We start from the raw sequence: 55275 nt of genomic DNA on the forward strand, positions 1-55275 counted from the left end.
GTTGGAGAGCCACATGCAGAAGAATGAAACTGGACCATTTCCTTATACCACACACAAAAATAGACTAAAAATGTATGAAAGACCTCAATGTGAAACAGGAATCCATCAAATTCCTTGAGGAGAACACAGGCAGCAACCTCTTCAACCTGAGCCACAGCATCTTCTTCCTAGAAACATCGCCAAAGGCAAGGGAAGCAAGGGCAAAAATGAACTATTGGGACTTCAACAAGAACAAAAGCTTTTGCACAGCAAAAGAAATAGTCAACAAAACCAAAAGACTGCTGACAGAATAGGAGAAGATATTCACAAATCACATATCAGATAAAAGGCTAGTATTCAAAATCTATAAAGAACTTATCAAACATAATACCCAAAGAACAAATAATCCAATCAAGAAATGGGCAGAGGACATGAACAGACATTTCTGCAAAGAAGATATCCAGATGGCCAACAGACACATGAAAAGTGCTTCACATCACTTGGCATCAAAACCACAAGGAGATACCGCTCCACACCAGTCAGAATTGCTAAAATTAACAAGTCAAGAAATGATAGATGTTGGCAAGGATGCAAAGAAAGGGGAACCCTCCTACACTGTTGGTGGGAATGCAAGCTAGTGCAGCCACTCTTGAAAACAGTATGGAAGTTCCTCAAAAAGTTGAAATAGAGCTACCCTATGACCCAGCTATTGCACTGCTGGGTATTTACCCTAAAGATACAAATGTAGTGATCTGAAGGGGAACGTGCACCCGAATGTTTATAGCAGCAATGTCCGTAATAGCCAAACTATGGAAAGAACCTACATGTCCATCAACAGATGAATGGATAGAGAAGATGTGGTATAAACACATACACAAACACACAAACACACACACACACCACACAATGAAATACTATGTAGCCATCAAAAGAAATGAAATCTTGCCATTTGCAATGACATGGATGGAACTAGAGGGTGTTATGCTGAGCGAAATAAATCAGTCAGTGAAAGACAATTATCATATGATCTCCCTGATATGAAAAATTTGAGAGGCAATGGTGGGGGGTGTTGGAGGGTAGGGAAGGAAAAAAATGAAACAAGATGGGAGGGAGATAAACCATAAGAGACTCTTAATCTTACAAAACAAACTGAGGCCTGCTGGGGGGAGGGGTGAGAGAAAGGGTGGTGGGGTTACAGACATTGGGGAGGGTATGTGCTATGGTGAGTGCTGTGAAGTGTGTAAACCTGGCGATTCACAGACCTGTATCCTGGGGCTAATAATACATTATATGTTAATAAAAAATAATAATTTTAAAAAGAATTAATGAATTGGGGTGCCTGGGTGGCTCAGTGTGTTAAGCCTCTGGCTTTGGCTCAGGTCACGATTTTTAGGGTCTGTGATCAGAGGAACGAGACCGACACAAAGCGAAAGTCAAGCAAAGCTTTATTTCACGCCAAGCATCGAAAATCAAACTGATCAGTCGGGGCCATCTCTTACAAAGAGGCAACCACGACCAGGACACCGATCCCAACAATTCCCTTTACCTGATGCTTTCCTTTACCCAACGCTTCCCCTTCGCGGTGAGGCAGCTCCCCGGCAACGCTCATAATGCTCCTGATGACCACGATTCTCCTGAGGATGCTGTTCCCAGTGATCCTTATGCTCCCGAGGATGCTGCTCCCCACCACCCCGAAGCTTCCCACGACCTGGACTCTATCACTACCACTCCCCTGCCTCACAGACTAACCTTTATAGAGGTGGTTGAGCCCAGCCCACACAGGTGGCCAACGAGCTGGCAGCACCCAAGGAAAACTGCAGCAGTCATGCTCAGTCAGCAATACGGGTGGCCAATTGAATTCCAACTCACCATAGCAAATACATGCGTGCCCCACTGATTGGATGTCTCCATCTGGCCTGGCCAGCCCCCATATCCGGATCCTGCAAGCAAGTTCCTCCGGGAGGGGCAAGCCCACAAGGAAATGGCTCACTCTGGCCAACCAGACCCTTACAATGACCTCCGGGTCCTGGGATCAAGCCCTGCTTTGGGCTTTCTGCTCATTAGAGAACCTGCTTCCCCCTCTCCCTCTGCCCTCCTCTCTGCCTACTTGTGATTTCTTCTCTCTGTCAAATAAATAAAGAAAATCTTTAAAAAAAAAAGAATTAATGAATTGGATGCTCAACTTCACCCATCATCAGGGAAATACAAATCAAAACTACAATGAGATATCACCTCACATCTGTCAGAACTAAAGCCAACAGCACGAGAATAAATGAATGGGAAGAAGACAAAGCTAGGTACAAATATAGAAGAGCCTGAAGACAGGGAGATGTGAATTAAAGAACTTTCTACCAGAGAGTGAGTACTTGAAGAGACCAGATCAGGAATTTACTGCTGAGGGGAATAGGAGAAAGAGTTGACCAGCAGAAAATAAAAGGCTTTACACTGCATTGAGTCAGTAGAAAGAATTTGGAGAACATGAGGTTCTGATCTGACTATATGATTTTTAAAATTCTGCTTGGCACATGTAGTAGGCATTGTTGTTGCTATAAACTTATGAAAAATTTTTCATTATTATAAAGCTCTTTAAGTATATACCCTGAAGCCTTAATAAGAGAAAAGTGCCAGAAAGGACATTTTAAGCACTAGTTTGCTAGAGTCTTTTAAACTATTTAATGTTTTATGGGACACTTGAGTGGCTCTGTTGGTTAAGCATCTGTCTTTGGATCAGGTCATGATCCGAGGGTTTTGGGATCAAGCTCCTCAGTGGGCTCTGCACTCAGTGGGGAGTCTGCTTCTCCCTCTCCCTTTGCCCCTCCCCCTGGTCATGCTCTCTTTCTTTCTCAAATAATAAATAAAATCTTTAAAAATAAATAAATAAAATTACTTAATGGTTTTAAAAGGAGGACTTCTGAAACCTAGTGTGCACAGGAATCTCCTGCAGAGCTTGTTAAAACATAAATTCCTAGCAACCATCCCACACCTTCAATCCTTATTCAGTAGCAATAGGACAGTGTCCCAAAATATTTTTTATTAGGATATACTTCATATGACAGAAAGTTCATCCTTTATTTTATTTTTAGTTTTATTTAAATTCCAGTTAGTTAACATATAGTGTAAGTTAGCTTCCAGAGTAGAATTTAGTGATTCATCACTTCATCAACAGTCCGTGTTCATCACGAGTACCCTCCTTAATGCCCATCACCCATTTAGCCCATCCCTCTCCCCCCTCCTCTCTAGCAACCCTGTTTGTTCTCTACAAAAGGAATCTGCTTTATGGTTTACCTCTCCCTTTTCTCCCCTATGTTGATCTGTTTCATCTCCTCAATTCCACATATGAATGAAATCATATGGTATTTGTCTTTCTCTGATCGAGTTATTTGGCTTAACATAATACACTCCAGCTCCTTTCATGTCACTGCAAATGGAACGTTTTCATTATTTTTTATGGCTAAATTATATTCCATTGTATATGTATACCACAACTTCTTTATCCATTCATCAGTCGATGGACATTTGGCGTCTCTTCATAATTTCGCTATTGTCGATAAAGCTGCTATAAACATCTGGGTGCCTGTGCCTCCTTAAATCAGTATTTTTGTATCCTTTGAGTTAATACCTAGTAGTGCAATTGCTGGATTGTAGGGTAGTTTTATTTTTAACTTTTGAGGAACCTCCACACTGTTTTCCAGAGTGGAATCCACTAAAAATTTCTAGAACTGATACATGAATTCAGTAAAGTTGCAGGATACAAAATCAATATAAAGAAATCTGTTGCATTTCTATACAACAATAAGGAAGCAGCAGAAACAGAAATCAAGGAATTGATTCCATTTATTGCTGCACCAAAAACTACAAGATACCGAAGAACAAACCTAACCAAAGAGGTAAAAGATCTGTACACTTAAAACTATACAACACTTATAAAAGAAATTGAAGGTAACATAAAAAATGGAAAAACATTCCATGCTCATAGATTACAATAAATATTATTAAAATGTTTATACTATCCAAAGCAATCTACATATTTAATGCAATCCCTATTAAAATGTCACCAACATTTTTCACAGACCTAGAACAAACAACCCCAAAATTTTTGTGGAACCACAAAAGACCACAAATAGCCAAAGAAATCTTGAAAAAGAAAAGCAAAGCTGGAAGCATCACAATTGCACACTTCAAGTTATATTACCAAGCTGATATGAGCAAGACAGTATGATACTGGCACAAAAAATAGACACAAAGATCAATGGAACAAAATAGAATACCCAAATCGACCCAGAGCGGTATGATCAGCTAATCCTCAACAAAGCAGGAGAGAATATCCAGTGGAAAAACAGTGTCTTCAATAAATGAGGTTGGGAAAACTGGACAGCAACATGCGAAAGCAAAAAATGGACCACTTTCTTACACCATATGCAAAAACAAATTCAAAATGGATGAAAATTCACCCTTCTAAAGGATGTAATCCCATGATTTTTAGTATATTCACAAAGTTATGCAAGTATCATCACTAAGCTGAGAATGTTTTCATCATTCCCAAAAGAAATTTCATACCCATTAGAAGTCACTTTTCATTTCTCCCTTTGTCTAGTCCCAGGAAACGACTATGGATTTATCTATTCTGGACATTTTATGTAAGTGGAATTATATAATATATAGCTTTCTATGTCTGTCTTCTTTCACTTAACATAACACTCCAAGTTCATCCACATTGTAGCATAAATCAATTATTTTAATGGCTGAATAGTATTCCACTGTATAGATATACCATATTTTGCTTATCCACTTCACATTCCGGTTGTTTCTACTTTTTTGCTATTACAAGTAATACTGCTGTGAACACTCATGGACAAGTTTTCATGTGGACATATCATTTCAAAACTTTGGGTTATATACCAAAGAATGAGACTGCTATCTCACATAGTAACTATATTCAGCATTTTAAGGAACTGCTATCTATTTTCTGAAGCTGCCACACTATTTATATTCCTACCAGTGTATGAGTGTTCCACTTTCTCCACTTAAAGCACTCGAGATTATCTGACTTTTTGATTATAGTCATCCTAGCCAGTGTAAATTAGTATCTCACTGGAGTTTCTTACTTGCACTTTCCTAAATCAATAATGATGTTGAATATTTTTTTCATTTGCTTATTGACAATTTGTATATGTTTTTTAAGTTTTTATTTTAACTCCTGTTAGTTGACATATAGTGTAATATTGGTTTCAAGTGTACAATATAGTGAATCAACACTTCCATAAGACACCCAGTGCTCATCACAAGTGCCCTCCTTAATCCTCATCACCTATTTAACCCATTCCCCTAATCACCTCCCTTCCAGTAACCATCAGTTTGTTCTCTATAGTTAAGAGTCTGTTTCTTGGTTTGCCTTTCTCTCTTTTCCTTTGTTCATTTGTTTTGTTTCTTAAATTCCACATGTGAATGAAGTCATATGCTCATGCTCTGATGGTGGGAAAGCAAACTGCAAACACTCTGAAAAACAGTATGGAGTTTCCTCAAAAAGTTAAAAATAGGACTTCTCTACTATCCACAATTGCACCCTTAGGTATTTACCCAAAGGATACAAAAATACTAATTCAAAGAGATACATGCACCCCAATATTTATAGGAGCATTATCCACAATAGCTAAATTATAGAAACAACCCAGATGTCCAACAGGATAAAAAAGTTATAATATACTGTAACATACACACACACCCCCACACACACACATGCACACACACACACATGCACACACAATTGAATTTTACTTAGCCATAAAAAAGGATGAAATCTTGCAATTTACTATGACATGGATGGAGCTAGAGAGTATTATGCTAAGTAAAATTAGTCAGAGCAAGACAAAAGCCGTTTGTATATTTTCTTTGAAGAAACATGTGTTCTAATACTTTGTCCATTTTTAATGGGGCTGTCTTCTTAATACTGAGCCATAAAGTTTCTTCATATGTATGCTACATTTTATCATATATATGATATGAATATATTTCCTACCATTATGTAGACTGCCTTTCAATTTCTTTATAATGTCCTATGACAAATGTCTTTTATTTTGATGAAATATAATTTATCTACTTTTCTTTAATTCTTTGTTGTTTTGGTATTGTACCCAAGAAACCATTGTTTAATTGAAGGTCATGAAGACTATCATCTATGATATCTATATTTTCACCTAAGAAGCTATAGTTTTAGCACTTTTATTTATGTCTTTCTTCATTTTGAGTTATTTTTTGCATATGAGGTGAAGTAGATGTCCCTTCAGTCTTTGCATGTGCATTCATATCCGGTTGTTCACCACCATTGTCGAAAAGACGTTCTTGCCCCTATTTAAGTGTCACAGCCCCTTTGTTGAAAATCAGCTGATCATAAATGTACAGATTTATTTCTGGACTCTCAGTTTTACTTCATTGATCTATATATCTACCTTTAAGCCAGTAGCATATAAACTTGATTACTACAGTTTTGTAGTAGGTTAGGAAATTGGGAAATGTGAGTTCTCCAACTGGTTCTTTTTCAAGATTTCTTTAGCTATTCTGGGTCTTTTGCATTTCTACATTAATTTCAAGATCAGCTTATCAGTTAGACCACATCTTTTTAACGCCTTAAATCCTGAGGTCTTAATGAAAGGATGTCTGTTTGCTTGTCTGTTTGTTGTTTTATTTTGTTATTGTTGTTTTGAGATTTGCTTGTGGTTAGACATATAAGGTTTTAGTGCATAATCAATAAAGGACTTTGGGCTACCATTGCTGGACTCTAAATAAGTCCTTCGGTTTTTTTTTTTTTTTCCTTAAGATTTTATTTATTTATTTGACAGAATCACAAGTAGGCAGAGAGAGGGAGAAGCAGGCTCCCCACTGAGGAGAGAGCCCAATGGGGGGCTTGATCTCAGGACCCTGAGATCATGACTTGAGCCGAAGGCAGAGGCTTAAACCTCTGAGCCACCCAGGCTCCCCCTTTAGTTTTAATTCTAATATTAATTTTAAGGATCTATAATTCATTTCATCAGGATAAAGAGGTATAAGAATTTATGGTTTTTTTCCTTCAAAATACATCATCTTATGACCCAACATTCCAAAATCTCTTCCTTTAAGGAAAGTAACAACAAATGTCTTCAGGCAGAATATGTCCAGTATAGAATATGTCAAGTATGAACTGACAACAACTTCCTCTCTTACCTGTGTCTTTACCTGAGCAAAAGTAAACATAGATGGACAAAGGTATTTGGCCATCTTACTTATTGTCACTTCAATATATTCTGTAAAGTCAGATGATGGTAAAAAGGATGCTAAAAACCTTTTCCAGTTTAAAATATATATATAATCTTTTAACTTTTTAAAAGATAGAAGAATGTGAACCAAAATAAGACAGGGAAGAACTAGAGAAAAGCATTTAAGAAGGATTAAAAAAAATTAAGACCATCACTCTAGGTAAACCAAAACTTTAAATACATAAATAAGAACTCATTTTGCCTCTAGAAGTATTAGCTTCTATTTTAACAATATTCCTTTACAAGTTAATAATCCAGGAAGAGAAAGGAATTTAAAACTGGGATTAGTCCAGGTTTGATTGGTTGGTTGATTGACTGATTGATTGACTGGCCCAAAATGACAGAAGGCATCCAATGTAAATGTGAGACATGCCTATTGAATATAAAACCAAAGAGATTTAATTAGGTCTTGCTAGTTGTATTGTGTACACTTAAATCAAAATTAAAGAATTATTAGAGTCAGCTATTGCAATCTTGAAACAGTTTTATGCAGTGGGATAATACTTCAAAATATTAACTAATGTGTTCTTCTATCTGCCAACAGCAGCAAAGTGAGCAGATTCTAACCAAACATTGTTAGTCCTGGGGAGTCACAAGCAACCTAACCTAAAACCTGCAAATCATCCATCTGCAGTCAAATGAGAACTGTATATCCCTTTGTTGAAAATCTGTATGCTTGGGGCGCCTGGGTGGCTCAGTGGGTTAAGCCTCTGCCTTCGGCTCAGGTCATGATCCCAGGGGCCTGGGATCGAGTCCCGCATTGGGCTCTCTGCTCAGCAGGGAGCCTGCTTCTCCTCATCTCTCTCTCTGTCTGTCTCTCTGACTATTTGTGATCTCTCTCTCTGTCAAATAAATAAATAAAATCTTAAAAAAAAAAAAAAAAAAAGAAAATCTGTATGCTTTTTCTGGTGGCCACCATTGAAGACCTACCCCGAGCATCACCCATTATGTCATTCATTGAGCACCAAGAGGTAATCATGACTCTCTATTTATCTACACTTTACTCAGCTTCTTTCTAAAATATACCATGTGGACAACTCATTTTTCCATCTATATATAATTTCAAAATAAAAAGTGAAATACTTCTATAGGGTTAATGGTAGCATATAAAGGAAAGTCTAACATGTACTAGGACAGAAATTGTTAAAGTTAGTTAAAGAAAAACTAACTCTCCTCCTATCCCAAGCCACAAGACTGATGAAACTCACCACTACACACAAATATGTACTTATCTTTTATACTTGTAATGCTCCCAACAATGCTCTGACTGGCTTTGTTTCTGCATTTGTGTGTTTGTTCCTTTTAAAAGATTTGGTTAAAAGTTATGGCTACCTACAGATATTTGATATAGAGTGGAGATTCTAGATGCTCAATTCAATATGTAGGTAAAGGAAAGAAGACATTTTAAAAAGCAAAATAGAAAGGAAGCATGCAAATTGGTCAATGCTATGGACTGTAACCACTGCATCACTAAATGTAATCATCATTATGTGTAAATCCAAGTGCAGCAAACCAGTCTTTAGTAAAATTCAATAGTTGTACACTGAAAAGCTATAGAATTTGGGGAGTCCTAAGCAGACATAAAATAGTTGACCAAGGGAAAATTTCACCCTTCTTAGTCATGACATGATATGGCATATAATCTATATATATTGCAAGAAGAAAAAGCAAAGTGAAATGCATATATAATGAAATCTCTCACTCGTGACAGAACTCAAATTAACAAATTTTAAGGCAAGAAAATGAGACACTCCTCCTAGAAGATTCTGCACAGACTCAAGAGGCAAAGAAGCTAAACTGAGCAAAGAAAAAGGAGTATTTAATATTTAGATACACTCCCAGATGAATTAATGAAACTTACTTTCTGAGCCCATGAAGTTACTTTTTTTTTTTTTAAAAAAGATTTTATTTGACAGAGAGAAGGATCACAAGTAGGCAGAGAGGCAGGCAGAGAGAGGAGGAGAAGCAGGCTCCCTGCTGAGCAGAGAGCCCAATGCGATATGGGGCTTGATCCCAGAATTCTGAAACCATGACCTGAGCCAAAGGCAGTGGCTTAACTGGCTGAGCCACCCAGGTGCCCCTGTGAAGTTACTTTTTGAGACTCATCCTGACACACCATCTTACTTAACTTTACTACCACGCAGGAATATTACCATTAACATTAACACTACTTAGCTTTGTACACTTTATAAAAAGTTTTCCAGGTCTTTCTTTCATAGCCATGATGGAAAAACTAGCAATAAACTTGCCCTTCTGCCAAAAATAATTAAAAACTAACAAGATATATTGGGTAATACCTTTCAGGTATTGTGCAATAGGCAGTGAAGAATCATAGAGAGAAGAGATGCATATTGTGTGAGCCCTTCAATCATTCTGTCATTCTGTGTTAGGGGATATTTAACTTGAAATGAAGAGGAACTCAAATAGAGCCTGAGCAGAGTGGGTTCCTGAAGTAGCTGCAATTGGTGAAGCAAAGAACTGGAGAAAATGGAGTACTGCAGTGCCCTGGCCAAAGGCAGGTACAGGGGGAGCCTCTGAGACTTAGAATGTGTGGACTACTGTGTGACTGTGAGCAGGATAGTGCCATCTGAGGTCATGTAGCACTAGGAATGGTGCAGCCCTGGCCTAGGAAGAGTAGACATCTCGTTGAATATCTCCATTATTCACATGAGATGACAGAAACCTATAGTGTTTGTCCTAAAATAAAGGACATATCTTGGATTAAATACAAAACCAAATAGAAAAACAACTCATCTTGCAAGGACCAAAATAATCTACCAATACTGTAGTACTTCCCAGAGAAAAAGCCAACACCCTTTAAAAGAAAACATTATTCCAACTACTCACGATGTTACATATACAATGTTCTGCATGTAATCGAAAATGACTAGACATATCAAGAAGCAGAAAAATATGACTAAAGTAAAAAATAAAGAGGTCATTTAAATTAGACCCAAGGTAAAGTGGATGTTGGAATTGGCATACAAGGATTTTAGAGCAGCTATTATTAACATATTTCAAGAATTTAAAAAATAACATAATCATGAGTGAATAGATGAGACATAGTCATAAGAAAATGACAACCATAAAAATAGAAATTTTAGAAAAAAAATGCAACATTAGAAATAATTTCACTATAAAAAAGAAATAACTTCGGTGAATAGGCATGAGAATTAGAACATGGCTCCAAAAAACCTTAAAATTTAATTATAAACAAAAAACATGGTAGGCTTAAAAGTAGCCACATCAATAATTACATTAATGTAAAGTGACTGAACCTGATAATGTTTTAAGGAAAGTTCTGTAGAAGTTGCATGTGCCCTAGAGAAAATTGTCAGTTTTCCACAATTGGTAGCTTATTTCCTCCTTGATATTTGTATGCTAAGATTGCAAGTATGTAGGGGTGCCTGACTGGCCCAGCTGGTGGAGTATGCAACTCTTGATCTTGGTATTGTAAGTTCGAGTCCTACACTGGGTGTAAGATTACTTAATTTTTTTCTTAAATTCCAATAAAAAGACAGAACCTGTGATGAGCACTTCATTTTGTATATAAGTGATGAATCACCAAATTCTATACCTGAAATTAACATTACACTGTATGCTAACTGGATTTTAAATAAAAACTTGGGGGAAAAGAAAAAACAAAAAAAAAAAAAAAAAAAAAAAAAAAAAAAAAACTTGGGGGAATAAAACAGAGATTGTCATACTGGATTAAAAAAAAAAAGACAAAATTACAATTGTCCAGGAGAAATGCACTTTAAATATAAAGGCATATATACATTGAAAGTCACTGGATGGAAAAAAGAACACCATGCAATAAGTAATCATATGACACCTAGAGTGGCCTTATTAATATCAACCAAAACATACTCCAAGAAAAGGAGTTTTTCACACTGAAATGGCAAAGATAAAAAAGAAAACATTTCATAATGATGAAGAGACAATTCATCAAGAAAACATAACAATCCTAAATACATATGTGCCTAATACAAAGCTTTAAATTACATGAAAAAAAAAAACTTAAGTTCAATCTCAGAGATTTTTTAAAAAAGATTTTATTTATTTATTTGACAGAATAGAGAACACAAGCAAGATGAGCAGAACTTGATCCCCAGAACTTGGACACCGGGATCAGGACCTGAGCAGAAGGTAGACACTCAACAGACTGAGCCCCCCAGGTGTCCCAATCGCAGAGATTTTAATATCACTTAGCAATTAATGGAAGCAGGCAAAAATATTAGTTGATAAACAGACATTTTCAACAGTCCTATCAATCGATTTAACCTACTTGAGAGGGAATAAGGAAATTGTATCCATTCTCACTATTTCAACATTACATTATGCTGGAGGTTTTAGCCAGGGCAATAAGGCAAGGAAAATAAATAAAGGCATAAAAGATTGGAGAAGAAGAAGAAACTCTCTTTATTTACAGATTAAATAATCTTTTGTGTGGAAAAATCTGATAAAACAATCAACAAAATGAACATATGAAATGGGAAAGAATACTTGCAAACCACACATCAGATGAAAAGTTAATCTAAAATTTGTAAGGAACTCATACAACTCAATAACAAACAAACAAACAAACAAAAACCAAATAATCTAATATAAAAATAGGTGGAGAACCTGAACAAACATTTTTCCAAAGAAGACATACAAATGACCAACAGGTACATGAAAAGCTATTCAACATCACTCTAATCATCAGGGAATTTGATGTGAATCAAGACCACAATGAGATTATCACTTCATGCCTGTTAGAATGGCTATTATAAAAGACACAAGAAAGAACAAGTGTCAACAAGGATCTGGAGAAAAGGACATTTTTCCCCACTGTTAAAGGAATGAAAATTGATGCAGCTGCTAAGGAAAACAGTATGGAGGTTCCACAAAAAATTAAAAATACAAGTATCATTATGATCCAGTAATTGCACTTCTGTCAAAGAAATAAAATCACTACTTCAAAGAGATATTTGTATAACACATGCTCCTTGCAGCATTATTCACAATAACCAAGATATGAAAACAACCTGTGTTCATTGAATGACAAATGAATAAAGAAAATGGAGTATATGTGTATATACAATGGGATGTTATCTAACCATTAAAAAGAAAGCAAATCTTTCCATTTGCAACAACATGGATGGACCTTGAGAAAATTATGCTAAGTGAAATAAATCTAAGAAAGACAAATACTGTATGATATCATTTATGTGATATCATATTTATGTGATTTCTATCTGTATGATATCATTATGTGATATCATATTTATGTGATTTCTATGAGGCAAACTCATAGAAACAGAATGTAGAATGGTGGTTGCCAGGGGCTGAGGAGTAGAGGGAGTGGGAAGATATTGGCCAAAGGGTACAAACTTCCAGTTACAAGATAAATATCATTGGGAGATCTAATACAGGAGAGAGAGAGAGAATTAGAGAGAAAGAGAGATTTGCCAGAATTAATAAGTGAAGGTGGTAACATTTCAGGATATACAGTCAACATATCAAACTTTTATTTCTGTATTCTACCAGCAAATAATTGGATATAAAACATTTAAAAGATTTGACACGATAGTGTCAAATTTGTAAACTACTTAAGGATAAATTTAACGACTCTTTTTTCTTCTATGTTCATTTTTTTTGTTTCTTAAATTCCACGTATGAATGGAATCATATGGTATTTGTCTTTCTCTGACTGGCTTATTTCACTTAGCATAATGTACTCTAGCTCTATCTACATCACTGCAAATGGCAAGATTTCATTCTTTTTTATAGCTGAGAAACATTCCTTTATACGTATACCACAACTTCTTTATCCATTCGTCAATCAATGGACATTTGGGCTCTTTCCGTAATCTGGCTATTGTTGATAAAATCGCTATAAACATTGGGGTGCATGTGTCCCTTTGAATCACTATGTTGTATCCCTTGTGTAAATACCTAGTGGCGCAGTTGCTGGGTTGTAGGTGAGTTCGATTTCTAACCATTTGAGGAACCTCCATACTGTTTTCCAGAGTGGCTACACCAGTTTGCATTCCCACCAATAGCTCAAGAGCATATGATTTCACTCATGCAGAATTTAAGAAATAAAACAAATGAGCTAAGGGAAAACAAAGAGTGAGGCAAACCAAGAAATAGACTCAACTACAGAGAACAAGCGGGGTTGCTGGAGGAGAGCTGGACAAGGATGCACTAAATGGGTGATGGGTATTAAGAAGGACACTTGTTGGGGTGACTGCTGGGTTTTATATATATGTGATATATATGTCTACTCCTGAAACTAATATTACACTATATGCTAACTAGCTAGAATTTAAGTAAACTTGAAACAAAAAAGGAATAACTTCAAGAAAAGATTTTAAAAATTCTACATTGTAAATTATAAAACATAGCACACAGAAAAAAAGATCCAAATAAGTGGGAAAATATTTATGCTGTGTTCATAGATTAGAAGACTCAAACTGTGAAAATGAAAATTCTCCCAAATTGATATACACACTCAGTGTAATATCAAACAAAAATCCCAGTAAGCTCTTTTTTTGAGAAATTGGCACATCCCTTACAACATTTACATAGATAAGCAAAGGAATTATCACAGCCTATACGATTTTGAAAAAGAAGAACAAAATTGGAAGAATCACACTATCTGATTTCAAGCCTTCTAAAGCTACATTAACAAAGACACTGGTATTGGTATAAGAAAAGATAAAGATAAATCTTTTATATATATCTTATACTATCTTTTAAGATATAAGAAGACACTGGTATTGGTATAAAAAAAGATAAAGATATATCTTTAATATATATCTTATACCATCCTTTAAGATGGCATAAGATAGATCCATGAAACCAAATAGAGTACAGCAATAGACACACACACACACACACACACACACACACATATATATATATACCATTAACTGAATTTGATAATGGCTTCTAGGAAAGTCTATAGGAAAAGATCTCAAAAATTTTTGCTGGAATAATTAGATATCTCTATGAAAACAAATATAAAGCAATGAAACTCAACCACTACTTTGAACGATTCATAAAAATTTAATTGGCCACAGTCTGTATCCCTAACATAAAAGCTAAGAATGTAAAGCTTCTAGAATCAAACACAAGAGAATGTATTTCAACCTTGGTGTAGAGAGCAATTTCTTAAAAGGGACTTAAGAATTCATCATAAAAGAAAAATTTGGCAAACTGGCCAAATTCAAAATTGAATTTGAATAAATTCAAAAGAATTTAAAACTTCTTTTCCTCAAAGACACTCTTTAGGAAATGACAATTCAAACTGTAGACTGGAAAAAATCATAATACATTTATCTATCAGGCAAAGGACTTGTAACTAGAATATATAACGGACTTCTACAAATCAGTAGGAGAAAGACAATCCAATTTAAATCAAAATAGGCAAAAGATTGAAAATATACTTCACCAATGAAGATTTCACAAACAGCAAAGCACATGGAAAGGTGTAAATTAGCAATTAAAAGCATGATTCTTTACTACTAAGTGCCTAACTGAAGCTAAAATTTTGAAAAGATGGGTGATGAAAACTGGAATAATGAGAGCATTTACTTGGCTGGTGGACGTACAATCATTCGAAAGTTTCCTACAAAGTTCAGTGTAGACATGCCTCGAGGCTTGAGCCATTCCAGCTTACATACTTATCCAAGAGAAATGAAAATATCTCTTTTATTTATTTATTTCTGTGTAAAAAAAAAACTTAGTCCAAAACTTAGTGACCTCAAACAGTAACTGTTTATTGTCTCAGGATTATCTGGGTTGACTGAGCTCATTTGGGTGGTCCTCTGGCTCTGGAAGGCTAGACTGCAGTCCTCAAAAACCTGACTGGCCTGGCAGGTGCAGGATGATCACTCATGGGACAGTCAGTGGGTGCCTACTCTTAGCGGGCAGCTCGGGTGAGGCAGTCTGCTGGTGTGCCCGGGGTCTCTGTCACATGGTCTCTGCATAGAGCTTAGGATTCTCACAGCACAGCCACAGGGTTCCCAGAAACAGGGTTCCAAGCCTGCAGAGGTGGAAGCAGTGGATACACATTCAGAAGTTACACAGGATCATTTCTGGCAAGTAATATGGATCAAACCCAGTCACAGGAGCAGCTCAGATTCAGAGAGAGACCACATTTCAGTGAGAAGAAAGGGAATGCTTTGGTGGTTATCTTCATCCCACAAAAGTATGTTTGTATGAATTCCATAAAAGTATTTTGGGATATATTCATCTCACAAAATTCCCTGCATTCATCCCACAGAAGTATTTTTGCACAGAAAAATTTTATAATGTTTTTAGCTGTTTTATTCATAATGGTCAAATTATTAACCCCAAACTGGAAAAGATCTAAATGTCTATCCACAAATGAAAGGATAACAAATTTTGGCATCTTTGTACAATCGAATACTTCATGTCAATTATTCAAGGATTATTGTACTGAAAAAAATAAAAAAGAGTGTGGTACTGATAGTCACAGTAACATGGGTAAATGTCACAGATGCTAAGTTTAGCAAAAGAAAGCATACACAAAATAGTACATATTGGATAATTCTCCTTAAAAGAAGTTCCAGTATAGACAAAACTACAAATCAGAATAGCGGTTGTCTCTGGAAAAAGATTGAGATAAATAAGATTGAATAAATAGATAAATAGAATACATAAATAGAATAAATAATAAGTAATAAATAGAGGGAATAAATAAGCACAGATCTTCTGGGAGGATGAAAATGCTCTATATCTTGGTTAATTGTTCACTTTTTTTGAAATTCATTGACCTACACACTTAAGATGTATGCATTGCAATGTGCAAATATTATCTCAATTAAAAACATAAAAATAAAAAATGTTTTTTAAAGTCTTCCTAACTATTGTTCCTCTTGATATTTTTATGAAGAAAAACAAAAGATATTGGTACTTTCACTTAAGGAAGTGTTAAATTGTTTAAGGTTACACAAAAGGTTAGTGGCATAGAAATAGGATCCAAATAAGGCAATGATGAATGGATGGCTGAAAAAACATCTTTTTTTCGTCCTAGAAATTAATTTTTAAAATGTTAAAATTGACTTTACTTTTAGAGCAGTTTTAGGCTCACAGCAAAACTGAGAGGGTACAGAGATTTCCTATGTATCCCCTGCCTCACATATGCATAGCCTCCTCTGTTATCAACATCCCCCATCAGAACAGTGCATTTGTTACAGTTGCTGAACCTACCTGGACACATCATTATCATCCAGAGTCCAAGGTTTACTTCGGTGTTCACTCTTGGTGTGGTGCATTCTATGCGTTTGGACAAACGTATAATGGCAGGTATCAACCATTACAATATTGCACGGAATAATTACTACTCTAAATATCTTCTGTGCTCCTTCTCTCTAGCTCTTAAACCCAAGCAACCACTCATCTTTTTACGGTCTCTGTAGTTTTGATTTTTTTCTAGAATGCCATATAATTGGAATCGTAGGGCTTTTCAGATAGGGTTAATTATGCATTTAGCTTCCTCCACGCCTTTTTTTAGCACTGAAGAATATTCCATTGTCTGGATGTTCCACAGTTCATTTATCTGTTAACCTTTGAAAGGCATCTTCCTTGCTTCCAAGTTTTGGCAATTATCCATAAAGCTGCTTTAAACACCCTTTTACAGATTTATGTGCCAACATAGTTTTTAACTCCTTTGGGTAATTTCCAAGGGATATGTCTGCTGGGCTGAAAGTTTAGTTTTATAAGAAACTGACATTTAGCATTCCCAGCAGCGGTGTATGGAAGTTTCCGTTAATCCACATTCATACCAGCAATTGGTGTTATCAATATTCTAGATTTTGTTCATTCTAATATGCCGATAGTGATATTTCAATGCTTTTTTAAATTTGCATTTCCCTGTTGACATATGGTATGCACCATGTTTTCATATGTTTATTTGCCATCTGTATACATGTATTTTTAGTGAGGTGTCAAGGTCTTTGTGTGATTTTTAAATAATATTATTTGTGTTCTTAGTGTTAAATATTAAGCATTTTTTTGTATATTTTGGACAACAGTCTTTTATCAAATATACCTTTTTAAAATATTTACTCCTGGTCTGGTCTTTTCATTCTCTTGGTAGTGTCTTTGGCAGGATAGAAAATCTTAATATTCATAAAGTTCAGCTTACTAATTTTTTCCTTCACCAACTTTACTGCCTAAATTTACATTATGATTTTATTTTCAAACATTCAGGGAAAGCTAATTAGAAACACTTCATATAAAACTTTCATTTATTACAAACAACTAATTTGTACATAATCATATTATGAGAGGAACCAGCTTTGGTCTTTTTCTACTACAGTATGGACTACTTTTTTTCTCTTTTCTCTCTCTCTCTTTTTTTATATTTTTCTCTTTTCTATGACACAATCCCTGGTCATAACATTCACAAGTCTGGTTTTCAAATTTAAATTAGGGAAAAATAAAAGCTGTTTCCAAGGGACATTCTGTTCCAAAGAAAATGATTTGCAGTCTGATTTACTAATGCTGAATTTTTTGGAAACCAAAATGATTCAAACATTTTACTCAAGTGGTTTTGTCAATTTACTCCCCAGGAGAAGCCATGCTTTAAAATCCCAACTGGTTAGGATGATACTCATAGCCCAGTTTAAGCCAGAATTTCTAGGATTTTGTGATTTTTGCTTTGGTATTGCAACACCTTGTAAGTCAGTGGGATCAATTTCTCAATTCTTAAAAAAATCTTTGCATTAACTGTGGCCCAGGAGATCAGGGGTGTGTGTGTGTGTGTGTGTGTGTGTGTGTGTGTGTGTTTTGCAATTTTTTAAATTAATGAAATGCTTTTAAGTTGAAGTATAATTGACACACAATGTTACATTACTTTCCAGTATGTAACATATTGATTTGACAACTGTATATATTAGGGTAGGATCACCACAAGTGTAGCTGCCCTCTGTCACCATATAATGCTATCCTAATATCATTGCCTATACTCCCTATGCATTTAGACCTTTCATTCCTGTCACTTATTCATGCCATCACTGGAAGTCTGTGCCTCCCACTTTCTTCACCCATTTTGCCTATCCCCCACCCCTCTTATGGTAATGTCTTGAAAATACATAAAAGCAGTTACTCCTGAGATTTCATTATCAGATTTATAAAAAAAAAATCTGTGGCAAAAAGTCAGCTATAAGATATGTTCTATTCTTATTTTTCTCTTGATCTTATAAACAACAGAAATTTATTGCTCACAGTTCTTGACACTGGGAAGTTCAAGTACAGGTGTTGGCAGGTTCAGTGTCCGGTGAGGACCTACTTCCTGCTTCATAGATGGCACCTTCTTGCTGTGTCTTCACTTGGTAGGAAGGGGTGTGGGACCTCAGTGGGGACTCTTTTATAAGGACACTAATTGCATTCATGAGGGATCTGTCCTCATGACTTAATTTCTTCCTAAAGGCCTAGCCTCCTAATACAATCATACTAGGTATAAGGATTTCAACATATGAATTTGGGGGAGGGGAGCACAAATATTTGGACCACTGCATTGTTGTTGTTGTTGATGATGGTGGTGGTGGTGGTATGTGTGTATATGTGTGTGCATGTGTTTGACTTTTAAGTAAATGAACATCATCTTAGACACTTGTAAAATGATGAGTCTGCTATTTGTTCAAGTGATGATAAGGAAGTCTAACAGAGAGTTTTGATTATCTATAAAGTATATAAACCACAAACATACAAATACATCACAATTATTCTTAGTCCAGTAGCAATCAATGAGGTTCTAACATATACTAAATGAGAATGAAAAAGATTGTGAGTTCGTGAAGAAGTGGATATTCTCCTAAACTAAAAAAGTTATGAAGGTAATGGTAGTCAAAAAACAGTATAGTAAATAATAATTATCAAGCACAGCATTAGAAGTCTAATTTTCATAAAGGACCTCTGCACTATCAGATAAATGACTCCTCAAAAAACTTATTTAAAATAGCTAACCCCTAAGAAGACTTTTATTGTTGTTCTGCTGAGTCCAGACGAAATTTCTCAAGAATATGATAAGTACTTCCTATTTCTGAGAAGCCCAGGGCTTTGGGAAACATTCAAAATTTATTCCTCATCTTTGTGTCTTCTCTGGTCAATGAAACATTTTACAGAGAAGCCCAGGGCTTTGGGAAACATTCAAAATTTATTCCTCATCTTTGTGTCTTCTCTGGTCAATGAAACATTTTACAGCTTTTGCACAGATGAACAAAAGTAACTAGCTACCCCCCCCCCCAGAGGTGGCAATATAAAGGACATTTATGGTGACTGGGAGCCTTGCTCAGTCTGGACCAGTTACGGATAATTGATTTACTCCTTCCTCAGGCAGATTTAATCTGAAATGGGCAGCAAGGAAAATGAGAGAATGGAGAAGCGAAGGGAAAACCTTTCTGATGTTTCACAGTAGAGCTGGGGCAACTTTGAAGCAAAATTGTTCCTAAATAATATTGTTTCTTCATTGGACTGCCAATCCGATGTGGAAGGAGACAGATTTCATGGATGTTGCAAAGCTAAGCATAAAGAGCTGGCTTTTTCCTTTTCTTCTGCATATAAGCAGGTAACTCTACCCTCCACTTAAACTCTTACTGGTCAATAAATTCTTATACTGATATTCTTTATGTGCCTAATCTGACAATTATATGTCTACATCTTTCATTACTGTAATCATATAGCATTTCTTAAAAATAATGTAAAATAAATAGAAACTTAGAAAATATTTAAAAGGTCTAGGTCATATACTTAATCACACTGTTAAAGGCCTTTTTGACTTTGTGGAAGAGATCAATTTAGAATAATAATCCCACACTGTTAACATTCAACACAGTATGACTTAACCAGAATTTTTCCTTATCATCACTCTCCAACAAAGTCTAAGTTCCAGAAAAATTTTAATCTGGGTGATGCCTGGGTGGCTCAGTCAGTTAAGTGGCTGACTTCCACTTGGGTCATGATCCCAGCATCCTGGGATCGAGTCCCATATGAGGCTCCTTGTTTGGCAGGGAGCCTGCTTCTCCCTCTGTCTCTGCCTGCCACTCTGCCTGCCTGTGCTCGCTCTCTCTCTGACAAATAAATAAATAAAACCTTTTTAAAAATTTTAATTAGGTTGATACTATAGTTGTATAATCTTTTTCTTTTAATATCAAATATCCTGCTGGTTTCTGAGCATTCTTCTGAGTTGTTCAAATTCCAAAGACTAAAAATATCATTTGAACTGTCCCTAAGAATAACTGAGAAATAAATTTCAACACAAGGGAAAGCTAATTCAAAACTGAGGCGTACAAATGATTAATGGCTGCGATCCATCCTTTTCTCTTCTTTCAACTTTAAGGTCCACTTGTAATTCAAAGAACATTGCAAGATAAAGAGTTATCATTATCTGTTACTAAATATTCATAGACTGTTACTGAACCTGGAAATGTGAGAAATATAAGACGTTACCACTGATTTTATTTTTTTTAAGTTTGTATCTAAATTCCAGTTACTTGGCATACAATGCAATATTAGTTTCAGGTATATAATATTGTGATTCAACATTTCCTTCCCTTCATTTTAATGAGTTTATAGTTGACTTGAGAGAGACAAAAGCAAAATTAAGGAATAAGTTAACTCAGTCTCAAGAGGTAGTTATTACAAGTACATCAAGTACATTAGGTATTCAAAGACTGAAGGTAAAAAGAGTACGTAATAATTGGCTTTGCCAGAATAAACCTTCCACGGGAAGACAGGATCCCACACCGGTCCTGAAGAAAGAGAGGAATTTGGAAAGCCGGTGACAATCTCAGGCTGGTTAATCTGGAAATCTCTCTGCTGTTTGACATCACCCTTGCCTCAAAGGTCAGGAGTACATAGACTGGGAATTTCAACAGCTTAAAGTATGTTTGTTGGGCAATACAAGTGGTTAACCAGATGTGGAGAGCCACGGGTATTTGCCAGTGACTATGAAGAATATGGTTTGTAATCTGAAAAATATTAACATTTTTTTTGTGAAAAGAAAAAATAAACAAATGGGGTTACATTAAACTAAAAAGCTTCTGCACAGCCAAAGAAGCCATCATCAGCCTACGGGATGGGAGATGACTTTTTCAAATCATGTATCCAATAAGGATAAATATCCAATATGTCTAAAGAACTCATACAATTCAAAAACAAACAAACAAACGAACAAAAAAAAAAAAACCTCTGAAAAAATGGAAGGGATTTTGAACTAAGAAGACACACAGATGGCCAACAGACACATAATAAGATGCTCAACATCACTCATCATCAGGGAAATACAAATCAAAACCACAATTAGATATCACCTCACATCTGTTAAAGTAGCTATTACCAAAAAGACAAGGAATAACTAGCATCAGAGAAGATGTAGAGAAAAAAGCACACTCGTGCATTGTTGGTAGGAATGCAAAATGGTGCAGCCATTATGAAAAACAGTATGGCAATCCTTAAAAAATTAAGACTAGGACTACTATAGGATCCAGCCATCTCATTTCCCAGTTATTTATCTGAAGAGTACAAAAATGCTGATTCAAAGACACATATGCACCCCAGGTTCATTATTCACAATAGGCAGGAAATGGAAACAGTCTGAACATTCATCAATGAGTGAATGGATAAAGAAGATGTGGGTGTGTGTATGTATATGGAATAATAATGGATGACGAGGGAATATTACTCAGCCCTAAAAAAGAATGAAGTCTTGTTTGTGACAACATAGATGAAACTTGAACCTTTAAAGGATTATGTTAAGTAAAATAAGTTAACCAGAGAACGACAAATATATGATTTCACTTATATATAGAGTCTAAAAAGAAAAAAAAACTAAACAAATGAACAAAATGAAAACAAAAACAAACTCATTGATACAGAATACAGACTAGTTGTTACCAGAGAGGATGAGAGGGGGTGAGCAAAATGGGTGAAGGGTGTCAATGGTAATGGGTGGTATCTAGACCTCCAGTGGTGATCACTGTATAGGGCACAGATACTGAATTGTAATGAACTAAATGTTGTACATCTGGAACTTATATAATATTATGTACCGATTTTACCCAATTAAAAAAATTCTTGTGAACGATTCTCTAGCACTTCACTTCTAGTCATTGCTTCTCTACTTAACTCTCTCGCCTTAGTTTTATGATTTAAAAAAAATTATTGGGACGCCTGGGTGGCTCAGTTGGTTAAGCAGCTGCCTTCGGCTCAGGTCATGATCCCAGCGTCCTGGGATCGAGTCCCACATCGGGCTCCTTGCTCCGCAGGGAGCCTGCTTCTCCCTCTGACTCTGCCTGCCACTCTGTCTGCCTGTGCTCGCTCTCGCTCGCTCTCTCTCTGACAAATAAATAAATAAAATCTTTAAAAAAAAATTATTACTACTTAATTTTTTTTTTTTTTTTTTTTTGCTTAGCCCAGACCAAATGGATGGTTCTATTTCTGAGAAGCCCAGGGCTTTCGGAAACATTTAACACTTTAACTCTCAACTTCTTTTTTCCTGTGTATCATCCTCTGTCCACAGGAGAAGTTGCTCCTAAAAGTTAGGAGAAGTTAGGAGGTTAGGAGAATTTTTCTTATCTGCATTAAAGTATTGATATGAGTCTCAGAACAAAATGAGCAAGAAAGTGGTTTGGAAGTCACTAACCATTGAGAATGTTTTAATTCCTGTTACACGAGTCTGTGGTATTATGACTCTGTCTCATCTATATACCTATACATACGACTCTGCTTCTGACAAACAAGTCAGTCTCAGGCTCTCAGGTTGTCGGTGTCATTCTGTGGATTGTTTTTATTGTTTAGGGCAAAATAGCGCAATACCTTTTGCCACTACCTAAACAGAATGCAGGTAAGGCAAATGGCCTCCCTTTTTAAAGGGCGAGAAAGAAACAACTACTTTTAAAGAGCTCTGTCTCCTATGGTACTTGGTGCTGTCATTCTGAATTGCAAGGAGTCTTTAGACCATCCACAGTCCTATCTGTCTTTGCAAAAGGCCCACACCAGCGATGCCTAGACAAGAGCTAGGCATGGGCAACGAGCCAGAATGAATTCAGTGAGAACCCAGGTTAAGTTACACATTGTTTCCTGGTTAGGTTGGGCAACCCAACAGCCTACATCTACTGGGGACTTTCTATTACCTGCCCACCAGCTGAAGAAAAAAAAATTTCTTTGCCTTATATTCTGTAAATAATCCATGGCAAGTTGATTCAGAATGCAAACCAGGTGAACCATGAACATCTCTAGAAGAGTGTCAGGAGGAACTGGAAATCATGTCTCATGAACCTTCTCTGATCTTATCATTTAGCACCCAAATAACTCATATGCTCATTTATATTCAAATGTGTTATTTGGAACTAATCTAAACACATATACCCATAACCCTAAATAACCTATGTCATTAAGTATTTTTTACAAAGTCTTATTATATAGTGGTTTATTCACTGTGATTAACCTGAATGCAATTGCCCAAAATTTTTCATCACATTTTTGAAGTTTTGTTTTATTCACACCAGTGAGGTTTACCTTTTGTCTTTAGATACATTCTAATCTCTAAAAAGTCAATATAATAAATCTTCAGGCAGGCTGTTTTCCCAGATGACCACTCCCTTGAAGGATGAAGGATTATATTAACTGAGTCAGGTATGATGATGGTGGTATCAGGAAGCTGTACAGAATAGAGAACTTTCCATTTAGCTTCCCACAAAGTGAGGCCAAACCTCCCAGCCTTCACCTATTTCTTAATATCCTTCCAGACTAAAAGTTCTAAAAGGTTTATGAGGTGAACCATGAGAGCCTGTGGACACTAAAAAACAAACTGAGGGTTTTAGAGGAGAAAGGTGTGGGGGATGGGTGAGCCTGGTGCTGGGTATTAAGGAGGGGACCTATGGCATGGAGCACTGGTGTTGTACCTAAACCAATAACCTTGGACCATTGCATCAAAAACTAATGATGTATTTCATGGTGACTAACATAACACAATAAAAATTTTAAAAATAAAATAAAAAATAAAAGGGTTATGAGATGTCCTCCTTATTCACCAATGGAGGTGAAAGGAAGGTATGTGGAGTCAAAAAAAAAAAAAATTCCCCAGGGTCTTCAGGGACAAGGAAAGTAATTCCTTTCCATGACTGGCTTCTCATTGCTGTTGTGCTTACCCATTGCCTTTGCTGACCTACTGTGAGGACAAGGTATTGAGAACAACCCAGAAGAGGATTTAGCTAGATTTCCATGAAAGAAAGCCCATGTGTCATCCCAATATTGTACTTTTGCCTTCCATAGAGTTAGACAGAGGAAAGAGTTACCGTTCAAATTTCAGTGTTCTAGTTCCACAGTTGAGAGAAAGAGAAGAGAGAGCATGGGGTAGTCCTCACCCCTCAACTTCAGGAGGCAGCTCTAGTTCCCGTGAATTCAAGCAGGCCTGTGGATTAAAGCAGCCGCTGATCCTGAAGCTAAATCACTCCAGAAGCTTGTGGTTCTTCCCTCCCGTGAAGCTGAGAGAAATCAGAACTGGCGTTGTCTTGCTGCCAGATTGACTCAAATCCCCAGACCAAACTTCCAAACTTCCAGAATTGCTCCTCAAATTCATCAGCCTCCCACGGCCTGTCCCACCTGGGTCAGTTACACACCTGGCTAGGGTCTGGAGCCACAGTGGAACAGGCTCAGCTCGGACTCTGCTTTAGTCTGCACTCACTGCACCCCATCACTTACACCCCCCCCCAAAGACCCCACCTCTTCTAATTGCCCAGCGTATTGAACCACGGAAAGCAAGGCATTGTCTCCCAGGGTAATTCGCTGAGTGATTTTGGAAGACCACCCGGACATGCAGACGCTTGTTGAACAACAAGGAGACATTTCCAGTTAGCCGGATTGATTCTGGAATCCCTTCCTGCCGCTGGCTTCAATCAGGAGGAGAGAGATTTTCATTAAAGTGTTTTGGCCTCTAAAACTAGCCAAAGTCTAAGAATCATGAATTAATTTGAGAAATCTAGAATGACCTGCCTGCAAGCAGAAGAGGAAGAGCTTTCTGTTTCATGCAGTTTTGGGTTTTTTTTTTTTTTTTTTTAGATTTTATTTATTTATTTATTTGACAGATCACGAGCAGGCAGAGAGGCAGGCAGAGAGGAGGAAGCAGGCTCCCTGCTGAGCAGAGAGCCCAATGCGGGGCTGGATCCCAGGACCCTGCGATAGATCATGACTTGAGCTGAAAGCAGAGGCTTGAACCCACTGAGCCACCCAAGCAAGTGTCCCCTGTTTCATGCAGTTTTTTTTTTTAAATGATCTCAAAAACATTTTATTAAGTGAAAAGAGCAAGTTTCAGAAAGTTATCTACTGAAAGAGTTAACTTACAAACTGGAACTGCTATCCTTAGAAAAAACTGCTTGCACAGTTGGCCTATGGTTAGAGTCTAGGAACTTGGATTTCAGGAGCAGTCCCCGTGTTCTTTGATAAGAATGATGCATTGAGGGGCGCCTGGGTGGCTCAGTGGGTTAAGCCTCTGCCTTCAGGTCAGGTCATGATCCCAGGGTCCTGGAATCGAGCCCCACATCAGGTTCTGCTCTGTTTCATGCAGTTTTAATCACAGCTTACACTTCCTGAATTGTGAGGATGAAGAGGATGATGATGATGGTAAATGATAAATTAGGAAGGTCGTTCAGAAATTGTTCTAAAGTCAAATCTGCCGGTTTGGTTCCAGTCTTCCTCCTTGGATGGGAACGAGGGCTCTATCCCGGGGAGGAGCCGGCCTTCGCTAGCCCCGGCTGGCCTGGAGGGTGAGCGCCCTGCAGGATTGCTCCCCACCACCTCCCGGAGCGGCAGCACCATACACGGTCAGGTCGGGCGACCAAGTCCAGGGCGCTACCAGTGGAGAAGGAGGCAGCTCCTCCCAGCCACCGTCCTCCTCCATTCCCTCCGCTCAGCCCCCCACCCCCCACCCATCGCCACCCCCCTTCGCCCCCCTCATCCAGGGAGTTTCCCAAGCATCCCAATGCTGAGTTTCCTGCCGGGGGGGGGGGGGGTGGGGGGGAAGGGGCCCGCGCAGATAAAAGGCTTGCAAAGGACTTGGGGTAAGCCACAGTGCCCTGGAGCTCCAACTCCTGGTTCCTCTCCTGCCTCTAGAGCCCTCGCCCCTCACCGCCCTCCGTGCCGCAATGAGCCTCCCGCCCCGCCGCGCCGCCCGCGTCCCGGGCCTCTCCGGCTCGCGGTGCGCGCTGCTCCTGCTGCTGCTGCTGACGCCGCCGGGGCCCCTCGCCCGCGGTGAGAGCGCGCGGCACGCGGCCGGCACCCGGGTCGAGCGTCCGCGGAGGCTGCGGCGCGGGGAGGCGTCCCGGGCGGGCTCGCGGGGGAAGAGCTCCCCGCCAACCTGCCCTATAACGGTGTCTCTCTTTGTGCCCCAGCCGGTCCCGTCTCGGCCATCCTGAGGGAGCTGCGCTGCGTGTGTCTAACCACCACACCGGGGATCCGGCCCAAAATGATCGCTAAGGTGGAGGTGATCGCCCCCGGGCCGCAGTGCTCCAGGGTGGAAGTCGTGTAAGTGCTGGTGCGCTGCGCCCCGGTGTCCGCGGTGACCTCGACCAGAGGGGCGTCCCTCAGCCTGAGTCGTCAGCCCCCGTGGCTCACGGGCTCGGCCTCTTTTCGTTTCTGCAGAGCCACCCTGAAGAACAAGAAGGAAGTCTGTCTGGACCCGGAGAACCCGGTGATGAAGAAAGTCATCCAGAAAATTTTGGACAGGTACCCTGTCGCTTTCATCTTGGCGCTTTTTCATCTCTTTCGAGAGTTCCCGCTTCTCAAGGTCCTTATTCTCTGTATGGAATTTGCTGACCACACTCCAGGTCACGCTCAGAATACAAGTTCGTTCAGGAGAAAGGGGGGAAGTTGTTCTGGAATGTCCTGGGAAAACTCTTGTCACCAATTTCACATGTAATTGCCTAGTGGGTTCCATAGAGCTCATTACTGAAATGTATTTTTCTTTTTCTTTCTTTCTTTTTTTTTTTTTTTTAAGATTTTAATTATTTATTTGACAGAGAGAGAGAGAGATCACAAGTAGGCAGAGAGGCAGGCAGAGAGAGGGGGAAGCAGGCTCCCTGCTGAGCAGAGAGCCCAATGCGGGACTCGATCCCAGGACCCTGAGATCATGACCTGAGCTGAAGGCAGAGGCTTAACGCACTGAGCCACCCAGGCGCCCCATGAAACGTAATTTTCTGTCGTCAGTGAAGTCCTGGAGTCCGCCCTTTGCTGTTTTTCACTGGTCCTAAACTCTGTGTTTGGAAAACAGGTGGGAGCAGACAGGAGTGTGGAAACTTGGTTAAACTAATAGGATTCTTTTCTCAACAGTGGAAGAAAAACTGATTAAGAAGAAGGACCATGCCTTGGAAAAGTTGTCCAGTTCCTTAGCAGAGCAGTTTTCTGAGTGTCTTGGGACCCAGTGAAGACAAGAAGGCTGGATTAACTTTCTCCAATGAGTTAGGCTTCGTCATAAATCTCCCACTTTGAGAGAAGGATGGTGGGGACGCACCTACGTTTGTCCCTCAAGTGTAGTGCTCAGCTCATGAAATATTTAATATAGTATTTCCTGCTATTTATTTGCTGTTATTTTATCTGTCATGCTATTGAAATCTTTGGCGATTGACTAAATTGTGAGTCAAGAACCAGTGGTTGTTAAGCTTTCGAGGTGACTGCTGTATTTTTAGAATATATCCCTTACAGTGTTACTGAGAAGGCTGTGGGTTTAATATGTGAATGTTATTTCATTAAAATGCTGGATGTGGAGATAAATTGTTATCTTCACGCCTCATGAAACGGGAAGTATTTTGGTATCGTTTCTTGAGGAATATGTTAAGTTTCCTTGCTTTTGACTCTGGGATGCTGAGTTATATTGCCTTAAAAAGCTGGTGTAACATGCTATTATCAGTGTAAAATGTATTTCTTTATTTAGAATTTGTACATGTTCAATTCCATAAGGACGAGTATGTTCTTTTCCTATAATTTTAGACATTTGATGTCTTCTCAGTATGGCATAATGTCATGACTTACTCATTAAACTTTGATTTCATGGTGTGTATTAACCATTTTACTAGGAGTACTATAATTCTAGTCCCTAAATATATGATTTGGACAGATAAAGAAGCTAGGATATAGGCAAGTTCCTTATTTCTAGCTCTTTTATAGAAATGCATTGTTTGAATTTTTTTAGGAATTAAAGCAAACTTCACAGTGATTTATACTCATAAAGGTTCAAAAGGATATTTGAACTATTTAAATATAGATTCACTTTTGTTTTCAAAAAACATACACAGGTTAAGGTTTTTACCATTTTGTGATAAAGAATTATCTATGCATCACACTTACATTGTGAAAATTACTCTTGTTTGTAGCACTTCTTTTGTACTTTGGGAAAAAAATAAAAGATTTATAAAATTTATTTATGTCATTTCTCCTTTCTTACACTGTTACAAAATTTCTATTTATTTTTAATTCCAAATTATCTTAAAAATCACTATGCTGGGGCGCCTGGGTGGCTCAGTGGGTTAAAGCCCCTGCTTTCGGCTCAGGTCATGATCCCAGGGTCCTGGGATCGAGCCCCACATCCGGGCTCTACGCTCCGCGGAGAGCCTGCTTCCTCCTCTCTCTCCCTGCCTGCCTCTCTTGCCTACTTGTGACCTGTCTGTCAAATAAATAAATAAAATTAAAAAAAAAAATCACTATGCTAGTCTCTGGCCAGCAGAGAGGACCCTCATTTCCCAGGGACATTGCATTTGTCCCACCTTTCTCCAAGCTCAACCACCTTCTAGGTACTCCTCCAGGCACCTCTAGACAACCTCCAGCGTTGTTTAGAAAACATAGACTTTAACTGGCTCCCTTTTCCCTAGAAGTGACATCAAAGTTGCAAGGCAGGACAGATTAGGCTCTGTCTCATCTGACCTGTGATTCCTGCTTAAACGTCCCTTTCCCCTTGAATCAGTGTGGTCAGGAGCTTAGTTCCCTAACTGGGCGTGTTCTTTCCTGTGTCCATGCCTTTGTATTTGATAGAGCCTCTACCTGGAAGGGCCTTACCACTTCCTGCCTATAGGAGGAAGCTTATTCATCCTTTAGAACTCAGCTCAAACAACACCTTTCAGGAAATTTTCCCTGACACTCCTTGAGGAACTCATGGTTTCTATCTTGATGTTCTGCTAGCATCTTCTAGATATTTGAGTTTCTTTGAATAGCAAATATTGTATTGGGTGCCTTTGTTTGTTTGTTTGTTTGTTTGAAGATTTCTTTATTCTGAGTTCCCCCAGATCATCAATCATATGTTATTCATCTCTGCATCCCCAATACCTGACACAGATTGGCTTAATGAATTAATAAAGTATCCTGAGCTTCAGGTAATCAGATAGTGCCCTGACATCAGTAAGCTGCTCAGTATGGTGTTGAAGAAATCCTAATGCCTTCACTCTCTTTCCTTCTTCATATCTATAGGTAATGCAACAAGAGCTTTAGCATATGCAGTCCTCTCAAGCTCTCACATCTACCCCTCACTTTTACCTGGCTAACTCCATCCTCCCTCTGAGGACAGCACTTAGGGCCTCCAAGTGGTCCTTGCCCTTACCAGATGAAGGCCTCTTTCATTTCCTCTCATAGAACTTTGTTCTTTTCCTTTCTAACCTTTCGTCACTGACATGATTACAGAATCTATGGAGATGATCATTTATTTAGTGTCTATCCAACTTTTCTGTAAGCTTCATGAGGTCGGGGATTTATTTATCACATTCTTCTTGTTTCTAGGACACTACCAAGTGCGTAGTAGGCGCTTAAGAAGAAGAGGGGTCCAGGCTAGACAAGTACCACTGTCTCTAAGGATCAAAACAGCAATTTCATCTAAATAGCTCATTCTTAGGAAAAGCAAGAAAGTGGAAGGAAGGAGACTAACCCAATTGGCATGCATAAATACACATACCCCACTGGATTAATATCTTAGCTCATACTGACACATATATTCAGTAGTAGAGGCTAATGTATTATTAGTATATCTATATCTAACTTAAGTTATTCTACATCTCTTTGTCTCTCTCCTTATATGTAAAATACCAATTAGATTCATATATTTAGTAACATTATTAATTAATGTAGTGTATTAATTATAGTAATACATTATTATTATATATTAATATAGCTATAGGACAGAGAAAAGGAAAAAAGACAGGAAGATACAAAGATATGGAAAATTTCAGAGATGATTTGCTGACAAATTTTTTTAACAATAGAGAAAAAAACAAAATACCTCAAAAATTTTTAAAGAAATCATTACACTTCTGGGGCATCTGGGTGCCTTTGTGAGTTACGTGTCTGCCTTCAGCTCAGGTCAGGATCTCAGGGTCCTGGGATGGAGGCCCGAATCGTCGGAGCTTGCTTCTCCCTCTGATTCTGCCTCTGCTCCTCCCCTCACTTGGGCTCTCTCTCTCAAATAAATAAAATCTAAAAAAAAAAAAAATCATTAAGCTTCTGTGATATCTTTTTACTCTCTCAAACAGTATTTTTTTCCCCTTTAAAACTATAAATCACATACTACTATTAGGTAAACATTAAGAAAGCAAGCCAAATTACTATAGATGTGCAAACTATAAATTTCAAGTGTTTTAAAAATCCCTGATTTCTCATATCAGACCTCAAAATACTCATTGAGTAAGTGCATAACAATAATGAGTGAAAGCATATTACATGTCCTTTGAATAGGAGAAATGTATGTTCTGTGAAGAAATAAACATTACTGATTACTTTTTTCTTTGTCATCATTCAAGATCTTTATCTTTTTACAGAAGCAAGATTTGTAAGTTTAGTTTGTCTACAGACCATAGAATATGACCTCATATGTAATATTCTGACAATTCTGTAGGTCATATTCATACTATAATTGATTGTTCTATAAAGAAAATAGATTATTTCACTGACATATATAACCTATACAAGAACCTTGGTGAGAGCTGCCACTCACTAATGATATTACTATTCATCCTACCACTAGCAAATTCAAGGGCTGACATATCTGGGGGGAAATTAACCCACTGAAGCTCTTCTAGGGATATACTTATATTTTTCCTCATACAAACTCCTAAATACTGCCCTCCCTCTGTTCCCCATCTAAAACTCACTCTCAGTCATGTATTCACTAGGACTTGAACAAGAGGCCGGCTAAAATATCGGTTACTCTCCAAACCATGTTTAATTAACGCCTTTCATTTTACCACATTTTCCTGCTTGCCTCTGGGTGGGACAACTTCACATAATCCTTCAATTCCTGAAGCTATGATGAGATCTATGATAAAATCTGACTAGTGGCTTTGGTTTTTTTTTTTTTTTAATCATACTTTTAATTCCTGCATAAGGAAAAGAATTGCTGTGGGTAACTCATATTGTCCATCATAACTTCAAGTCCTTCCTGGATGTTACAAATTGAGAAATTTACCACACAGAATGAGCACCTGGGGATTTTGATCCGCCTCCCTGACTAAATCACGAAAGACAAAGAGAATGCACATGATTCTGATTTTGGCTTATGGTCCCGGTTTACTTTTAGTCAGCAAAATTAATATTATGTTCCCGAAAAGGATTGTTCATACTTCAGATATGTGTCATGAAATAATGACATAGAAAGACCTAGAGTTTTTGTGTAAGATTTTGTTTCTACAAAGTCTAGAGTCCCATTTTTTAAATATTGAGAAATTAGAAGAACTCTTCCTCCTCTGAAAAATCCACATTCTTAATAGAGGTGATTCTGCTGCCCCATAAATGTGGGGTGGTTGTTTCTGGCCTACCTCTAGGTTGAACAAAGAGAAAAATGGCTAACTCATTTCAACTGATGAGAGGCCAGTGATAGCTCCTTACCCTTTGCGGTGCTATACAAAGTCAGAGTAAGTGTGTTTCAGATCTAGTTTTGAGCACTTCAGCTATTCGACCTTGGCAATTTATTCAACGTCTCCATCCCTCAGTTTTCTCATCTGTAAAATCAGTACAAAAATATCTTTCTCACAGGCACTAAGGGCTAATCCTGGACCAAAGTAGATACTCGACCAAAGTAGATACTTTCTCCTAATTCAAACTCAGAAAACTGAGACCTCCATAGATGAAGCACCATGATTTTCTCCCCAAATGTATCTGCATTCTTTCTATCTATGCATGAATAATTAATGTTTAGTATACCTAAGAATTTGTTTCCACAAGTCTTTTTTTTTTAGGAAGCTTCTGGAAACAATGTAGTCATACTCTCTTTATTTTTCTGTCATTCACGTGTTAGCATTTATCAATGTGTACGGTGTGTTGCCTTCTTACGTGTTAGCATTCACCAACGTGTATGGTGTGTTTCCTTCTTACATCCATCAACACCCATTTATTGACAATCTTGTTACATACTAGACAGAGCCCAGGATCCTTATGAAGTGGAGATGACAAAAATGAGCTTTCAGACTAAGTTAGGGACTTCTGATGGCAAATATTCTGAGTTCTGTCTGACAAAGCTCTACTTGAAATCTGAATGAAAAGGGACTAGATTCTTTGTAAACAGGGAGAAAGAGTCTTTTCAGGGGGACTCCCTAGAATCACACTGGAGAGGACATCAGTGTGGCAGCGGTTTACTGAGGAGTGATCTAAGACTCCCATCTGTCAGGAAGGAAAGAGAGGGTTGGGGAGAGGGAGAGAGAACTGCTGCTACCCCAGGAGATCCAGGTGATGGCTCTGAGCAGCTCTGGACCTGGGGGAGGCTTTCCCAGCGATTCTGAATTGTGGCAAGGGAGCAGACCTCTGAACTCCCCCCTGCTGACCGGTCACTAGATGTGGGCTATTTCTGGGAGGCGGTTACAAATTTGGGTGAGACACTCCCCTTGGGCCCTGGGCCTGCAGCCATCATGGGCAGCAGAGGGACACAGCTGTGGTGAGCCACCAGGAAGGAGGCTCCAGAAAGGGAATGAATCCGGTAGATACATCCCGGTTTCCGGGGCTGCGGAGAGGCAAGAGCCGGAGGTGGAGAAAGGGAGGAGAGTGGAGGTCTTGTGTCTTCACTTCACTTTTCTTTTCTTTTCTTTTCTTTTTTCCTTTTTTTCTTCCTTTCTTTCCCTTCCCAACTCTCCCGTGTCCTCACTCCCTTCTTCTCACTTTTCCCCCGTCCTACCTCCCTTCTGTTCTTCATGTTTTCCCGAGAAGTAACATAACTTCTGGAAAGAGGAGGAACAGGAGTCGAGGGTGTCCAGCAGGACGCGCCCCCAGGCCCTCCCGGGTGGGCGAGGCAGGGGTGGAGGCCTCAGCCTTCCAGGGGTGCTCTGCCTACGCCCACCTAAATGGGGCCCAAGCGCCCCTCATTCACATACAGAATTATTAGAAATAGATTGTTGTTGTAGGCCCCACATTTGGGATGGGCTTGTTCCACAAAAGTATCACTACGCATTTGATGTTCCGTGGATGACGTTCATAAACATAAAGGTAAAGTGAACGTTCTCAGGCCTGCGGAGCTTTGCAGTGAGCGCCCCTACCAGCACCCAGGGAGACATCGCCCCTCCATTCCCCTCCCCCTGCGCCCCCTCCGCGCCGCCCCAGCACCCTTCACTTCACTTCTGGGCGACATCCTGCCTCAGCGGACTTGCGTGCCAGACGGGTTAAGCTCTGGATCATTCTTATGAACTCAGAATTACACAAAAAATGTATTTGGTTTCAGCATATATAGGAAATCTTTTATCGGCCAGTATTTCAATGTATTGCTTAAGGTGCTTTAATAACATAGCCCTAAGATTTTCTGTACCGATTGCTTTTATGACTAATTTTTTTAAAAAAGATTTTATTTATTTATTTGACAGAGAGAGAGAGAGAGCACGAATGTAGGCAGAGCAACAGGCGGAGGGAGAGGGAGAAGCAGGCTCTTCTCTGAGCTGGGAGCTGCATGCGGACTCCATCCCAGGACCCCGGGGCCATGACCTGAGCCGAAGGCAAACGCCCAACGGACTGAGCCACTCAGGCGCCCCTATGACTAAATATGTAAGTCACAGGTTATTTCCTGCATACTTGGAAGATGTCAGTTCAAAATCTTTTATGTAAAACAGAGTTAATATATGTCTTAATTTTCATGGATAATGCTCCTCCTATGTCTCTAGATATTTTCTTTGAAAATAACTAACAGGTGAGTTGTTTCGAGTCTTAGAAAACTTGCTAGTTTCCCGAATGACTCTATGACTCTGCAACTTATACAATGACATAAAGGAAAAAGAGATAAAATAACTTAACAGAATAAAATAAAATAAACAGTATGACAATGTCAGATCAATAAAAGGGCTGTTCAGTTATTTTAAAATCCAAGAACCCTCACACTAATTTCCTAGCTTTCATTCAAATACACTATTTTGTATAAGCTGACTTCTTTAGGTTGAATAACTGATTTCAAAGTATCTTTTCTACTAGTAGCACATTAGTATTGATGTCCCAATGGCTTTACACAAATATTTGAGGTCTCACTTCTTAAAAAGAAACAGTTCAGTGGCCAAGTCACACAATAAAGAACTTTTAAACACCCAATACATAGTAGATGCTTAATATTTTTTGAATCAACAAAAACTAGCAAAACGTTATTTACCTCAAATGCCAACTAATGGGCTTGTGAAATTCTAGTGACTCAAGAAATTTGTTAATGCTTCCTCATGAACCTTGCTGACAATGTGTCTTTTGTGACAAATTTGTTGATTAAGACAATGACTTAATGATACTCTGCTACATGCCTACCTCTTTCCTGGTACTAAATGAACCAGGAAAGAAAGTTGGATATTGTATATAGGGAGAAAAAGTGTCCAGTGAAGCCAATAAATGTGGCCAACAATCTGTGTTGGGGGTTATGATGGGTGGAAAGAGAAAGATACTAGGATGCTTGAAAAAACATCTTTGTATCTTGCCCTGACTGGAGAGTTAATAATATTTCAGTCACAGTAATGAGGAAAGATGATAAGGTCATTGCTCAGGAAGAACTAGAAAGAAGTTAATTCTCCTTACTCTGTTTCCTGCTGAGAATTTCTCTGTCATTCACTCCCTATCTCAGCTTTTTCTTGAGCTTGTTTCTTGGACGATGAGTTTCTGAGTGAGGAAAGGTGGAAAATCATTTTAAGATATTCTGCTGTGGAGCACCTGGGTGGCTCAGTGGGTTAAGCCTCTGCCTTCCGCTCAGGTCATGATCTCAGGGTCCTGGGATCGAGCCCTGCATCCCGTGCTCTGCTCAGCAGGGAGCCTGCTTCCCCCCACCCACCCCCGCCTGCCTCTCTGCCTACTTGTGATCTTTCTCTATCTCCTTGTCAAATAGAAAAATAAAATCTTTAAAAAAAAAAAAAAAAGATGTTCTACTGCTAGACTGGAATTTACAAGAGGAAAGCAAATGGGGTGAGAAGAATAAGAAATGCTCTTATAAAACAGGGCCTATCTCCTTGAGTAGGTGTGGTCAGTCACTGTTAAACAATGGGGACATTGGCTTAAAAGTTAAAACAAGGGACTCCTGGGTGGCTCAGTGGATCAAGTGGCTGCCTTGGGCTCTGATCCCGAGGTCCTGGGATCAAGACTTGAATCAGGCTCCCCGCTATTTGGGAGCCTGCTTTTCTTCTCTCTCTGCTGCTCCCCTTGCTTGTACTTGCGCTCTCTCTCTGTCAAATAAAATCTTTTTTTTTTTTTTTTTAAGATTTTTACTCTTTTTTTTTTTTTAAGATTTTATTTATTTATTTGACAAAGAGGGATCACAAGTAGGCAGAGAGGCAGGCAGAGAGAGAGGGAGAAGCAGGCTCCCTGCTGAGCAGAGAGCCCGATGCGGGGCTTGATCCCAGGACTCTGGGATCATGACCTGAGCTAAAGGCAGAAGCTTTAACCCACTGAGCCACCCAGGTGCCCCAAATAAATAAAATCTTTAAAAAATTTTGGAAAAAATAATTTACTGTATCCATTCTTTTGATTAAAAAATGTAATTTTGTACATTTGGATATTTTGAGAGTTTCTTCCAGAATTTTAAAGTTATAAAAATTAGGCCAAAAAATGGGAAGTTTAAAGAGTAATGTGTAAGATTCATACATATTTGTAATAGGAAGACAGCTTGTGGCCCAAACTTTATCCTTTATTCGCAGCCTTCTAAATCACCTTTTTTATTTCGTAGGCACTTGGGACAACATGGAGTTTGGTTTGGGGATTGTGTCTGATTAAAAAGGAAAGAGTAACTTTCCTTCATGTGGTGCACAGGCACGGATATACTCACTAACACTGTTCAGGACCCACTGTATATTGCATTATCCTACATCCCGAAGGATACCTACAGCATGCAAAGAAACCTAGGGCATGCCTTGGCTTTGGCAAGTCTGCACTCCAGCTGAGGAGGCAAGTCTTACAGAAGAAACAGAGATCCAGACAATAACACACACGAATGGGCATGTGACGCGTAGGTCCGCCCCGCGTCTCTGCAGGGCTTTGTCTGTATCCTGCAGGGTCTGAGATCGAGAACCATAATTAGGGTCTGAGAATCGAGGAATAGAGGTTTTATTATAATCTGTAATACTGCAAAACTGGAAACACCCTCAAGGTCACCAATAAGACAGAGGTTGGACAAAGGATTGCACATGTGATAGAAAGTCATGCAGCCATTAAAAAGGATGTAATATTGTATATTAACTATACTCGGGTTAAAATTTTTAGAAGACTTTTTTAAAAAATTATTTATTTATTTGTTTGACAGACAGAGATCACAAGTAGGCAGAGAGACAGGCAGAGAGAGAGGAGAAGCAGGCTCCCTGCTGAGCAGAGAGCCCGATGTGGGGCTCGATTCCAGGACCCTGGGACCATGACCTGAGCTGAAGGCAGAGGTTTTAACCCACTGAGCCACCCAGGTGCCCCACTTTTTTTTTTTTCTTTTAAACCTAGCATGTGATCCATCGTAGAGAAAGATTCATGTGCATTTAAATAGAAGGTGTACTATGATGCACTTGGGTGCATATGTCTTTTAGGGCCATTTAGTCTACAATGTTAGTAAAGTTCTGTTTCATTACTGAAAAAAAAAAAGGATGGGACAAAACTACATCGAGGTAGCATGAAAGGATACTGAGGGCATATGTTTGAAGGACAAAAAGTAAACTACATAATGACCCCATTTCTATTAAAAATTCTGCGTCTACCTCTATATATGCACTTCTCTACCTATGAGTGATGTGTGTTTGTCTCTGTGTATATGTATGTGTGTGTATATAAGTGCAGATAGAATAGAAAACTAAGGTCAGGCATGCCTGGGTGGCTCCATCGGTTAAGCATCTGCCTTTGGATCAGGTCATGATCCCAGAGTCCTGGGATAGAGCCCCTTATTGGCTCCTTGCTCAACGGGGAACCTGCTTTTCCCTCTACCTGCTGCTCCTTCTCCTTGTGCATGCTCTCTCTCTCTCTTTCTGGCAAATAAATAAAAATTTTAAAAGAAAGAAAGAAAACTAATGCCAGATTGTTACCAAAGCTACCCCTGGAGAAGGATGATATAGAATAAAGATGAAGAGAAAGTTATGCCTTTTATTGTACATACATCTGCAGTGTATGAGTCTTTTACAATAAATTATATTACATATTTCCCTGTAATATTAGAAGTAAAAGAAAAAAGTAAATATGTTGGGGCTTACTTTTTAGGGCAGGCTAAGGTGTCAGAAACAAGCAGTTTATTTTATAACACAAGGCGGGGGGGAGAATGAGTTTTTCTTCTACCTTCTGGATGAAATGGTAAATACTATACTTGGAAAACAGAAAGCCGCCTATAAACTAGTACACAGACTGAGCCTTTTATGGTTATTGGCTCATATTTTATCCACATACTAAAAACAAATCCTAACATTTGTCAACAATCAAGTCGGGAACAACTGCTTTCCTTGTCAACCAAAAAGGGCGGCATCTTTATGTTTTCAGATACTCATAAAGTGTCTTTTAAGCCTATTAATTGCCTTATCAGGGCATCATCACGTAGTTATATACAGAGAAAATATGTACAATACTTCAGTCTTGTTCTTACCTCCCTAAGTGGGAGGTTATATTTGTCTGAAGGACATGGGGACTGAGGAAGGGAGGGGGTGGCGTGAAGGGAAGGAAAAATGAAATTTAGCAGGAGCCCTGCCCCGCCTGGTGTTTATCTGGGTTGGGCACAGCTTGACCACCCTTCCACTTGTATGTCCCTATATCCTCACCTCTCCTTCCCTATCTTTTTCCTCCTTACTGGCCTTGAGGTAGCTTGTATAAAAGGCATCAGGAGAGCAGGAAAAACCCCATTGCCGCAAACTTCTAGGCAACCCTACACTCTCACAGCGAGGTCTCCTGTCTCGAGGAACGACTCCAGCTTAATCTTCTCCACCATGAGCCGCAGACTTAAGGCCACCTCCTCCTGTCCCGGCACCAGCCCCCTCCGGGTCCTACAGGGGCTGATCCTGCTATCCCTGCTCCTGATGCTGGTTCCCTGGACTGCTGGAAAAAGTAAGAGAAACTCAGGGAAAACTGAGTCGAGTGTCTGCTGCCCTGCAGCAGTGTCTGGGGGAGAGTCTGCCCTGGTTCTCCTGGGGCTGGAGATGGGCATGATACTAATAGCTTGTGAGTGACGAGGGGATGTTGCAAGGACACTTAAGATGTGCCCCGGCACTCTGCTAAGATACTTCACCGAAGGTTTGAAGATGATCGTAGACACAGTGGCTTTATGAGAGAGGTAGAGTTAACAAATAAAGGGACTAGGGAAACACGTCAAGAGATAAGATCTCCGCTATAATCGCGACCACTAACTGAGCCACACTTTCTACCCTAGCTCCCAGTGTGGACAAGAAGCGGTTCGTTGAACTTCGCTGCATGTGCTTGAATACCGTCTCTGGCATTCATCCAAGTAACATCCAAAGTTTAGAGGTGCTCAGAGCAGGACCCCATTGTGCCAACGTCGAAGTGATGTAAGTCCCTGCTTCTGTACCATCGCCTTATTGGGTTAGGGAAACTCTCCACTTCCACACCCACTGACACTATTGTTTCCAGCCCTGTGCGTCCCTTCTAATGCCCGGGCACTCACAGAAAATTCCATTCTCTCTTGCAGAGCCACACTGAGGAATGGGAAGGAAATATGCTTGGACCCAGAAGCTCCCAAAATCAAGAAAATAGTCCAGAAAATTTTGGAAAGCAGTGTGTCAACAGCTTAATCTGCTCACTTTCTGTCAAACCTCTTTATCTCCCAAGAACAGTAAGAGTTTGAAGGCTTGACTTCCTGGAGTTCTTATTTATCCAAAATACCTCTTCATACTGTATTAAATTTTGGATGTGTTTTCCATTCTGCCCCCAAAAGTCATGACATTCTGAGAAGACTGGTTAATAGATGACAGAGAGAAGGTGACAATAAGCAAACTTACTTTCAACATATAATGTGGGGCTTGTTCTCTAATTCTTGGTTAAATGTGGCACTCTGTTTTGCATCCCTTTATCTAAAATTTTCTCTTCAAATACTTATATGTGCATTAAACCTATCTTGCTCTACCTTACTGTTAGACTAGCTATGCTCATGATGATTAATAGATTTCAGAATGGTTGATGATTTTCGGAATCACACAGATCCCAGAAAGGAGCACTTGCTCAAGAAATGTTTGTTAATTTATTTAGGCACTTAATAGAGTTTTTCAATGTCTTAGTCTTAGGATGTCTTGTTTCAAAGCATTTTCTGAAAGATTTTTCTAATGTTTATTTTAGGCTTCAAACTGTAAAAATAATAAAAATAATAATAAGCAGTGGTTACTTATTTTAAAGAGAATATATTTAATATGAGTAGAATAAAAAACATGATGAGGGGCGCCTGGTGGCTCTGTCCATTAAGTGGCTGCCTTTGGCTCAGGTCATTATCTCAAGGTCCCGGGATGGAGTCCCACATTGGGCTCCTTGCTCAGCAAGGAGTCTGCTTCTCCCTCTCCTTCTGCTGCTTTTCTCTTCCTGTCTCTGTCAAATAAATCAATAAATCTTTTAAAAATATGATGAAAAGCTTTAACGTTTTCTATTAAAAAACTCCAGCATTTTCAATATAATAATAATAATACAGATTCTATATAGTGCTAAATGTTTTAACCTGACATGTTTGTATATATTTGCATTTACTTAATATCTCCATGGTTACAATTTTAGTATTAGAATCAACCTTGTAAATAAGTAAAATAAAAAATGTAAACTTTATCAAACTTCTAATTATTGCTTTATAATCAAGAGAACTTTCATTCTTTTAAAAATTGTTTTTATTCGAATATAGTTGACACCCGATGTTGCATTCATTTCAGCATAGTGATTAAACTTCCCGATACCTTATGCTATGTCCACCAAAAATGTAGGTGTCTCATTACAACATTATTACAGCATCGTTTCCTGTATTCCCTATGCGGTGCCTTTATCCCCATGATCTCCGCATTCCGTAACAGGAAGCCCGTGCTCTCTATCCCTCTTCACCCACTTTGCCCTCTCTCTTCCCCCTCCTCCTGGTATTTCTTAGTCCCTGAAATTTACACCCACGCTATTCTTACACAATTAACACGAAATCAAAATTGTTATTGCTTTGTTGTCACATATTACTAATTTTCACCAAACTGTTGGGGGGGAAATGCCTTCATTACCTTTTTAATATTATGTTTTTACGCTTCAGTATTCCACAATCTAGCAAACAAAATATCTCATTATTGACAATTTATGTCATTTTAATTTATTATAATAGCTAAACTTTATTGATAAATTTTAATACGCCAGACATATTGAGTGTTTTGTAGGCATGAATTATATAATTTTCACAAGATAGCTATGATCTGGTTAACACGACATCCTCTGCAGAGAGGATAATTGAGTTTAAATGGTTCTGTCAGGGGTGCCTGGGTGGCTCAGTGGGTTAAAGCCTCTGCCTTTGGCTCGGGTCATGATCTCAGGGTCCTGGGATCGAGCCCCGCATCGGGCTCTCTGCTCCTTGGAAAGCCTGCTTCCTCCTCTCTCTCTGCCTGCCTCTCTGCCTACTTGTAGTCTCTGTCTGTCAAATAAATAAATAAAATCTTTAAAAAAAATTTTAAAAAATGGTTCTGTCATTTGCTAGTTGCATAATTTTGGGCAGGTTGCATAACCTCTCTGTGCCTTGGTTTCTTCGTCTCTAAAATGGTATAATAATATTGCTTATCTCCCAGAGTTGATGTGGAAGTTAAGAGTTAATAAATTCAAAGGCTAGAAGTAGTGCATGTCACACAAAGACCGGTATATAAATGTTAGCGACTATTTGTTATTGTTACTATTCGTATCCACAGCATTATAGAGAAGAAAACTGAAGTGCAAAGAAATTAGGAAATTTGCTCCAAGATCAGATAACTAAGTAAGTGACAGAGTGGGGATTTGAAACTCTGCTTTTAACCACCGCACTACTTTCCTTGATCCTTCTTTCTCTAATAAAGAGATTACTCTGTTTATTATACAATGTTATTGGCACACAAAATACAACCTGATCATAAGTAGCATACTGTGATGGTTATAGGAGAGGAAGTAAGATCATTAACCCCAAAATGCACATGGACTTTGGAGAACACTCACGTATTAAGCAGTCAGTTCATGAATTTTATATATTACAATCTTCTTTTATTATCTCCTCACCATAAGTTCAGTGCCTTAAAATGTTTTGTCTACAAAATAAAGGCATTTATTAAGTAATAGTTAACAGCAACAACAAATTTATGTGTATGTTTATATTTATATCAAAGCAGTAAGTGGAGATTACAGTCGTTTTCATTAGCTTTTCTCCAGTAATTCAAAATGGGGGCGCCTGGGTGACTCAGTGGGTTAAAGCCTCTGCCTTCAGCTCAGGTCATGATCCCAGGGTCCTTGGATCGAGCACCGCACTGGGCTCTCTGCTCCCCAGGAAGTCTGCTTCCTCCTCTCTCTGCCAGCCTCTCTGCCTACTTGTGATCTCTGTCTGTCAAACAAATAAACAAAATCTTTAAAAAAAAATAATTCAAAATTGCTCAGACATCTTGTTTATTTCCCTAGTGTTTTGCTATTAAAAATCAACAGTGCCAGCTCCTGAGACATGACACAGTTTTTTCACTAAGCTATACCTCCTCAGAGGCAGATGTCTTTTATTTTTGTGCATGGATGTTGATCAATTTCATTTAATGCAGAGAAACCATCATTTAATGGTCACTTACCACTTCCTGCAAATATTGAAATCCAGGGGTAAGGTCGCACAAAGCCAGGGTGCTGCCCCTTCGTACCCCAAACCATCCCTTTTATCTCTTCTCTTTGTCACTAACGCTATTTGGGATCTCAAGTTTTGAGGCAATACACTTGTCTAAGTCATAGCATATTCTGTATGAATCATTGCATTGGATGCTGGGTATTAAAAAAAAAAAAAAGTGTAAGTCACACAGAATTGTCCTTGAAGAGATCATTGTCTAGCAGAAGAGGCAGATAGCTTAACAAATCATCACACCATGTGGGACACACACTAATATAGAAACAAGCTCTAACTACATAAAGAAACAACTCATCAGTAAGTCAAAGCCTCAGAATCATTTTCAACATGTATTATCTTCTTGTCTGTAGTACGTTATATCAAGTCCCTACCCATGTGCTAGAATAAGGTTAAACCTTATGATGTCTTACCTCGTAGAGCTTTCCATTTAGGAAGAGAAAACATTTTAAACACTTCCAAATAGACACACAGACACACAGACACATGCATATACATCTCTGTGTCCAATATACATGAGTGCAGGCTGCCTGGGTGACTGTCTGTTGAGCATCTTGATTGACTCTTGATTTTGCTCAGGTCATGATCTCAGGGTCTTGGGATGGAGCCCCATGGTGGGGTCCGTGCTCAGTGGGGAGTCTGCCTGAGAGTCTCCCTCCCTCTGCCGTTCCCCCCACTCATGTGTGCTCTCTCTCTCTCTAAAATAAGGAAATAAAATCTTTACCCCAAAATGTACAGGTGTGTGTGTTTGGAAGATGTGTGAGAAGTTGCAAAGGCAGAAGGTGCCAAAACACCCAATGGGAAACACAATTAGCTGTAGCCATCAGGAAAGGCCTCTCTGAGGATGCGATATTAGGCTAACACCAGAAATTTCAATAGGACTTAGTCAGTTGAAAGGCAAGGGGTGGGATCCTAAGAGAAAGAACACTGGAGGCCCAGGAAGTCAACTGCACACCCTGCAGAGGTGTGGTCCCGCTGAGCATTCGGAACCAGCTAGTTGCCCACAGGGGCTATGATGCCCTTCACTGCTATTAATCAGCATGAGGGAAAGCCTCTGGCTTTGAGATGAGGTCGTCCTTTGCCCTAATCAAGAGCCCAAGTCATCCTTTTTCAGGAAAGGGAGGATGTTCCATATTGATCTCTTGACCTTTCCTGTGTGCAATTCTGTCGCCTGCCCTCCACCCGCTCTTCTGAATCTTCCCCACACTCCCCTCCAGGTGTTCTGTGTCCTCCTGAGAGCATCACTGCTCTGGCGACAGGACAGCCTGCCTTAAACTGCCTGGGCTGGGTCACAGGAGGCTCTGGGGAACGTGGCCTGGAAACTCTCCTTCTTCACCTCATTCTGGGCCCAGCCCCATGGAGAAACATCTAGGCACCAAGTTTTTAAAGAAAGAACGCGTTCAAATATTACTTCTGCAATTTTTCTCAGAGGACCATTTTAGCTGAGAATAACAGACTTTGCTCCCTAGAGTATACAGGATGAAGGCTGGTAGCGTGGGAGAGATCAAGAGACTGAAGAAGACTTCCACATTCGGGCGAAATTCAAAACTGAGTCATCATCTAAAGATCAAAATACCACATTCAACTTTTTACCAGCAAGAAAACAATTACTAAGGACACACCTTGAACACCCACAGCCACCCAACTCAACTGTTAATCTGTAACTGGAAATCTGTAGGAAAGGCAGGGGAGAGTATGCGGTGCTTGGAAAGTTGAGAGTTGAGAAGAAACAAAAACAGCCTCCGGTCGGAAGGTACAAGCCCTGTACACTGCAACATGGTGACCACGGAGAAGTCTACGGTAACATGTGACAAAGGCAAGACATGTAAGCGTCAAGTACTGTTTCTAACTGCACCCAGGAGCCTGTATATGAGTTCATGTTGGGGTTGTGGATCCTGCTTTCAGTGCCCAGCCAAGACAGATGACCTCAGGCTTCCTCCCCACCTCCCCCCTAATCTTAGCTGGCCAGGGCCTAGCTCTTCCCAGAAGTATCCCAGCTTCCCCATCCTCCAACCCAAGCTTCCGGACCCTTGGGATAAAACGGGCCTGGAGAGTCTTGGGAGCCACTGGCCTGCAGAAGCCCCAGCCCCGACTGCCTTGCACTCTGGGCTTCTGCTTGTTCCTGCTGGTCATGAGCCTCAGAGCACGTTCCCGTGCCCCCAGCCCCTGCCTGGGCCGGGCGTTGCTGCTCCTGGGACTGCTGCTCCCGCCAGTGGTGGTCGCCCTCCCCACAGGTGAGACCTGAACAAGGCATTGTGGGGTCAGAGGGAAGTAGAGAGAGAGAGAGAGAGTCGGGGAACCCCTCGGGATGGGGCTGAATCTCTCACTCTTTGAGTTCTTTCCAGTGTGTGGGGGCTGTGCCAAGCGCTGCCAGGGGCACTTTCCTATGCAGTCAATAGCGCTCCTCCGAGGAGGTATGATTTGTGGGGGAGGACATGAAAGCCACTTTACTACGGTTTCCCAAGAAAGAGCCCTAAGGTAAGTTTGGTGGTTCCCTGAGTCAACACTCTCTCTTCCGCTGTCCTCTCCCTGACCCAAGCCCCAGCGGACCTGGAGGAAGGAGACGAGGACCTGCGCTGCGTGTGTCTGAAGACCACCTCCCTAGTCCGCCCCAAGCACATCAGCAGCCTGGAGGTCATCGGTGTGTCAAGCTACTGTCCCACCCCCCAGATGATGTGAGTCTCGCCGCCTGCTTCTTAGCGCCTGCCCGCCCTCTGCTCCTCTCCCTTCCCGTGCATGCCTAGGAGCCCCCCTCGGCCCCGCCCCTCCTCGCCTGACTTCGCCGGGTCCTGCCTCCGCACGGTCCACCCGCGTCTAATCACTCCCTGGTTCAAATCCAAGCCCTGAAAGGCGGGTCTCTTCTGTCCCTGGCAGAGCTTCGCTGAAGGATGGGAGGAAAATATGCCTGGACCCGAATGCCGCTGTGTATAAGAAAATAATTAGGAAGCTTTTGAAGAGCTAGTTACTGGCTGCCTGACCCTGTACCTTTTCGACAGAGCATGTTTTTTTTATTTTAGTTTTTCCATGTTCAACCTAACTCTGGAAAAATCTTCTGAAGTTTTTATGATACTTCAAATTCTTAATAAATAAAATAAATCGACTTATGGTATAGTCAAGTTATTTTTTAATAGAACAAAGAAATAGCATCCACACATCATTTCATTAAAAAACAAATCTCCAAAATTTTAAGCAAAAATACATTTGAGGTAAAGTTTGGCTTAGTAAAGACTGGCTTCACTTGGTGTTATGCCTTGACAGATACAGATTTGCATATTTACGTACTGCATTACTTCATTCATTTACATATTAATGTTGTAATTAGATCTGCCAGTAAAAATTAATCACACTTAACTGTTATTGGCTTTTTAAATCAGAGAAAGGCAACTATCATAGGGATTCACTCACGTGGAATGTAAGAAACAGCCCAGAGGATCTTAGGGGAAGGGAGGGAAAACTGGATGGGAAGTCACGGGAGAGGGAGACAAGCCAGGAGAGGCTCTTGACTCCGGGAAAACAAACTGAGGGCTGCTGGAAGGGAGCTGGGTGGGGGGATGCGGTAGGCTGGGGATGGGCATTAAGGAGGACACCGGATGTAATGCGCAGTGGGGGTTATACGCAACTGATGCATTGTTGAACACCGCCTCTGAAACTAATAATGTACGTTATGATGGCTAATTGAATTTAAATTAAAAAAATGTTTGGTTAAAAAAATAAGTTACTAGGTTTTTTTAAATCAATCAATCAATCAGATACTACTTTTATCCTCTTAAGATTTACACTCTACCCTAGTATTAGAAAAATTAATAAAAATGAAACTAAGATTCTCTACTACTTAAGACAAATATGTGTATACTTTCCAGAGAATTACATTAAAATATTTTACTCTTTATTCATGCTTTGATAACGTTGACATTTCACAAAAGTGAAATGCTAAAAAATGGTTCTTATACCCACATTACTACCTTTAGTGAATCCCATATTTGGCAGGCCTACAGAGTTGGCTTTTATTACGTTCTATTCATATACCATGAGTGTTGTTCTCAGCCTGAAAATGTTTTGAATGGATTTTTTTTCCTTGGCATTCTCACGTTCAGTAACACTTTATTTGAAGTCATCCACCATTCCATGAATCCCTTAACACTGGAGAAATCAAGATTGTATGTTAAACAGCTGTGGAAAGTAGGAGAAAAAAAAAAGAAAGTAGGAGAGGTTCAAGTTTATACTTTCCATTCACGCTTCAGGAAGATACTACTACATTTTGGGGAGAAAGGAGGTTGCTGCAAGATGGGCATGTTAGTTACCTATTGCTTCTATAACAAAGTACCATGAACATCATGGCTTCAACAACACAGATTTATTATCATCTGGTCCTGGAAGTCACAAGTCCAAAACGGGGCTTACAGTCTAAACTCAGGGTATCCTCAGAGCTGCGTTTCTCTGCAGGCTTTAGGGGAGAATCTGTCTCCGTGTCTTTCTTACCTTCTAGAGCCTATCTGCTGTCCAGGGCTGGTGGCTCCTTCCTCCATCTCCAAACTACATCACTCCAACCTCTCTTTCTGTTATCACATTTCCTCTCTCTCCTCTGACCCTTCCACTTCTTATACCCTGCCGGTCTCTTCAAAACAAAAACAAAAACAAAAACAAAAACAAAACAACAACAAAAAAACCAAAACCTTTTGTGATGATATTGGGCCCACTTGAATAGTCCAGGAAAATTTCACCTCAAGATCCTTAACACATCTGCAAAGTCCTTTTTCCTCCCCTTGCCATATAAAGTAACATTTTCACACATTCCAGGGATTAGGGCATAGGAATTTCTGGGAAAGGGTGGCACTATTCAGCCTACCATTGTGGGCAGGAATGTAGAATCTAGTTGAGGCAGGAGAACACTACAGACCCTTACTCATGATTTCATGTCATTTCAACCTAGTACAACCATATGTAGAGGTAGGATTGGTTTGCTGAGAAACAATTCATTCTCTTTGAGGGTGGTGGAGGGCCTCTGAGATGACCAGCTGTTTAAATAAACACTATTTATAGAGGTTTTTAAAGTGCCAAAGTATCATCTAAATTTCCACACCCACTTTGCATGATGGGAAATATTATTCCCATTGCAAAGTTGAGGTAAGTCTCAGAAAGGTTCAGGAACCTCCCAAAGCTACAGCTGGGTAGAGGTTGAACAGATGCGTCTGACCCTCAGTTCCCTGTATACGGCCTTTCACCCCGGCCATGGCCCTGTCTGCTCATTCTTCAGAGAAGAACTGTCCCGTGAGCCACCCTTGGAATTTACGAATGAAGTTTCCTCGCTCTTGGAAGAATACGAATGAACTCTGGGGCTAAAGGGAGGAATAGAACTGCCACAGGATTAAAAAAAAATGAGTAGAAAGACACAAGACATTAACTCCTTAGCACAACTGGAGGGTAGTTTATCATTCTCGAGAGCTGATGTGTCTTTTGGGAGCAAACGATGTCTTCCCACTAGTTTACACCCATTTGGTGTTTTTCACCTTCAGTCTACCATAAGAAGGTCACCTGAATTCTCATTCCAAAAGTACAGATACTTTCTTGCATAAAACCTTCAAGGTCCAAATCCTTAGCATGGCTCCCAATGATGGGTCACACCGACTTCCCCTCTGTGCCTGAGTTTCTTCATTTCATTTGTGAAGTGAAATTGTATGAGCATCTACTTCATCAGTGACCACAAGGGCTTAAATAGATGATGCAGGCAAAACACTTAGCACTGTTCCTCGTGCAAAGGCTGTGCTTAAGAATTAACAACCATAATTACCACTGTCAGCATCCCCATCCCAGCCAGTCCAGAGCATGGACAAAGACATTTAACAGAGTGTCTCTTGGTGTGAAGTAGCAATAGGAGTAAAAGTTCCTTAAATCCATGAACTTTGGGAGGCAAAATATTGGAAGTGGAGTGTGACTGGTAAGATTGTTTTTATCTTTGTTTATTTTCCTTTTAAGGCCCTCCTCAAACAACCTACTTACTTAGAGTCCATAATCTAAGTGTGACTCAAATGGCCCCAGTGCTTTTTGCAAAAGTCACCCCATGCTAGTGCTTTGCAAATCTTTCCTTCAAAATTGCCAGAGATGACTTTCAAGTAGCTGCCTTTATCAGCAATGGCATTGGGGGAAATTTCCTGCCAGGGGAAAGCCCAAATTAGAGAGCAACTTACTGCAGCTTCCTGCTCTTGGAACATTTATGGAGTGATAAAATTTGAATGTACTTACTTTATGTTTTTTTTTGTTCCTGCAAAAAAGGTCCACACACTAGGCACTTACTGCACAGTCATGGACCTTATCAACCAAACAAAACCACCAAAGGATATTTTGCTCTTGGAAGGCATTCTGCATTTTTCTAAGTATTGTGTCTTTTTCTCCTGGAAAGGCCTTTGTTGTAAAAACAGTTTCCTCTTCATTGCATAGATCACTGAGGGTTTAATGGGCTTAAAAGATACATCCAAATGCTTTTTTCTTATAGAAGACAAGGAACACATTCTCATTATGGATGATGTTGAAAACATAGTGGAAAATATGAGGAAAAAATTTAAGATGAGTGTAATTTTGCCATTCAAAAATAATCTGTTTTTCAAAATACTAGTTATTGGATATTGACTATAAAGTGAACTATTAATTTTCAATAAATCATCACTATAATTACAGGAACTTAAAGGAAAGAGTAATTACTTTATTGTTAGGGAACATTCCTGTCCCAATTTTGCAGGTAGGAAACCAAGTCCTGGGGTAATAAAATAAGTTATTCCTTGGTCAGAGAAAGAATGTCAGACTCAGATTCACTTTCATATTTATGGGTAATGTGTGTGTAGCTATTCACATTATGTGTGTTTACACACACCGCTAGAACAAGTTCACAATACACTTATACTTGTTTCTTTCGGTGTGCTTTGTTATTTTATTTTCTATACTGTTCTATTTTTCCCACTTTTTAGAAACTGGTGGCCACAAGCTCATGAAGTATTTCATAACCCACTAATGGATCATAACGTATAGCTTTAAAACCTTGCTGTAGTTCTTTGATTAAAGATGTGAGTTGAAACATGTCCTGTTGGAGGCCATATTCCAGTTAGCGCTTCTCAAGACACTCAGAGAGTCGGTAGGGACAGGAGGTTCAGGACCAGCTGGATAGTCATGTCTCCTTGCTTGTGGTCCGTTTTCAATCTCAATCTGCAGGTGTGACCTGGGGTTGGAGTCTTTGGAAACCCCATGAGGAGCCAGCTTTTGAGTAGCTATGACACCACACAGGGACTTGTCTCAACTGTTGAGATTCTCTGTCTTTTTTTCAGCTTGGGGCTTCCTCTTATACTTAGTGCTCACTGCCCATTCAGCTTCATTCATGCACATTCTGTGTGGGTCTTCATGTAAACTGAATCGAGGACAGAAAACATTGCTTTCCAGGAGTGCTTGGAGAAAGTAAACACATCCAGGACATTCAACTGGTCATTTTATAGCCATTTCTTCCTCCGTTACAGTTCTTCTCCTTATCCCTGGAGTAGCTGTCTTTAGCTCAGTGGGCTTTTTGATAAGGCAATCTTGGGTTACAGAGTTCTGACTCTGTGTGACCCGAGTCTCCCAGTTTCCTCATCCAAAAAACCAGGGCAGTAAAATCCACCCCACAGCTTGCTGGAAAAGGGTAAATCTCCCTCAGAACAGGACCCAGTATGGATCTGACTTGGAAGCGGAAAATAATGACTAAGAGTTACTTTTGTTCTCGTTCATTGGGAATTTTACCCCATAAAAGCACGTACCATTTCCTATCAAGAGTGGTCACATCCTTAAGCTAACAAGTGAGCATTGAAAACATGGTGGACAAGCCTGAACTTACCCCACACAGAACTGCAACTCCAAGCGTGCGTGCAGATAACTACAGCAGTGACCCCTTTCTGCAGTTTTGTGTTCCTTGGTTGCAATTACCCACCCTCAACCATGGTCTGAAAACTCTGAAAGCAGATGGTCCTACTTCTGACTTAGCATGGGAAGACCCAGAGTAGCCTAACACTAAGTCGCCATGTGCATGCTCTTCACCTTGCTTCTTCTCATTATGTAGCCATTTTATCATCTCACATCATCGCAAGAAGTAGGATGAGTATAATACAATACAATATTTTGAGAGAGAGACCACATTCAGATAACTTCTATTACAATATACTGTTACAGTCATTCTATTTTGTTAATTCTTTTTTTTAAGATTTTATTTATTTGACAGACAGAGATCACAAGTAGGCAGAGAGGCAGGCAGAGAGAGAGAGAGGGAGAAGCAGGTTCCCTAATGAGCAAAGAGCCCGATGCGGGGCTCGATCTCAGGACTCTGAGCTCATGACCTGAGCCGAAGGCAGAGGCTTAACCCACTGAGCCACCCAGGCACCCTTATTTTGTTAATTCTTACTGTGCCTAATTTATAAGTTAAACTTTATCACAGAAGTTTAACTTCTGTTAAGGGAGAAACAGGTTCCCTAATGAGCAAAAAGCCCGATACGGGGCTCAATTCCAGGACTGTAAGCTCATGACCTGAGCCGAAGGCAGAGGCTTAACCCACTGAGCCACCCAGGCACCCTTATTTTGTTAATTCTTACTATGCCTAATTTATAAGTTAAACTTTATAAGTTTTGTCTTTATAAGTTATGTCTGTATTAGAAAGAACACAGTGTATATAGGATTCAGTACTATCTGTCTTCCAGGCAACCACTGAAGGTCCTAGAACTTATCCTTGGTGGTTAAGTGGGGGGTGGGCAGCTACTGTGGTTAAGAAACAAGTTTAATGTGAAAAATACAAGTTGTGTTTTCCACTTAGGATAAGAATTAAAAGAAATTAAATAACAAAACCACAATGTTTATCACCCAGCATTGTCTATAAAATATTTAGGAAATCTGGTGAGTGGAAGCCTGGCATAACTGTTTATCCTGTAAAGAAAACAAGGACAAGAAATAAACTTTGGTTGTCACCTTGTGTAATATTTGTATCTTTGCTGAAGCAGAGCCATGGGAATCATGCATTATTAGGCAGTGTTGTGATGAAAGGTAGTAAATCTTAAAGGCAGAGCAGTCACCCAGCAGAGTTGGAGCAGTCAGCTCTTACTTACCAGCTGTGCTGGAGAATTGGTGAATTATGTTCGCAGTAATTCTAGGGACGAAGACAGGATCAATTGAGGAAAAAGGGAATAAAGCAGTGTATATCAGTCTCCAATGGAATAAAGATTAGACCACACTGTGATTATTTATCTGTTCCTTCCTTCACATCAAGGAATAAGGGTCTTGCCACTTCTCTTCATTTCCACTTCCAGAAAAGTGCCTAACAGAGTGGGCACTAAATAAATGTTGGTTGATATTTATTCACTACGTGAAGGGAGGCAGTAATGCAGTTAGCACCATAATACAATGGTGCAGTTGGAGGCTGGATTAGGCACCTTATCAATAAAAAGTAGGTTGAACAATAAAGACTCTGTTTTCCCACACCTGACTTTGTTAAGCTCAAAGATTTCACCAAATTATTCATAGACGTTATAACACATCCACGCCATTTACCCTATCGATGACTCGTACGACTCTTTAGTTAGAGTCACATCCATAGCTGTTAGGGAATCTGCTAAGATTTCCCCTTGTCTGTCCATCCACAGTCTTCCATCACACACAGATGCTATAATATGTACTCATTAAACATAATTTTACTGTGGATACTCACATTCAATGTGCAACCTATGCACACGTAAAGTACAAACAACCAAGTCATCCTTTCTTCAGTTCTACCATATTGCCACCATATTTAATTGGATCTCATATTGCCTTAACGCCCTCCACCACTTCAGAAACGTCCATCAACAAACTGGCTCGGGCATACACCAGCAGAGCCACCCCTTTGAAAGAAGTATCATGCGGAATCCTCTGCCTCCAAGATTGCCTGAGTATATGGACAGAGTCTAGGAAGCAAAAATAAAAACAAAACATTTCTGGCCAAAAAATTGAGAGATAATGAATATTGAAAAATACTATGGACAGCATGCTCATTATCTAGTCTTTATGATGATTCACATTTACTACTTGAAATCTGTATCTTTATGCTATGCATTTTCTTTTGCAGTTTATACATTCATCTTTTGACTTCCTAAATTTGGTTTCCATAATACGATAAGGTCATAAGGGTGTTGTCATCTCCAAAACAGCTTTCTTATGTGATTATTTCTAAGAAAAGTTTTCTCATTTCCTTATTCTTTTGCAATTTTGGCAATCCTATGCTTCTTCCTGTTACATGTGTCATCATGATGCCATTGATTTAGTGAGCAGAACGTTCAGGGAACAATTTTAAGAAAATGGAGATAAAAAGCAATTTATAAAACATTTAAAATCAATAAACCTAAAAAAAAACCTGATAAAAACGAATATATCAAATGGTTCTCAGTGTTAACTAAATGATATTAAGTATTTGTAGACTGATTAAATCCACGGATGATCACGTCAGGAACAGAAAATTAAATGATCTTCCATTGCAGAAGAAAGCAGACAGGCTAAATAAATTTGTGTTAGAAACTGAACTTTATATAATTTCATATCTCCTACTTTAGCTATCACTGTGCCTTACACATTTAGATGAACCAAAAAATATATGGGATAAATAGCTATTATCCATTCACCACCTACCCAGATCTTATACCTTTAATTAGATGGATCTACCCATATACCATGATGCAGATGGTCCTTAAAGTCCAAACATTCTGCTCCAGTTCCACTTGTGGCAGTCAACTTGGACTTCCTTTATTTAATTCCTTACCTTGTTCAGGTGCTCCGGCTTTGAATATTTTTGTAGGTCTTACTGGTGTTCTTTGGACATGTTGGCAGATCATGGCCTCAGAACTTTCTAGAGATGTTGGTTCAGATTCATTTCTCTGGCTGCCTCAGTTAGATACTCTTCCTGAACTCTTTCACTGTAATTCGAATGCTCGCTCATCTGTATTCCCTTACGTCCCCAGAAAGGCTGATGCTGAGTGGTCAAAGCAGGCAAATGTAAGGAAGTCTAAACTGTTGCCAATCTTTCAAGGATGGTTTCCTGATGTCCTGACCTCAGGACACTTTAGTTACATACAACATTGGCCTGGAACCATTTGTTCATGCATTGTCTCAACAAACATTTGTTGAATGCTTTGTATGGATGAATTCATACTGGAGATGAGGACACAGAGAGAAATGAGATATGATGGCTTCTTTTCAGAGTGGGAGTATGTAAACCAGTGGTTCCCAATAACACGATCAGTAGCCAAGGGTCAAGGTAACCTTGTTATGAACTTTCTGATGGAAGTGCCATTTGAAATGGCTCCTGAGTGTCAAGTAGACATCGCTGGGCCATGCATGTCTGCCTGTTCTGTATCTCTGCACTTCCTGCTTCAGCGTTAAACTTGGAAAAAAAAAAAAAACTGCTTATTTTTGTAGTCATGTCATACCACAGTGTTTCTTCCTTTCATGCCTTCGGTTATTCGATCCTCTTTTTCTGGAATGGTTCCCTACTCACTCACCTTAGATAGCATTCTCCTCCAGAAAGTTTTCTCTGATACCTCCCACCCTTCCAACAAAGGGAATCAGATGCCCCCCTCCTCTCAGGGTCTATAAATCTCTGTGCACTGGGGCTCCCTGGTTGAGCTCAGGGAGTTGAAAGATTGGTTGAGAGATGGAGCCCTGCCTCAGGTTCCGCCCTTGATGCAGAATCTGCTTGAGACTCTCTGTCTCCTTTCCCCTGTGACCCTCCTCCTGCTCTCCCTCATTCTCAATATAAATAAAATCTTAAAAAAAAAAAAAAAAAAGCTCTCTGCATTGGTAAATATCATGGACGTCCAGACAACTCCATTTTTTTTTTTTCTTACTCCTATAGACTGTGAATTTGGTAGTGACAGAAAATGTCTTTTTCCTCTGTGTAGCTCAATTTGTTTCTTAGCTTATAAGCAGTTGATAAATGTTGAAGGAATAAATGGTTAAATGGATTAGAAATAGAGTCAATAGAACTAACTACTTGTGTTGGCAAGTTACCTCTAGCAGAAATGTGAAGTTGAGCCAGGCAAGAAGAGAGACATCTAATTTAAGTGGCGAGAGAGAGAGAGAGAGAGAGAGAGAGGGAGGAAGGAAGGAAGGAGAAGAGAAGTGAGAAGGAAGGGAGGCAGGGTGGGAGTGGATCTGTTGGCTGACACAGCATCCATGAATCAATCAGAGTCACCTGGAGGACATGGGTGTCCAAACCATGTCCTTTGTAATTTGTTTGCATTTCATGTGCTTTCCTCTGTGCCAGCTTCATGCTTAGGCAGACTCTCCCCAAGCACTGGGTCACCTCTGGATCCCCTCTTTACCAGTCTGGCAGCCTAGGAAGAATTAAACAATTCTTTTCAATTCTTTTTCAATTGTTTCAACAAAAATTCGAGGGACTGTTTCTCATTTGAACAGACCTAGTTCACTTGTCCATCTCTGAATCACACAGCAGGGCTGGGTGGCGAACTAAGAAATAGTTCATCCCCTGAACTTCATGGACTGAGAGGGAGTAATTCTAGGGTGTGTTAGCAGGAAAAAGAGAAAGGGGAGCCCAACATGCAGTTTCTGAGGAGGCTGCATAGAGAGGCTGACCTATTCCTGGTACACCCTAATGCCTTTGGCCTCTAGGGCAGATGAATCCAGGAATTTAGTGTCATTTTCAGACATCCTCACTCTTCTCCCCTCAGAGCTGGAGTCAGTCCATCAAAAGAGGTCATTTTGGGCAAGCTGGGAGTAGTCAGAGCT

General features: G+C 39.6%; 3 protein-coding genes across 3 annotated transcripts; all 3 read left to right on the forward strand.

The window, feature by feature from the left end:
- The first annotated feature begins 26327 nt into the window (after nucleotides 1-26327).
- On the forward strand, nucleotides 26328-28698 carry LOC116585192 (C-X-C motif chemokine 6-like). The gene is made up of 4 exons (XM_032334570.1): nucleotides 26328-26534; nucleotides 26675-26807; nucleotides 26925-27008; nucleotides 27612-28698. The coding sequence occupies exons 1-4, from the start codon at nucleotides 26429-26431 to the stop codon at nucleotides 27628-27630; spliced, it is 342 nt and encodes a 113-aa protein (XP_032190461.1). The 5' UTR covers nucleotides 26328-26428; the 3' UTR covers nucleotides 27631-28698.
- A 9710-nt stretch (nucleotides 28699-38408) lies between these two features.
- Nucleotides 38409-40010, forward strand: PPBP (pro-platelet basic protein). Its single transcript, XM_032332047.1, has 3 exons — nucleotides 38409-38750; nucleotides 39073-39208; nucleotides 39349-40010. The coding sequence occupies exons 1-3, from the start codon at nucleotides 38450-38452 to the stop codon at nucleotides 39449-39451; spliced, it is 540 nt and encodes a 179-aa protein (XP_032187938.1). The 5' UTR covers nucleotides 38409-38449; the 3' UTR covers nucleotides 39452-40010.
- Nucleotides 40011-44407: 4397 nt separating this feature from the next.
- On the forward strand, nucleotides 44408-45601 carry LOC116585193 (platelet factor 4-like). Its single transcript, XM_032334571.1, has 3 exons — nucleotides 44408-44735; nucleotides 45041-45176; nucleotides 45376-45601. The coding sequence occupies exons 1-3, from the start codon at nucleotides 44423-44425 to the stop codon at nucleotides 45461-45463; spliced, it is 537 nt and encodes a 178-aa protein (XP_032190462.1). The 5' UTR covers nucleotides 44408-44422; the 3' UTR covers nucleotides 45464-45601.
- Nucleotides 45602-55275: the final 9674 nt, after the last annotated feature.

Source organism: Mustela erminea, chromosome 2, assembly GCF_009829155.1.
Source record: "Mustela erminea isolate mMusErm1 chromosome 2, mMusErm1.Pri, whole genome shotgun sequence".
In the NCBI taxonomy this organism is placed as follows: Eukaryota; Metazoa; Chordata; class Mammalia; order Carnivora; family Mustelidae; genus Mustela; species Mustela erminea.

Bases quoted from the DNA above. Each gene is read 5' to 3' on its own strand.
- LOC116585192 (XM_032334570.1), top strand. From the start codon at position 26,429: ATGAGCCTCCCGCCCCGCCGCGCCGCCCGCGTCCCGGGCCTCTCCGGC. The intron at 26,535-26,674 runs GTGAGAGCGCGC...TTTGTGCCCCAG, and splicing joins GCCGGGGCCCCTCGCCCGCG to CCGGTCCCGTCTCGGCCATC. The intron at 26,808-26,924 runs GTAAGTGCTGGT...TCGTTTCTGCAG, and splicing joins TGCTCCAGGGTGGAAGTCGT to AGCCACCCTGAAGAACAAGA.
- PPBP (XM_032332047.1), top strand. From the start codon at position 38,450: ATGTCCCTATATCCTCACCTCTCCTTCCCTATCTTTTTCCTCCTTACT. The intron at 38,751-39,072 runs GTAAGAGAAACT...TTTCTACCCTAG, and splicing joins TCCCTGGACTGCTGGAAAAA to CTCCCAGTGTGGACAAGAAG. The intron at 39,209-39,348 runs GTAAGTCCCTGC...TCTCTCTTGCAG, and splicing joins TGTGCCAACGTCGAAGTGAT to AGCCACACTGAGGAATGGGA.
- LOC116585193 (XM_032334571.1), top strand. From the start codon at position 44,423: ATGACCTCAGGCTTCCTCCCCACCTCCCCCCTAATCTTAGCTGGCCAG. The intron at 44,736-45,040 runs GTGAGACCTGAA...CCCTGACCCAAG, and splicing joins GGTGGTCGCCCTCCCCACAG to CCCCAGCGGACCTGGAGGAA. The intron at 45,177-45,375 runs GTGAGTCTCGCC...TGTCCCTGGCAG, and splicing joins TGTCCCACCCCCCAGATGAT to AGCTTCGCTGAAGGATGGGA.